Below are 72,089 nucleotides of genomic sequence, written 5' to 3' on the forward strand. Positions count from 1 at the left end.
TGCCACCACTTTAAATGCATCCCAATTACTAGTGCCGACGATGCCGTGTTCGTGTTGTGTGCAAAGTAATCTTGTATGCTGGTTTTGCATGTGTCCCTAAACACCGGGTCCGACAGGCAGTCTCTAGGGAGACGCCAAGTGGGGACTGGTGGGTGTGGGGGACGCCAGGTCAATCGCAAGATGTGGGCGTCATGATCCGAGAGGATCCGACCTAGGTAGTCTGAAGATGTTACCTTAGAGAGGATAGGTGCAGAGCATAAGAACCTGTCCAGGCGGACCCGGAGGCCGTGAGGTATCGAATGGAACGAGTAAATGCGAGCTAGTGGATGTAAGTGCCGCCATGCGTCATTGAGCGCCCAGTGTGTGGTCCAAGCTCTGAAGAGTTCTGCTTGCCGAGGGACTGGGGAGTGTGTGGGGGGGTGTGATCGGTCCAGAGCGGGATCTAGTGTGCAATTGTAGTCACCCCCTAACACCCAGGGAACTGTAGTGAACTGGGCTAAGACTCCTGTGAGGTGGTCCCAAAATTTGTCCTGCTCTGTATTAGGGGCGTAAATGCTGCCTAGGAGGATCCCTTGTCCGTCTAAAATTCCCTCTAGAAGTGCATATCTGCCCTCCCCGTCTACCACCCGCCTGAGCACTCAGAAGGGGGTACCTGGTCTAACCCAAATTAAGGCGCCACGTGCAAATGCCGAGTATTGCGTGGCACAAAAGGTCCCCCGCCATTTGGCCTGTCACCGGCCTAGTTCGGTAGTGTTAATATGTGTCTCTTGCAGAAGTGCAATACTGGCTGACATACGCTTGATGTAGGAGTAAACAGAGTAGCGTTTGCTGGGTGTGTGTAGGCCCCGTACATTCAATGTGAGAACGTTAACATCCGACCGTGGGACCGCCATTACTGAGGTGTCGTGCTTGTGGATGGGGTCTCCTTGCAGATCCCGAGGGCAATAGGGTCCTGTGTTTCGTTTGCGCTCCTGCGCCCCTAAGTGTGGGGGAGGAACTGACGGGGATAACAACAGGTTGAACCATGGGTGGGCAACAGTCCCAATACTGAGGACATATCACCGGAGGTGGCATATCCAAACTAGTGTCCCACTAGGGGAGAAATACAACAGAATTCTGCGGAGGTGGCAGCGTGTGTCACTGCCAGGCTTGTGTGCGAATCGGGCTTTTGCAGGAGAGATGTCTATCGCACGCAAGCGCATACAGTTATCTGGTCATGCAATCTTGTCTCACAAACATCGCTTAATATACTAGGCAGTCAAACACAAAAAGAGGATACAGCAGCTGTCTTTCCGCCCATCACGAAGAGGCGCCAGGTTGTCCAGCCAGGGTAGCGACCAATGTGTGTGCTGCGATGAGGGGGGAAGAGATTGGGTCAAACCCCGACATTGTGCCATCACTGTCCCGGTCTTTCTCAGGGGTGAATAGGTGCGGTGGGCGTTCCAGATCCGATGCAAGGGGTGAAGTGTGCAGTTCAGTCACCGCTCGTAAGGCGTCACGCCTCTCCTGCTTGATTTGCGTGAGGTCGGGCGAGCCCGAGGGGGGGGCGCTTGACTGTTGGGGGGGCCTGTCTGGGTATGGGTCGTGCCTCGTCTTCTGGATCGTCGCGGGCCATTGTTGTGCATCCGTTGAGGTCCGGGTTTAGGGATCAGCGGGCAATGAAACTCAGTCCAATCCCATGCTTCCTCCACCGTGGTGAAGAATATGGCCTTCCCTTTGTGTAGCACTTTGAGACGGGCCGGTAACAACAAGGAGTACTGGAGATCATTTGCACGGAGGCGTCTTTTAACCTCCAGAAAGGTAGATCGTTGCTGCTGGACTTCTCTGGCATAATCTGGGAACACCATGACCTGTTGGTCCTCTACTTGCAGGGGGCCCGCCGTCCAGGCCGCTCGGAGCACCGCATCACGGTCACGGAAGTGCAAGAACTTAGCCAGCATGGGACGTGGAGGGAGGCCTGACTTGGGTTTCCGAGCGGGGACCCTGTGGGCTCTTTCAATAGACTGACTCGGGGGTGAACGATCTGGTCCAGGATTCCATGTAGGTCAAAGGGTCCGAGTTTTCAATCCCCTCCAGCAGACCCAGGACGCGGATGTTACACCGTCTCGAGCGCCCCTCCAAATCGACCGTGCGTTCCTCGAGGGCCGCTACGCGGCGCAGGACCTCTTTCATGTCCGCTTCCTGTGTTTTCACCGCGGGTTGCAGCGTGGCCACGATCCGTTCTCCATCTTTCACTCTGTCTGCCAACTTACGATGGTCGTCACGGATCAGGGTAATGTCCATCGTCAAGACCCCCAGTCGTGCCTCCATTGAGAGTCGGGACAGTTCAATCGCCGCCAGCACCTGGTCCAGTTTCGCCGATAGTGAGGGGTCAGTAGGTGGCATGTTGGCTTGCGCCCAGGTCCTCGTGTGTGGCATCTTCTCAACGGCCGTTTCAAGGACAGCAGTCGCCTGTTGGCCTTTCGGTTTCCCCATGGGTCCGGGGAAGAGGGCACCGCGCTCTTGTAGATTCCGGAAGCAGTGGGCCGTCGGGGATGACGGTATCCCAGTGGGGGTTGGGTACCCAGTACCTGTCGGTACTGAGGCAAGAACGGTCTCAGCTCGGGGCTCCTCAGGTCTGGATTGCGTCCGCGGCCCGTAGCCGCCGGTGAAGTCAGTGGCGTAGCAGGAGGACACGTAGATGCCCACGGGCGTGTTCCATCAGGGGGCCCTTCCACCGCTGTCCAGGTTCTCCAGGAGAAGGGGTTCCCCGAGTGCGGTTGGTTCTCGTCCCCACCCCTTTCGGTGTATGGCGCAGTCTCTATGCTGGTCGGTGGGGCCGAAGGTCAGGTGGTAGGGACCTGGGGGGTCCCGAGCAGCGGCAGGTCGTCCTCAATGCGGCGTGTGGCCACCGCAGGCTCGGGGGAGCGCCCCGCTCCCAGGATGGGGTTCGCGCTGGTCACGGCGTCTAGGTCTCCGTGGGCGCCATGTTGAAGTCAGGCGCTCGGGTCTTGCAGAGCCGCTCGTGGAGGCAGGAGCGTCACGGTCCTCCCGGCCAGAGGATAATGCAACCTGAGTCTACTTATGGGTCCCAGAGAAGGTAGGAGGTCGCTGGGGCGCGGGCGCTGGGATCTCTGGAAGGGGGGGGAAAGCAGGCACTCACCACCCCAAGTGGAGGCCGCAGACATCCGTGAGGCGTAGCGCCGCGCAGGTGGCACGTTCACAAGTGCTCCGCGATCCGCGGCGGCAGGCTGGGCCGGTGCTGTAGTCAAGTCAGGCTCCCGGCTGACCGGGAGCGTTGGTGTAGCGGAGCTCCGGGATGGCGGCCGCCATCTTGCGCGCCTGAGTGCGGTCGCGGGAGAAAGCTTGGTCCGGAGCACCCGCTCGTGGGTCGGTCTCACCGCTCCCCGGGACCCCCGTAGCCGTTGGCTGGTCGCGTCTCCCAGGGTCTCCGCTCAGGGATGGGGCTCTCGACGGTGTAGGCTTCCGTGGAGCGAAGTCGCGCCCGCCATTTTGGGACTTGACACACGGCTCCGGCTAGTGATGTTTCGGTGTGTGTCGCTCGCCCGCAGCCCTCACGGCTCACCTGGAGGATGCCTCAGTGAGTGGGGGCATCACAGGTGCCCTCGCTGTAGGTTGAGGCTCCCGGCGATCTCAGGAACTGGGCAGGATGCTAGCCCGATCGCGGAGCCTCAGCAGGACACAGCCGCCATCGTGGCTTGCCAAGCCACGCCCCCGCGATACACTGCTGATGATGTCACATATTCACGTATTACATCACTCATGACATGGTCGGTAACATCACTGATGACATCACTGATGGCATCATCCACTTAATCTCTAATGCACCTACTCACACCCTAATATAACCTTTTATACACCCACTCTAAAATACAGACTACCATTCTCGAAACCATATACACACCAATAGTAGTTAGTACATACCTACTAACGGATTCATAGGTCTACATACCCATCCACTCATTCACCCATACACTCACTCATACATACAGTCACTTATAAATGCAGCCACTATTATATGCACTCATATACCCATACAGACACTCACACATGGCCACTAACCCATAGAGTTACTCACACACCTAGTCAGTGACCCAAAGAGTCAATCACAATGCAATTTACTCAACTATATAGTTATACACACACCACCTCACGTATTCACAGATACTAAGACATACTTACTTTCTTATACAATCACTGACACAAGCACACACTCATCCATACATCCACTCTCACAATCACTCACTTTCACAGTCACCTATATACTCCAACACTCACATATACTGCCATTCACATATGTAATTACTCACACATATAACAATGAGACATCCATTCACTCACTAACACAGCCATATGCATACCCACTCACCCATACAGCCCATTGCAGATGCACTCATGCACCCATACAGCCAGTGAATCACCCACTCACACATCCATGCAGGTAGTCCCACAACACACATACACTCAGGCACCCATACAGGTACTCAATCAATCAATAACCCATATAGACACGCATGTACCTATTCACAAACCCATGCAGCCACTTACACACCCATTTACAGACTGATAAGAACATTCACACTGATTAGTCACACACCCCTACATTCACCCAGACACGTATAATCACTCATTTATACAGTCTGTCACACACTGGCTGAATCATCATATATATATATATATATATATATCACATTCTTAAAATTGTTAGAAACACTCACAGTCACTGGATGATGTCATCAGTGATATAATCAGTGATGTCATTTGAGATGTCATCAGCGATGTAATCAGTGATGTCATTGACCATGTCATGAGTGATGTAATTTGTGACGTCATCAGCAGTGCATTGCAGGGGCGTGAGTTATGACGGCTGAATTTCTCAGGTTTTATATGAGTGAAATGTCAGACTAACTATAACGTTCCTGAAACCAGTGTTTTTTCAGTGAATATCTAAGGTTTTTTAAATGCTAATTTCTAACTATAACGTGCCTGAAGCTTGTGTTTTCTTCAGTGAATTTTATATATTTGTATTTCATCTCCTCTCACTCTTACAAGGCAGGAATCAGCACTCAGGTTGTAGTTTGAAAGTATTTAATCTGCAAAGGACGCGATCCAAGCGTTTCGGCTCGTCCGAACCTTGATAATGATACAAGACGTCATTGTAGCTGTCTTATTTAAATGTACAAATGCCTCCAGTTGGCAACATTAACAAAGGACTACATATTACTTTAATCCAAAAAGCTAGCAGCCATATTGGCCTGGTCACGATGTGAAAATTCAGGAATAGATACAATAAATAAAAGAAAACAAGTGTTAATATACACATAATGTCATTTCAGCATATCTTGCCCCATGACCTCCATACCTGTATGTTCCTCAATGTGACTTATTCATAATAAACATACCTAGGATTGCAAACATCAACATAAACAATGGATTACACATTACTTTAAAGTGAAAGGCTATTGCCCATATTGATCTGGGCGCATTGCGTATTATAATTGTTCTTACACGAAAATAAAGAAAAAAAGGGGTGTTAATATAAACACATTATCCCTAAATAAAGTTCTAGTGATTATAGTTATATTCCATTCACAGCTCTTTTGAGATGTCATGAGTGATGTCATGAGTGATGCAACTGACCGTGTCATAAATGATGTAATGTCTGTGGTCATTAGCAGTACATTGCAGGGGTGTAAGTTATAGTTAGCTCAGGTAACTATAACTGCTGAATTTCACTGGTTGTGTATGGGTGAAATCTGAGTCTAACTATAACATCCCTGTAATCTTTGTTTCTTTCAGCAAATTTCTAGGTTTTTTAACATTAAGTAAGATGCCTATCACAATGGATGGTGGGGGGTTGGAAGCAGGGCCTGGCATTGTGCTGCCCCCACCCAAGCTTGCTGCTCCTGCCTCCCCTCCTCCTAGCCATCCATTGTCCAAGTCCATATCCCTGCTTCCTTATTACAACCCTGTGTGGCCTTTGTTCTGCCACTGGCCTTCCTGCCTACTCTGGACAGTTAGCTTGCTTCCCCATCCACCTCCTTACTATCCTTTGTCGTCTGAATCCAATCACTAGCCTCCTCCCTCCTGCCAGGCATGGTCTGATGTGCTGCCACTGCCCTCATTTAGCATGATGTCCCAGTCCACTCCTCCTGCTCTCCATTGCCCAATTCTATGCCCCATCATTGACCTCCTGCTTAGCCTCTGTGCTTAGCCTGCTGCCCCTACTCTCCTTCCCACTGTCCTCTGACGTCTGTGTGCATGCCCCTGCTACATCCTTTTTAACCACCATGTTCCATGGACCTGCCCCTCCTATCTACTCTGAGTGTTTGTTTGAGCTGCCACTCCCCTCCCACCTGCCTAGCATTGTCAGATGACTGTAACCTGTCCCTACCACCTCCACCTTGCCTGTCCTTGTTCCATGCCCCTATCCCTTCCTCTTGTCCTCCATGGTCCATTTTTACTGCCACACCCTTCTGCCCTCCCTGGTCTGTTGTTCTGCAACTGCTCCTCCTGCCTGCCCAGCATGGTCTGTTAATGTCTCTTGTCTCTGCCCAGCTCCTACCCCTCGATCTATCCTCCATGGTCCTATGTGCATGCCCCTGCCCCTTCCTTCTTGCCCATCAAGGCCATTGTGCTGCCACTAACCCTCCCGCTTGCCATGCATGGTCTTCTGTGCTACCACAGCCCCTCCCACCTTCCCTTTGTGGTCAGCTAGCTGCCTCTGACCCCCTCCCACTTTCACTCGATGGTCTGTGTGTATGCCATTATAGTCTCACTGTTGCTCTCCATGGTGTGTCTTGCTTCTAGTGCCCATCCTGCCTGACCTCCAATGTCAGCTTGCTGCTCCTGCCCTGTCCCCTTGCCCCCTGCCCTCTGTTTTCCATGTGCTGACCCCTATTCCCTCCCTTCTGGCTTGTCTGTTTCTTTGTAATGCCCCTGATCCCACCCTCCTGCCCTTTATGGTCCGTTATGCTGCAGCTTTCTCTCCTGTCTGTCCATTATGGTCAGCTAGCTGCCATTGACTCTTTCCTCTCTGTTCTCTGTTGTCCATGTGTATGGTCCTGTCCCCTACCTATTGCTTTCTATGGATTGTTGTGCTGCACACCCGTCCCGAATGCCCTTTGTGGTGTGTTGTGCTGCTGCAAACCCTGATGCCTGCCCTGTAAGGTCACTTTGGTGCACCTTTCTATTTCCCTCCTGTCCTCTGTTATCCGAGTCCATGTCCTTACCCCAATTCCTCCTGCGTTCCATGATCCAATGTACCATACTTGCTAACATTTTGAACTTGGTAAGAGGGAGATTTCAAAAACAAATTGGGGTATTGATTTTCTCCATTGACTTACATTGAAAAAGAGGAAATTGTAGACAGGATACAGATCAAATAAAGCCCATTTGGGATTAAAAATATTGGGCTTTTCCTGGCTGAATCGGGTCTGTTGTATGGTTGTACTATCACTGCCTCTTCCTTCTGCAGACAAGGTCTATCATATTGTCACAGCCTCTCTTGCCTGTCCTGTATTCATGGCTGGTTGCCCCTGCCCCCCTTTCCACTGCCCTCCATGGTCTGTTGTGTTGCCACTGCCCTTCCTGCCTGCCCAGTGTGGTCAAATTGCCTCTGCACCTTCCAACCTGCCTTCAATTTTCTGAGTCCGTGCCCCTGACCTCTGCCTCTCAACAGTATCCTAATGAACAACTAGATTGCGAACATTCTATATTTATTACAAAAGTGTGGCACGCCTGATGTCATCTTGATGTAATCAAAACTGTAATACCTAGAGCATTTTCTTTAGAAATTACATAGATGAGAGGGTCTTCATTGCATGGAAATTATGGCTAGTGCTCTAAAAAACTAAAATGAGGACATCTTTTCTGAGTTTTTAAATAGCGACAAAGCACTTTTAAATTATTTGTTATCTTTATTTTTTTTTATCCAGTTGACCACTTGATTAAATGTTGCACTTAGAGGAGAGGATGTGGTGTTACTTCCAGAGCTGCAGACTTTGCAACTGGGGAACCAGGTTGGACTTTCTGCTTCAGCTTGACATTCTGTGATTCTGTTGAAATCACTTAATATCCCCATGTCTACAACTAAAATGAATTTGTCCTTGTGGCATGTAACCAATGCTCATGTAAAGCACTCCAATATCTGACTAGTCTGCACTATATAAAACTGCAAAAACACAAAAAAGAAAAAGTGTTTTGCACACTTCTGTCATCGGGCTGCACATAGGCTACATCTGGGTGATATTTGTGCTACATTTTGGCACTTTTGACTCTGGTGGCCATCTTGGGAGATTTATTTGTTAGGAAGGGTCCTAATTTCCTCATTTACTGCAGACTCCTCAGTAGGAAATGCTTTCAGTTTTTTACTTTGATTCCATCAGGAAGGCATTCAGATGTGTCACATATTTGCCATAAATTCGGAAAGTTAGCACTCTAGTTGCTCATTAGATCACTGTAGTAAAGCTACTGCTCATCAGGGAAGTCTGCTGCTGGTATTGAAAGTGCATGTTTCAGTATGCATGTCAGATTTCTTTTTAGGAAATAGAATAGGATTTGAGAAGTCACTCAAAATGTGCCCTAATTTTTCTTTCTTCAGCACTATTCCTAATTTATATGGCAAAATTAATCCCTTCATTGTGTTCCTTTATAAATTAAATGTTTTAAGTGTTACCAGTTTATTCCAATCAAGGTGGCTTCAGGTGTGCCATACTTTTGTCATAAGTAAGACTGTTAGCGGTCTAGTTGTTCTTTAGAACACTCTGGGACATTCTGTCATTGGGCTATACGTGGGCTAAATCTGGGTGATATTTGTGCTACATTTGGGCTCTTTTGTCTCTGGTGGCCATCTTGGTACACTTATTTGTTCTGAAGTTTCCTAATTTTCTCATTTACTGCTGTCTCCTCAGCAGGAAATACTTTGAGTTTTTTACTTTGAATCCATCAAGAACGCATTCAGATGTGTCACATATTTGCCATTCATTCAAAATGTTGGCACTTTAGTTTCTTATTAGATCACTGTAGTAAAGCAACTCTCACCAGGGAACTTTGCTGCTGGTATTCAAAGTACATGTTTCAGTCTGCATGTCAGAATTTTTTAATGAAATAGAAGAGGATTCGAGAAGTCAAAATGTGCCCAATTTTTCTTTCCGCAGCAATAATCATACTTTCTATGGCAAAATGAACCCACTCATGTTGTTCCTTTGCAAATTAAATGTTTTAAGTTTTATCACTTTATTCCAATCAAGATGACTTCAGGTGTGCCATACTTTTGTCATAAGTAAGTCTGTTAGTGCTCTAGTTGTTCTTTAGAACACTTTGGGACATTCTGTCAGTGGGCTATACGTGGGCTACATCTGGGTGATATTTGTGCTACATTTGGGCCCTTTTGTCTCTGGTGGCCATCTTGGGTGAATTATTTGTTATGAAGTTTCCTCATTTCCTCATTTACTACAGTCTCCTCAGTAGGAAACACTTTCCGTTTTTTACTTTGATTCCATCAAGAAGGCATTCTGATGTGTCACACATTTGCCATGAATTCAGAATGATAGCACTCTAGTTGCTCATTAGATCACCGTAGTAAATCTACCGCTCACCAGGGAAATCTGATGCTGGTATTGAAAGTTCAAGTTTCAGTCTGCATGTCAGAATTTTTTTTATGAAATGGAAGAGGAGTTGAGGAGTCACTCAAAATGTGCCCTAATTTTCTTTCTGCAGCACTAATCATAATTTCTATGGCAAAGTGAACCCCCTCATTTTTCTCCTTTTTAAATTAAAGGTTTTAAAAGTTTCCACTTTATTCAAATCAAGATGGCTTCAGGTGTGCCATACGTTTGTCATAGGTGGGACTGTTGGAACTCTAGTTGTTCTTTAGAACACTCTGGGAAGCTGCAGTAGAACACAAAGGAAACAACTGACAGTCTCTGTCCTTGTTGGATGTACATGTTTTACTGAGAATGTCAGACTTTATTCTCACATGACTAAGAAAGATAATGTGAATTTACAGAAAATATGCTCTCATTTTAGCTTCTAGATCAACTTCCGCTCTGTGGGAAAAGTATGAGAACATAGTTTTCTCTCAAACATGATTCATGATATCCCAGCAAAAGGCTTTTTCACAGGTTAAAATCACCTTAGAACACACTACAATTCCTAAAATTAGTATGGTACCATCAACAAATGATTTATAATGTAACTAATGTCTTATCACCCTTAATACGTTTTCCTTTTGGTGACCCTCAAAACCTATTCACTGCAATGCTTTTTAATAGGGTGCTATCATGTATATTGGTCCCAAGATGGCTGCCAACACTTCTTGGATGAAGTGCTGACAGCCAATCAGTTCTCACGATGAGATGTGTGGTTAGGCTCCGCCCAGATATATACATTTCTTTTTCCTTTGATATTTAAAAAAACTATTGAACGGATTTACACCATTTAACAGGAAGGGCTCTTTCTGAACCAAGAGCTACCTTTCTGCCAAATTTGGTGTAAGCAGCTCAGCAGTTCGGGCTGTAGCTTTGTCTAAAGTTTCCTATGGAAATTTACATGGGGAAAATGTGTTTTGGGACCCCCCTTTTTTCTTGGCCCATGTTTGACGAATCACCCCAAACCTTTAAGACAGGAGCTGACCGGAGCAGGCCACTAGTTTGTAGAATTTTGCGAAGATTCGTCAAACAGCGCCAAAGTTATTGGTAAAACAAAAAACGCATTGCTGTAGGTGGTGATCAGTCTAGGAGTGTCATTTTTGCTGTATAAAGGTACCAAGACATTGCCAAGATTATGTGAAGCATTTCTGCAACTCTTAAATAAACTGTTTCTTGGCCAGAAGCTAGCCTTACTAATGGCCACCTTCAAAATGTTGTCACTGTACGCTCTCGCTTTTAATCTGTTTATCATGTCATGTAGACACTCAGTGAAATCAGATTCTACACTACAGATGCGTTTCAACCTTAAGATTTCCCCATAGGGTATGCCCGCTATGAGGTGCTTAGGGTGAGCGCTACTGGCATGGAGCGTTACATTCCCAGATGTCGGCTTTCTGAATAAAGGTATTTCGAAATTGCCGTCCCTAATGTAAACTCTGACATCAAGAAATTCAATTTTGGTTTTGTCAATGTGAGATGTAAAGATTAGATTCATTAAATTATTGTTAATTGTTTCAATAAACTGTTGGGCTTCAATTTCACTACCCTTCCACAGAGTCACACACCTCCCACCCACCCACACACACGTGCAGGCAGCCATACAAATACTCAGGCAAGCAATACATAACCCATATAGATACTCATGCAGCTACTCACCAACCCATGCAGCAGCTTACACAACAACAGACAGGCTGATACACACTTTCACACAGTTTAGTCACTAACCCATGCATTCAGTAAGAAATCACTCACTTATGCAGTCAGTCACGTACCTACTAAATCCTCCATACAGACACTTATAAACCCACTCATTCTTCAATACAGCTTGGCATATATATAAAACAAATTTAAACTTTACAAAAACACACAGTCACTAGATGATGTCATCAGTGATGTCATTTGAGATATCATCAGTGATGTCATCAGTGATGTCACTGACCATGTCATGAATGATGTAATATGTGATGTCATGAGCAGTGCATTGCGGGGGTGCGAGTTATAGTTAGCTGAAATACCTATAAAGCTGGAATTTCTATGATTTTGTGATGAAAATTTGTAAGCCTAATGTACCTCAATCCTATTTTTTTATATATATATATATATATATATATATATATATTACCTACTGGCGATAGCCAGTAGGTATATATAGTTAGGATTTTTTCTCTATGGGATTGCTGAAAATTCTATGTCTAATAACTTTGGCGTTTGTGGACGGAATTGGCTGAAATTTTCAGGAAAATGGCACATTTTGTTTCTGAGCAGCCCCTGAAAATTTGGGGGGGTTTCGTCAAGGGTGGGCCGAGAAAAAAGGGGGGTCCCAAAACGCGTTTTTCCCATTCATTTTTCCATAGGGCGGTTGGACTCACTTTTAGCTCGAACGGCTGAATGGATTTACATGAACTTGGCAAAATTGTAGATATGGTTTGCCCAACGTGCCTTTGCTATGTCTCAATATATGTGCTCCAGTGGATTTTGAGAAATGAACGTTTAAAAAAATATATATATCTGTAACAGCGCTCCGGTTAGCGCCCCGGTTCGCGTACCTGACGCGTAACAGAACTTCGCGAAGCGAAGCTGATTGGCTCTCCGGTGGCTGTCAACATTCTAAACAGTCCGGAGAGGCCGCCATCTTGTCTCTCGGTAGGATCGAGAGACAAGATGTGGTGAAAAATTAAGGGGGAAATGAAGGAAAGGGGGCAAGGTAGACCCCTCCTGACCCCCTAGGATTGATGAGGGGGATATTAAAGTGCCCCGCGGGGCAAAAAAAAAATAAAAATTGCGATTTTTCGCGGTAGAGGCGCTTCCCGGTTAAGCATGGGCGGAAAATCCGTTACGCTCGCGGATTTTGCGAATTTTCGGTAAATTCGCGATCTGCGAACTCCCGCGAATTTACCGCGAATTCGCAAATCCGCGAGCGGCGGATTCCGGGGGCAAAAGTTCAAGCCTTGCTGGCCTGTTGTAACTATTTTACGATGGCGCCGGCAAGCTGCCAGCGCCATCCTAAAATAGTTACTAAGTTAGCTTCAACAGGAAGCTCTAATAGATAAAATAAAGCAGGTGCTCGAGCACCTGCTTTATTTTATCTATTAGAGCTTCCTGTTGAAGCTAATTTAGTAACTATTTTAGGATGGCGCTGGCAGCTTGCCGGCGCCATCGTAAAATAGTTACAACAGGCCAGGAAGGTGTGGCGTCTTCTTGAATAAATATGAAGGGCAGGGTTCATTCTGGCACGATGGTCCTGGCACAAAAATTAAACCTCAACCGGAGGCACTTACAGATATCAATTAAGCATGTGCCCTAGTTGAAGCTTAAATTCAGTGACTCATTCATCAGCCCAAAAACAATCGTGAGCGTTGTCAAGTCTGGGCAGATGTGCCTTCTTCCAAATATACCATCGAAAATCAGCTGTGATGCTGGACAGAGGCCTTTGCATCCTTGACTTTCACGAGCGCAATCCTCGTGCTGTTCCTGTGGCCAGGAGCTTCTGTATCTTCATCTGCTGCTCTGATCGGTCTCTGACCTTTTATACACACAAGAGGCATGTGCACTCGCATGGAAGCCCCGTCCGTTTGGCCCCACCCACACACTCGCGGTGTGCACCGTCTTCCCGCCATTTACCCACTATGATGGACAGCTCACTCAAGGGACCCCTGCGCCCTTCGGCGCGATTGCATAGTAACACACACCTGGTCGCTGTAGACAACTCTCTGGCACTTTAGGCAGCTGTAGTGTAGTAAAAGCACTATACATCTACCCAACGAGGTAGCACTTACTGATTATCCAGTAGAAAGTACTCCAGTTGAGTAGAGGTATGGCACAAAACGGTGGCGTCTTCTTGAATAAATATGAAGGGCAGGGTTCATTCTGGCACGATGGTTCTGGCACAAAAATTAAACCTCAACCGGAGGCACTTACAGATATCAATTAAGCATGTGCCCTAGTTGAAGCTTAAATTCAGTGACTCATTCATCAGCCCCAAAACAATCGTGAGCGTTGTCAAGGCTGGGCAGATGTGCCTTCTTCCCAAATATACCATCGAAAATCAGCTGTGATGCTGGACAGAGGCCTTTGCATCCTTGACTTTCACGAGCGCAATCCTCGTGCTGTTCCTGTGGCCAAGAGCTTCTGTATCTTCATCTGCTGCTCTGAACGGTCTCTGACCTTTTATACACACAAGAGGCATGTGCACTCGCATGGAAGCCCCGCCCCAAATCCGCCGATCCGCAAATTCGCAAAATCCGCGGATTTTGCGGATCCACGATCCGTAAATACGCAAATCCGCGAATCGTGGATCTGCAAAATCCGCCCATGCTTATTCCCGGTATGCGAACCGGGCAGCTAACCGGCAGCGTAACGGGAGTCCGCTATCTTGTGTTTTTGGAGCGTCCGGTTCGCGTACCGGGTAGCGTCCCGGTAAGCGTAACAAGGAGAAAACCAAGAGAAACAGTAAAAAAAAATTAAGGGAATAGATTTCCAGCAAACTTTGAAAAATTGTAGGGACTGTTTGTTTGATGTGCCTTTGCAAGGCCTCAAGATATGTGCACGTGTGGATTTTGTCTAATTAAGGTTAAAAAAATATATATATCTGTAAGCGTGCTCCGGCGCGCTTACGTTACGGGTTTTGTTTGCACTGCAGAGCTGATACGTCACGGTTATGCGACGCGTCATGAGGCGTCTCACGTGGCTACGTGATATGTCACGTAATAAAGAATATATTTTACAGATATAGATATTAGCTTTTAAAAAACCAATGAAATTCACTGAAAAAACCATAGGTTATAGACCATATATAGTTAGGAATTTGCATTTACAAAACCTTGAAAATTCACTGAAAAAACCATAGGTTAGAGACCATATATAGTTAGCTGGACATTTTATTGACATAAAACCAATGAAATTCCATATATAGTTAGTTGCACTAACTATATATCGCGCATCCGCAATCCACTGCTGATGATGTCACATATTACATCATTCATGACATGGTCAGTGACATCACTGATGACATCACTGATGACATCTCAAATGACATCACTGATGACATCACTGATGACATCTCAAATGACATCACTGATGACATCATGACACACCAATACCAGTTACTACATACGCACTCACTGATTCCTACGTCTACACACACATTCACTCATTCACCCATACAATCACTCATACATACAGTCACTCATTATTACAACATTATCATATGCACTCATACACCTATGCAGACACTCACACACTGCCACTCATCCATGGAGTTGCTCACACACCAAGGGGCCGATTAGGATGGCGGACGGACTTGCGTCCGTCCGCCACCCCTGAGTTGGAGGGACCGTCCGCATGGGCAGCGGCGGTCCCTCCATAGCAATTAGGATGTGACCGCCACCCTGGCGGTCACATCCTGTATGTTTTACATTGCGGCGGATGCTGCTTGAAGCAGCACCCGCCGCAATGCAAAAAACGAAAGGTGTGCATTTGCGTGCACAAAGCGGCAGGCACCGCGCGGTGCCTGCTGCTTCGTGCACGCAAGGGCAGGGGGGTACCATAGGTACCCCCCATGTGCACCCCCCACGCAACCTTCACCCAGGGGGCCCGCAACGGGCCCCCAAAGTGACTGTCCGTATGCTTTTCCACGGCGGAAAAGCCGCCGCGGAAAAGCATGACTCACCCTGCATCCTAATATGGCTGGCGGTGTCTGATAGACACCGCCAGCCATGTTATTGCTTTTCCGCCGTGGTCGCCTTCCGACCGCGGCGGAAAAGCGGCGGACGGATTGGGAGACCCACCAGCCATCCTGATTTGGCGGTGGGTCTTTCAGGTCTCCTCGGCGGATTTCCCGCATACTCCGGGCCGGCGTTGGCTTCCGCCGGCCCGGAGTATGCGGGAAATCCGCCATCCTAATGACCCCCCTAGTCAGTCCTGTAAAGAATCAATCACACTTCGATTTCCTCATCTATACAGTTAAACACAGAACACCATACTTCAGTGACATCACTGATGACATCACTGATGACATCTCAAATGACATCACTGATGACATCACTGATGACATCTCAAATGACATCACTGATGACATCATGACACACCAATACCAGTTACTACATACGCACTCACTGATTCCTACGTCTACACACACATTCACTCATTCACCCATACAATCACTCATACATACAGTCACTCATTATTACAACACTATCATATGCACTCATACACCTATGCAGACACTCACACACTGCCACTCATCCATGGAGTTACTCACACACCTAGTCAGTCCTGTAAAGAATCAATCACACTTCGATTTCCTCATCTATACAGTTAAACACAGAACACCATACTTTTTCACACATATACTAACACATACTTACTCTCTTATACAATCACTGATACAAGTACACATTGATATGCACACCTCCCAGCCAGCCACACACACACTCAGTCTTCCATACATCCACTCATTCTTCAATATGTAAAACATATTTAAACTTTACAAAAACACACAGACACTAGATGATGTCATCAGTGATGTCATCAGTGATGTAATTTGAGATGTCATCAGTGATGTCACTGACCATGTCATGAATGATGTAATATGTGACATCATCAGCAGTGGATTGCGGGTGCGCGATATATAGTTAGTGCAACTAACTATATATGGAATTTCATTGGTTTTATGTCAATAAAATGTCCAGCTAACTATATATGGTCTCTAACCTATGGTTTTTTCAGTGAATATATGTATATACATATATATATATATATATATATATACATATATAAATTTCTAAAAAAATGTGAGTAATATTTAGTAAGGAAAAATATATTTATTCTATTTAAAAAATATATATATTATACAGAAGTCGTGCACCCTTCGCGCACCCTACACGATGGCTGCACACATTCCGGTAGCCATTTTGAAAAGTCGCGGTGGGGTCGCGACTTCGGCGTAATTTGTAAAGTATGAAATATATTTAAATTAATTATACATAAAAGTTTTCCTTTAAGTGTTTGTCTAAATTTATGAATAAATGTATTTTTAAAGTATTATTTCCAATATAATTTCGACAAAAGTAAAGTTATGAAATGCGCGGTGTAGCCACTTAATGTGCACGTCATCTCCCCACACGTATTTGCGGGGTCGTGCCGTGATCGCGCTGAGATCGTGCCGAAGTTGCGACTTCAACATAGTTTTAAAGTTGAAAAATTGACTATAGAAAGTTTGAATATGATATTAGACTGAACAGTTGTGCTAATATACTTATTAGAAGTATATAGAAATTTTTGTTTATAGTGTATAATGATATATATGATTTTCGCGGGTGCGCGAAGTGTGCGTGACGAGTGCGCGCACCCTACCCGACTTCATGTCAGCAAAAGAAAAAAGGAATCTGATTGGTTGAAATCAATTTCATTGTCAAATAGGGAGGATCCATCCTTCAGATATTTCCCTTACTTTTTGTCCTTGATAGAGAGAAGACCTGTTTCTTGCTTCTCTTTATATTGATATACCTTTTTTGTGTGTTTGTTTATTTTTAATACAACTATGGCTACTAGTTTTGCTGAAGTAGTTCCACTTGCAGTAGAGGGGGAAGAGCAGATGGTGCGGCAGAAGAAGAAAAGAAAGGAAAGCATTGTTTGGTCCTTTTTTTGTGTACCAGAGGGAGTAAAAACGGCGGATGCAAGAAAACTAACTTGCAATATCTGTGAGAGAGTGCTGTCCAGAGGCTATGATAAAAAAGTACAGGCACTTATTCATGCACTTCTACATTCCTGTGACTGTTATCTATACAGTTTACTAATCTCCCTGTTACTACCAATGCACTCCTCCAGTTACTCAGCCAGTCCCATGTCCTTATCCAATCACTCTGCCAAAACCCAAGCACTCTTTTTGCAACATTCAAAGTATCCAGTCACTATCCATGTACTCATGCAATGACCCAGGCACTAACACAAGTAGTGCTACAATCAGATGTGCTCTATCCATGCAGTCCTCTAACCACCTCCATGCTACTAATTCACTCCTCCAATTACCTAGGTAGTACCCATGCAGTCTAGCAATCACACTGTCACTTTCCGTGCACTCCTCCAATCAACAAGCCAGTACCATGTCCTTATCTAATCACTGCACCAATACCGAAGCACTTATAAATTTACCATGCACTCACATTGCAGTACTCTAATCATCCAGTTATCACCTATGTAATCATGCAATGACCCAGACACTAACACATGCAGTACAACAATAACATGTGCACTATCCGTGCAGTCCTCTAACCACTTATACACTGCTTATTCACAGCTTCATTATCCCAGGTAGTACCCATGCAGTCCAGCAATCACACTGTCACTCCTCATGCACTCCTCTAGTCACCCAGCTAGTGCCATGTACTAATCCAATCACTCCACTAGTACCCAATCACTTATAAATTCACCATACACTCTCCTTGCTGTACTCTAATCATCCAGTCACTACCCATGTACTCATGCAATGACCCAGTCACTAACAAATGCAGTGCTACAATAACATGTGCACTATTGATGCAATCCTCTAACCACTTATACACTGCTTATTCAAACCTTCATTTTACCAGGTAGTACCCATGTAATCCAGCAATCACACTGTCACTCCCCATGCATTTATCCAGTCACCCAGCTAGTACCATGTACTAATACAATCACTCTGTTAATACCCAAGCACTTATAAATTCACCATACACTCTCCTTGCAGTTCTCTAATCATGCAGTCAGTACCCATGTACTCATGCAATGACCCAGACACTAATACATGCAGTGCTACAATAACATGTGCACTATCCATGCAGACATCTAACCACTTATACACTGCTCATTCACACCTTTATTTTCCCAGGTAGTACCCGTACAGTCCAGCAATCACCCTGTCACTTCCTGTGCACTCCTCGAGTCACCCAGCCAGTACAATATACTAATCCAATCACTCCGCCAATACACAAGCACTAATCTATTCACCATACACTCTCCTTGCAGTACTCTAATCATCCAGTCAGTACCCATGTACTCATGCAATGACCCAGACACAAACACATGCAGTGCTACAATAACATGTGGACTATCCGTGCAGTCCCCTAACCACTTATACACTGCTTATTCACAGCTTCATTATTCCAGGTAGTACCTATGCAGTCCAGCAATCACACTGTCACTCCCCATGCACTCCTCTAGTCACCCAGTTAGTGCCATGTACTAATCCAATCACTCCATTAGTACCCAATCACTTAAAAATTCACCATACACTCTCCTTGCTGTACTCTAATCATCCAGTCACTACCCATGTACTCATGCAATGACCCAGTCACTAACAAATGCAGTGCTACAATAACATGTGCACTATCGATGCAATCATCTAACCACTTATACACTGCTTATTCAAACCTTTATTTTCTCAGGTAGTACCCATGCAGTCCAGTAATCACACTGTCACTCCCAATGCATTTATCCAGTCACCTAGCTAGTACCATGTACTAATACAATCACTCTGTTAATACCCAAGCAATTATAAATTCACCATACACTCTCCTTGCAGTTTTCTAATCATTCAGTCAGTACCCATGTACTCATGCAATGACCCAGACACTAATACATGCAGTGCTACAATGACATGTGCACTATCCATGCAGACCTCTAACCACTTATACACTGCTAATTCACACCTTTATTTTCCCAGGTAGTACCTGTAGAGTCCAGCAATGACACTGTCACTCCCCGTGCACTCCTCGAGTCACCCAGCCAGTACAATATACTAATCCAATCACTCCGCCAATACCCAAACACTAATCTATTCACCATACACTCTCCTTGCAGTACTCTAATCATCCAGTCACTACCCATGTACTCATGCAATGACCCAGACACTAACACATGCAGTGCTACAATAACATTTGCACTATCCATGAAGTCCTCTAACCACTTATACAGTCCTTATTCACACCTTCATTTTCCCAGGTAGTTTCCATGCAGTCCAGCAATTACACTGTCACTCCCCATGCATTTCTCCAGTCTCCCAGCTAGTACCATGTACTAATCCAATCACTCTGTTAATACCCAAGCACTTATATATTCACCATAAACTTTCCTTGCAGTACTCTAATTATCCAGTTACTACCCATGTACCCATGCAATGACCCATACATTAACATATGCGGTGCTACAATATCATATTCACTATCCATGCAGCCCTCTAACCACGTATACACTGGTTATTCACACCTTTATTTTCCCAGGTAGTACTCATGCAGTCCAGCAATCACACTGTCACTCCCCATGCATTTCACCAGTCACCCAGCAGTACCATATACTAATCCAATAACTCTGCCAATACCCAAGCACTTGTAAATTCACCATACACTCTCCTTGCAGTACCATCATCATCTAGTCACTACCCATGTTCTCATTCGATGATCCAGGCAGTAACTCATGCACTGGATCATCGCCAAGACGCCTTCGAGCATTCGCACGCTCTACAAATAGATAGATAAAATCAAATCAAATCACTGCTACAAAACTCCATGCACTTTCCATGGAGACCCCCAACCACCTACACACTACTCATGCTCTCCTCCAATCACCCATGCAGCACCATAGACTTATCCAAACACTCCGCCAATACCCAAGCACTTATGAATTCACCATGCATTCTCTTTGCAGTACTTTAATCATCCAGTCACTACCCAATGTACTCATACAATGACCCAGGCACTAATTCATGCACTGCTACAGCCCTCCATAAACTACTCTTGCAGACCTCTAACCACCTACACACTACTGATTCACTCCTCATATTACTCAGCTAGTACCTATGCAATCCAGCAATCCCACTGTCACTTCCCATGCACTCCTGCAATCACCCATCCAGCACCATCTACTTATCCAATCACTCCGCCAATGCCCAAGCACTTATAAATTCACATGCACTCTCATTACAGTACTTCAATCATCCAGTCAGTAGGCATGTACTCATTGAATAACCCAGGCAGTAACCATCCACTACAACAATCACTTGTGCACTACACATGCACTCATCTAATCACTTACACATTGCTCATGCACTGCTCCAATTACCCTGCTATTATCCATGAACTCATTCAATCACGTTGCCACTTCTCAAACATTTATAAAATAACCATGCACTATACTTGCATTTCTCCAATCACCCACTTAGGGGTCGATTCTGATTCGGTAAAATCCCTTACAAATAGCCGTACGGAGAATATTTCCCATATGAATCGTACCCTTAAACGTCCCCGTACGTACGATGAAGTATGATTCAGACCCAAAGCAGATTTCCGTACGAATCGTACGAAAGAACATACGACTGCAAAATCCGTACGAATCGCATTTGGAACACGCAGTACGCGACGTCCGTACGGATTGAAGCAGCATTTTCTGACCCAGCAAGTACGATTTGTCTTGTCAACACTCCGTACGTCTCCTTTTCTACGGGAGCTCAAAACGTCCGGAAAAGCAGATTTCGACTCGAACCGCGTACGAAACAGACCCCCCCCCCCGGGTACGGTGCATGCACCCCATGATTGCAGGGGTACGGTGCGTACACCCCATGATTACAAGGGTACGGTGCGTAGGGGTACGGTGTGTATATCCCATGATTGCAGGGGTACGGTGCGTAGGGGTATGGTGCATACACCCCATGATTGCAGGGGTACGGTGCGTATGTGATTGTGTGGCTCTCCGTATGAATCGCTCATATGCGAGGTTTTCCGTACGAATTGCGTTCTCATTCTCCGGATCGTACTTGTCGAGTCGTACAGTATGTTTACAATTTGTACGGTTCACTGTGAGGGTCCGTGTCGTACGGATTTTCCCTTGCTTTTCGTATGGTTCGCAATGATTCTGTCGTATATTTTTCAAACGAATCGTACTATGTGATTCAAACGGAATTGTACGAGTCGTATGGAAAGGGCTACGGATTCGATTCGGTCGTACGATTGGTTTACCAAATCGGAATCGCCCCCATAGTGTCCATACTCTGATATAATCACTCCGTTAATTTTTCTTTTTTTAACCAGTAGATGCGGTTCCCGTAAGAACCGTTTTTTATCATTCAAATTTTTTTTTAATTGTTTTTTTTAACATTTTTTACTTTTTTGTATGTTTTTTATTTTAAAAACAACAGAGAAAAATGAAAATCGGGAAATGAACTCTTGAACAAAAACAAAAGCGAATTATAAAAAAAAAATTGTGCGCTTTAAGAGCAGCAGAGATGACATCAATGCACTGTTCGCCAACACAAAGCTCGGTGGCGCACTTAATGCCACTAACTGCTGCATTTAAAAATTCAGGCATGATGTAAGGCCTTGGTGCATATGGAATCTGTGCAGAAGTTGATGGTGTACTGGGGTCTTCTTCAGCAGCAGCATTCAACAGTCTCTTTCTTTCCTCTCTTGCAAGGTGTACAGGGTGGATGGTCTCCATATGCTTTTTCATACTACTTGTACCACAAGAGTGTTGCCAATATCTGGTTCGCCCTGGTAGAGATACCCAGGTCTTTAGGATCTCAGGTAGTCTGAGTGTCAGTATTTTTCCTTTCTCTGAAATACTTTAGTTCCTCTCCCAGAATCTGACATTCAAATACAGACAAGTGCTAATTGAATACTAACTCTATCAGTAGCTCTGCTGCCATTGCTGCTCGCCACAACTTTCTTATGCTGAACACCAAGCATCAGTGATGCAAGCTTCAAAACCATACTACCATCGTCAAATCACATTCTGCATACTCTATCATTTTTTACTGTTCCCAGATGGCAGACCAATGTGAAGCTTCACCTTTTTTTTTTTTTAAAGTACATGCCTTTCACCTTTAATTGGTATATTTTTCTTTTGTTTTTCTTTCTTTCTTTTAGCATATTCTTGTTTTTCGGAAATTAGGCTGTTGATTGAGGGGGGTGTTAATCCTGCTCAAGCAACAGCCACAATCATTGTCAGGATAAAACAAAAAAGTCACTAAATGAACCTGTGTGCACAACACAAACAGTAAAAAAGTGAAAACACAGTACAAGAAAAATCCCAAACCAAATTAGAAAACTGAAGTAAATGTGTGTACATTATTTGACAACAAAACAACAACAATCCAAACAGTAGAACCAGAGTTATGAATTTTTTAAGTTTAAGGTAAAAACTAGTGGCTAAAAGATCAAAGTGTTAACCTCAGGCAGCTGGTCACGTGAAACTGGGTCAAAGTAAAACAATATGGCTGACTGCAATGGTGCTTGAGTCAGATAAAAAAGTGAATCAGGCCTGATTGGTGCTTACCTTCAGTCTTAGATTTTTTTTTAACAAAAATTGTCTGAGAAAGTCGAAGTTCTATGGGACAAGGCTGCAGGTGGTATCTGAGGAGGAGTTGTTGTCTGTTAAACATTCCACGTTTGGAGTTAGGGCCTCATGTAAATCTTGGCGGAGGGATTACTCCATTGCAACGGTGAAGGATATCCCATCTGCCGAAATATAAATCCCATTATATACTATAGTATTTTTATTTCAGCAGATGGGATATCTGTCACCCTTGTGATGGTTTAACCATCCACCAATATCGAAATCAGGCCTTTAGTCTCTTTTTTGTAAGACAAAAATCTCCAGACGGATGAGCCTGGAAGCTGCAGCTGAATAGAGCTCCATGAGGTCGGATACCTCTTCTGCGAAAGACAGCCGAATAGTATTTGCTGCTGTGGAGAATAACGTAGCATGTACTGCTGCAAAGTCAGGCCACCCAGTGATGTACCTAGTGTGAATAGACATGCAGGATGACCCTGGTCTCCTCTCTGTACTCAGTGCAGTTTTTAGTCAAAATATTTCCAAGTCCCAAGATTTTGCTTTTTGCTATCTGGGCAACGTTAGTACCACTTCCAAGGGTCCAGAACTGAACAGGTACCACTTGGAGGGTTATGACTCACTCAGGCTGCAGACTCGAATTGGTTAGTGCATTTTCTGTCCCTGAGGCTTTGATCAGGCAGCCAGTCGAGTAGCCCTTGGAGTCACTTTGGTAGTCCTGTGTTCAAGAAGTGGAGCAGGGCTCCAAGCAGCAGGGACGATCTCTGAGGGTTCAAGGCAGGCTTCAGGCAGCAGAGCAGTCCTACTACGTACATCAAAGCAGTCTTCTGAAGTACCCAGCAAGCTGTCCTCTGTGAGTCCTTTTTTGCAGGTCCAGAGGTTGAACTGAAGAGTGGATCTGAGGGTCCTATTTTTGTACCTGGTGCCTTCTTTGAAGTCATAGAAGTTTCTAAAGAATTTCCTTAGAAGTGCTTGAAGCTTTCTGCCTCCCCTGCTCTGGCTTTAGTTTGACTGCCTGAACAATGAAGTGATGTGAAGTCCTATGTGTGTATTCAGGGCACAGCTTATTTCAAGAGGAGCTGAGTGCAGCTCCTACCCCCCCCAGCATGTCATTGATAGCCCATCCAGGCACACCTATTTCCTCTATTGTGTGGCTCCCTGGGATTAAAAAAAAATCCAATTGCCTGTCATGTGTCCCAGGAACAGTCTGCAGGTCTGCAGCCACAAAGTAGCTAAGGCAGGAAAATGACGGCTTTCTACAAGTGGCATTTTGAAAATTGTAACTTATAATCTGACTTTACCATTAAAGAGGGTTTTAAATTACAATTGCTTAAACACCAAACTTGAATTTTCTCCCTGCTTCTAATCAAAATGTAGCACTTCCTAAATGTAATAAGGCAACCCAGTGTTATCCTATGGGAGAGGTAGGCCTCAAAGTAGTGAAAAATAAATGTGTTAGTTTTTCACTACTTAACTTAAAAGTACATGCCCAACCTCTTAATTGCAATGCACCCTTTCATATGGGGTTCCTAAGGTCTCCCTTAGTGATTGACATATGTCATAAAATGGCAGTTTACAGCATTGCAAAGGGGTATTTTGGCAAGTATGATTGGTAGTTTAAAACTGCATTCTGGTTGAAATGACAGGCCTGAGGCAAGTTTTACGGGGCTACTTAAATTGGTGGCACAATATGTTCTGCTGGCCCAATAGCAGCTTTTAATTTAGAAGCCCTGGGTAAAATGTATACCACTTTAATAGGTACTTATCTGTAAATTGAATATCCCAATTAGGTGTATGCCAATTTTACTAGGCCTTAGGGAGTGCTTAGCAGTGGTAACCAGTGGTAAAGTACACAGAGTCCTACAGTCAGCAAAAATGAATACAGCTAACACAGGAGGGTGAAAGCAAAAGGTTTGGGGAAACCCTGCAGAGGCAGATATATCTAGCACTTGTACTGCAAAGAAAACCACCATCTTGTTTTTAGAAATTCAAGTGTGAGTATTTGATGCCAAGACTTGTCCTTTCAAAAGTCCCCAAAGATCAGACTCTCATAGTCTGCAGTGCTGGTCCAAGTGTGCCTTATGGGAGATTAGATAACCTCAGCAGACATTAAGGCTGCAGTGTAGCTTACTTCAAGAGTGGTGAATTACACTGGTAGACGATGCACCAGATATTCAGCCTGTGTCCCATATGCTAACATCTGTGGTGTGTACCAGTGTGTGAGCAGGGTGCAACCACCATGTTTTGTGAGTGCATATGAAGGATGTGCCTGTATGAATGCGGAATAAACAATAATATTGTCTTTTGTGAGTGCACAAAAAATAGTGGTCTGCAGCGTGAAAGTTGTTCCAATATGAAAACAAAGTGAGGTATATGTCTGTGTGAGTGCAGTGTAATGTCATTTTATGTTTCCTTTGTGGGCAGGTGGGTGGGCGTGGCTGATCTGCTCTCGGAGCAGGGGAGGAGTGGTTTGCCCACTCCTGAGTGAGCAGTGACTGTTGGGTCAGCCCTCTTGGGCCGCTCAAACCAATCATACACACTTTTCTCCATTCTCCATGCAGGCTGCACAGTCTGCGTGGAGAACAAGCCCAGGCTCCCATTCCCTGGCTGAGCGTCCAACCAGGACACCCAGAACAATCACAATGCTGCAGTGCAGCTTTGTGATTGGTCAGGGAGCCTGGATGCTTACCAATCACAATGCTGTAGTATTGCAGCATTGTGATTGGTCAGTGGGGCTTGCTTCCTATTCCTCGAGTTCCATGAGGAAAGCAGGAGCAGAAACGCGGGACCCGTGGGCAAGGTAGGTTTATTTATTTTTTGTTTTTTTTCAATATTCGCACCATGCGCGACCCCTGCAGGGAGACCCCCGCCCGACCCCCAGCCCCAGCACGACCCCCGCACCCACTCTGCCACCCGCGAGCCAAGGCTTCTGTTATTACAAACTTTATGGACACATGAAAGTTTTTCTCACTCTAGTCCTAAGGAAGCTCTCTGTCTTGTGAGAGCTAAATGCTGTTTTATTGTTTCTTCATATGAACAAAGAGGGGGACGAAAAGGGACAATGTTTAAAGGGGTCCAGTGTACCTGTCCAAAGAACATGTAGCAAAGGTTGTACAAAGGGGAACTTTGTACAACCTTTGCTACAACAACTTATTGTTTCTTCAAGAATCTGAAAATTAAGAAGACATTTTCATGGACTCAAGCATCAGGAGCTCGCCTTATAAACCTTTTGGAATATTGTGAATTAGCTATGTGGAAGAAAGTTCAGAATGTAAATGCCTGCCTCTTCTTGATGAATATCCGTCACTAGTTTTAAAACATCTCCAAAAGTACACTTTTCCTCTCGGCATAATCTGATGTCTGTGATTTGCATGCATAGGATTTGTGTTTAAAAATGCTGAATGCCAGTCCTCTTTTCGGTGTGAGATGCTAAATGACATTCGTGCCTGAAGTTACACTTAATTGGTTAAATCCCCATGTTAATTGTTCCTAGTTTGCTGCTCACACAGGCGGGGTTTACTCGTGGGGTTAGAAAAGCGACATCTTTAATTAATGGTTCATAAAAGTATTTAACATTATTTTACATAATGCGAGTCTATTCCGTTTCATGACGGTGCCCCAAGGAGAATGTGCAATAACAGTCAAGTAATACGACAGTGCTTCACTACTGAAATCCTGCATATTCAATCCTTTGCCCACCCACTCATATGCCACCGCACTCGTGAAAATCCATTTAGAGCACTGCAAACTTTGAAAGTACAAACAACATACATCATTTTCTAATCCTTTAGCACTTTTTGTCGGGCCCATCCACGATACGATAAGCAGTTTTACAAATGACACTGAGGGCTGCAGGAGAGTACTTGTGGACGTGTATAACAGAACCGCATTTTAAGGTTGCATCATCTTACACTGCCTGCCTCGTGCAAACATTGGATGCGTATGATACGTTTTGGAATTCCTTGAATTTTAAGAGGGGTTCGTGTGAGCTCCGGTGCCAAGTGCACCCGCACACCCTAAACGTGCGTTGCAAACGTGTATGAACCCCAGAGCTTCGGGTTTTGAAGTTGCCAGAAGAGTACGGAAGCCGTAGAAGTCAGTGCGAAGCGGCTTCGCCTACAGCCCTTCAACATCTGGCGTTCATGCAGCGAACACTAATCTGGAGTAATGTTATCCCCCTGTATTGCATTTGTTTGCCTGATAGATTCATGGTGGGCTGGCTGATGGGGAATTGTTCGCGTTACCATCTCTCTGAGCGTGTATTAAGGGTTCTAGGAATGGGAGACCAAGCTCACCAGGCAGAAGTCTTTTATAAAGCATTAGAGGTATGGTAGCTCGTAAAGTAAAATTATACATCAGTTATTCATTAACAAGGCGATGTGAAATAGGTCTACATTTCGCAGGGGTAAAATACCCTTGTTTGGGCTGCTTCTAGGAAGGACATGTTGGATAGGATGTTAGTAGTTTTTTTATTTGTGGCGCACAGATAGCTTTAAGTTGTTCACTAGCCTCCAACTGATAAAAAGACTGCAAAAATATATACAAGCCTAGATGGGCGTTAGGTGAGATCGCTTCATCCATTGATTTGTTTAACTGTCATTCACAAATCAGCTCACTATCGCATATAACATGAGCCAATGAGACCGCTGACTTCAATCACAAGCTCTCTTGTGATGCAAGTGGCTGCATTTTGACCGAGCATGTGTGCACGACAGCACTAACGTTCTGGCACTGAAGTGTGCTTCAATCTTAGATCTGGTGGGCTAATACTTTCACTTTGCCAATGCCTCTTTCTTTCAATTCTTTTTTTAAATGTATAGTCAAATTTCAAATTTATAAACTTTATTCGGCCAATTTATTTTTAAATTTTTTATTTTTTGACATTTTTATAGCGCGCTGTTACCCAGAGGTGTCCTGGCGCTGAATGATCACTAGCGGGTATGGATGGAGGTGTTTAGCGGGTAAAGAGCAGGGTTTTGAGTGCTTTCCTAAATTTAAGGAGATCGGGAATCTGTCTGAAGCTGGGGGAAACGCGTTCCACGCCTTGGCGGCTCCCAGGGATAGACTTCTACCTCCCCAGCGGGCTTTCCTTACTCTCGGGACTATGGCTAGCCCCTGCTCGGCTGATCTTAGAGCACGTACTGGCTTGTACCACTGGAAAAGAGGGAACGTGCATTGGGGACCATGCCGTGCAACGCCTTGAATATCATGCAGAGTGATTTAAACATGATTCTCTTACGGACTGGCAACCAATGGAGTTTTACTAGGTCCTGAGAAACTGAGGCAAACTTGGGGGTGCCCGTAATCAAGCGTGCGGCTGCATTCTGCAGGATTTGAAGTTTATCTAAAAGACACTGCTGGGCATTCAGTAGTAGAGCATTGCAGTAATCTAACCGTGACAAAACAAGCCCGGTCACTACTGTCTTCTTGTGTTCTACTGGCAAAAATAGCAGAACTTTCCGGATAGTTTTGAGAACATAATGTGTGGATGAAGACAGAGCATTGATTTGTGGCCTAAATGACAAGGAGTCATCCATCAAAACTCCCAGATTTTTTACCTTTGCCACCGGAGAGGGAGGAGGCCCCATTTCCTCCGGCCACCAGCGCGGGGACCAGCATTTGTCTCTTGCTCCAAACAGCAGCACTTCTGTTTTAGTAGAGTTGAGCTTGAGGCAGTTCCCTGCCATCCAATTGCTCACCTCCCGCATGCAGCATCTAAACCGGTCTGCAGTGCTGTCCAGTTCTCCCGGACGCAGCGACACCACTATCTGTGTGTCGTCAGCGTAGGATGTAAGATCAAATCCGAAGGATCTGATCACTGGCGCCAAGGTGGAGACATAGACATTAAAAAGGGTCAGACTCAGGGATGAGCCCTGTGGGACTCCGCATGGGAGTTTAAATGGCTCGGACTCGAAGTCCCCGAGGGCCACCAACTGAGTCCTACCGGAGAGGAAGGCTTTCGGCTTTCAAGATGTCAAGTGCCTTTCCCTGAATCCCGCTGGCCCTCAATCGGTCCACCAATAATGTGTGGTGGACCGTATCGAAGGCCGCTGATAGATCCAGCAGGATCATGGCGGCTCTGCCCCCCGCATCCAGCACCCTTCGAATGTCTTCGGGTGATTTAGTCAACGCTGATTCTGTGCTATGTCCCGCCCTGAATGCGTGTTGAGAGGGGTCCAGCTTATCTCCTACTCCCAGGAAGGTGCTAAGCTGTTTGTTTAGAATGCCCTCCATGATTTTAGCTGGGAGGGGTAGTCTGGCGATCGGACGGAAGTTGGTCAGGTTGGCTATGTCTAAGTTGGGCTTTTTCAAAAGGGGCAAGATAGAGGCTTGTTTCCAGCACAGGGGAAATTCTCCTCTGTCCAGCATGACATTGAACAGAGGGGTGAGACCCGAAGCAATGGTGGCGGGGGCTAGTTTGGCAATAGCAGCAGGGCAGGGGTCATGAGGGGAGCCTGATTTTATCCTCATAAACTGGCTTAATACCTCCTCCTCACTAATAGGGGCAACATTTTCTAATGTATTATGTTTCATATTAGTCTCTGAAGGAGTAACAGTAGTGTAGTCTGAGGCGTTAATCATGATTTGGCTGTCCAGGGGATAAAAGATCTTCTCTACCTTGCTCAAAAAGAAGTTGGCAAGGTCTTCACAAAGTTGGCGACTGGGTGGGATGTCAACTGATTTAGGAGCAACCAAGGAGGAAATTGAGTTGAATAATTCCTTAGACGAGTTGTTAGCTTCTTTGATACGTTTAGAGAAGAACTCACATTTAGCCTGGCAGATCATTTCCTTGTAGGCTCTCAACTCTGCATTGAGCAGTTTTTTATCTTCTTCCCTATAATTTTTCCGCCATACTCTTTCTAATTTTTTGCAGAGGATTTTGTGGTTCCTAATCTGTTCTGAGAACCATGGGGCAGAGGGGCTAGTACGAGTGGAATGGTAGATGGTTGGGGGTGCGAGTTGCACGCACGCGGCATCTAGCCAGTTCGTATACTCTGTAGCTGCTTCCTCCACATTGCCTGAGGTAGGCATTAAAGAGGATTTCAGAAGACCCTCCAGTGTCTTGCCATCTATGTTTCTCCATTTCCTGATCCTCTTAAGTTTTTTTTTTGGCCTTGTTAGGTCTTGTAGGGGGGACTATGGTGATGTTGAAATGGACTGCCGCGTGGTCCGACCAGGAGACCGGCTGAACGGTTGTAACCCCAAGGCTAGGGTGATTTGAAAAGATCCCGTCCAGGGTATGCCCTGCCTTATGAGTTAGGCCGCTGACCAATTGTTTTAGTTCCACCCCATGTAACAGTTCCAGGAGATCCTGCGTGTCTGGATCGGAGCCGTTCTCTAAGTGAAAATTAAAATCCCCCAGTAGCGTGAAGGAGTTGGCACAGATAGCTTCTTCCAGCAAACTACTTAGGGCTGAGAGGAAGGGTGCTTTAGCCCCGGGCGGCCTATAGAGTAGGCAGCCTCTAAGGGTTTGATGGTCGGAGAGGATGAAGTTGAAAACCAGCGCTTCATCTAAATTAGTTAGCCCTGGCTTCACTATCCCTCTTAGTGATTTATGATGTATAATGGCCAGCCCTCCGCCTTTCTTCCTTTCTCTGTTCAACGTGTGGCAGAGATAGTCCGGGGGTGTGGCAGTGACGATGTCTGGGCCTGATGCTGCATCTGTCCAGGACTCGGTTATAAAAGCAATCTGAACCTCGGAGTCCTGAATGAGCTCCGCCAGTTCAGTGCTATGTTTTACAAGAGATCTTGCGTTGAGTAACATACATTTGATAATGACTGGGTTTTTTTCCTCTCTCGAAAAAAGCTGGGCCGGGGGGGTAATGAGGGGAGCCATAATACTGTGGGAAGGGTCTGTTTACAGTTGACACAGTAATGAGGGAGGGACGGTAAGTCCTGCTCCACTATCATGTTGACACAGCCTGTTGTATCAGTATAGCCGCCCAGCGTCAATAGGGTATTGCGGTTGTATGCCAGCCGTGGAATAGATCTTGAATCAGTCTGACCAGGAGTTCCGGCCCTGGGCGCGGGACGGGCGCAGACGGGCGCAGATGGGCTTGCCTTTGGCGCGCCCGCTGTGCTCGTCCGCTGCGCTTCCTAGGCCAGGGTGTCATTTTATGCAGGCAGGGGCGGGCAGGGCGGAGCACTAGACTGCTCGCCCAGCTCGTCTCCCTCACTCAAGATGGCGGGGCCGGTGAGGCGAGATCGCGGGGTTCGCGCCCTGCTTAGGGCAAAATGGCAATTTTAAAACACACAATCAGGCATACAAAATGTTAAAATTAAGTAGCAGCAATCTGGAAAGTAACAAAAAAAGTCCCGGCTTCCGCCTCAGGACTAGTGTCATACCACGCTAGCAATCAGCGGGGCATGCGAGTGCTCGAGGTTTTTATGCAGGCAGGGGCGGGCGGGGCGGAGCACTAGACTGCTCGCCCAGCTCGTCTCCCTCACTCAAGATGGCGGGGCCGGTGAGGCGAGATCGCGGGGTTCGCGCCCTGCTTAGTGCAAAACGGCAATTTTAAAACACACAATCAGGCATACAAAATGTTAAAATTAAGTAGCAGCAATCTGGAAAGTAACTAAAAAAGTCCCGGCTTCCGCCTCAGGACTAGTGTCATACCACGCTAGCAATCAGCGGGGGATGCGAGTGCTCGAGGTTTTTATGCAGGCAGGGGCGGGCGGGGCGGAGCACTAGACTGCTCGCCCAGTTCGTCTCCCTCACTCAAGATGGCGGGGCCGGTGAGGCGAGATCGCGGGGTTCGCGCCCTGTTTAGTGCAAAACGGCAATTTTAAAACACAAAATCAGGCATACAAAATGTTAAAATTAAGTAGCAGCAATCTGGAAGTCATAAAAGTAAAAACAAAACGTACGTCATCCAGAAACTCATTTGACACGTTGCAATTTACATAGAAATTGTAAACACAAAACAAAAGCTAAAGAAGCATATAAGCAAGGCACTCAAAGAAGAAAAGAAGAAACAAAACAAAGCACAGGAGGACAAAAACCTTATTGTGGACCTGGTATGTGCTCCTAACAGTGCATTAATTTAGTCTAGAGAAATTGGTCCCACGAAGACAAACCCCACACTATTGTCATAAAAAATAATTTAGCATTCTAGTTAAATTAACCCTTGAAGCAATTAAAAAAGTCATAAAGAAAGAAACAGTTGTTGGAGAGGGAATCACATTTAACCTTTTAATTACATGAGAAACCACATTAAGACATTTCTGAGAGAAAATTAATAAATGTGCACCAACTACACATTCAAGAAAACTTGACAAGGCTGGAAAGCTTTAGTTACTGCATCATATCTGCATTCAGAAAAATATGTACTCTAGGTACAATCTTTCTTTTACATAACACACACTGTGATTTATTAATTCATAAAACAATTAGGGGCCTATTATCATGGTGGGTGGATCGCGATTCGCCAGCCAAAACTCACTGCCGGACGGCCATTTACTCCCCCACGTTAGCATGGCAGGGTGTACTGCGGCGGACGGAAAGACCGTCCTCCGCTTTTTTGCCCGCAGGCAATCATCACGATTGCCTGCCGGGCAGAAAAGGCCCATAATATGGTGGCGGTGCCTTGCAGGCACCACCATCCATATTATGACGGGTGTGGTAGAATGACTTTCCATGACGAAGTCTCCGCCATGGAAAGGCATGCAGTTTTTGGCTTGGGGGGCCCGTTGCGGACCCTCGGGTGTTGGGGGGGTGGGGGTGCACATGGGCGGTACCCATAGTACCCCCTTCATTGGCATGCACAAGGTGGCAGGTACCGTGTGGTGCATGTCACGTTGTGCATGCCAATGCACAACATGCATTTTCAACATTGTGGCGGGTGCTGCTTGCAGCACCGCCCGCCACAATGTTAAATATGCGGGATGAGACCGCCAGGGTGGCAGTCGAATCCTAATAAGCACAGCTGGACCGCCGCACCTCTGGGGGGTCAGTCCCGTTTACGTTTACAGTGGCTGGCGGACCTTGCCCACCCGCCATCGTAATGGGCCACTATGTTTCTTTAACTTGTATTAGAAAAAGTGGCAAGTTATGGAATTTACTTCAAATCATTCTTTATTTTCACTGATGTGTAAATAACTACTGTGAAGTAATCAGATATTTTTATTTAACCTGATTTTCATGGTGAATTTTGCCAAAAGATTTTCTTTTGTGTGAGTAAAAGTGTGCACCGAAACAATAAAGAATAGTAGGTGTTACATGTACTTAATTAATGATGTATTCATGAAACATTCAGAGAATGTATTTAACAAATATACTAATGTTACACACCTGAAACAACATCTTTAAACCTTGATTTAAAACATATTGTGGCAATTTTATATTTCTTATGAATGTATGCTTAATAATTATATGTGTTTAACATAATATTAGCTTAACTAATGCAGGTCTGACAGTGTACATGAACTTTCTTGGCTTGCTGGATCTACTGCTCATGAGAGAATTTCTCAATATTACAAATAGTGTGAAACAGTGTTTTCTTTCCTGAGTTCTCAAGTATTCTACAAGAGATTTTGCTACATTGTAGTTACAGTTAGGACCCACCGCCTGGGAAACTGTTCTCTTGAGCTTGCTCATACTCTCCTGCTAAAAGAGCATTGTTCAGATGTTTCATACTGTGGATTTCTTAAGGACTGCGTAATTGTCCCACCTATTTCTTTAAATTTTGTGTCTTCTTCATGTCGCCTGAAACTCACCCTATAGAAAGTGACCAATGAACTGAGTGATCTGACCAAATGAGGTGATTCCAGGAGGTGACACCCATAGAACTTTAAGAATATAATATTGCTCAATTGAATAATGGAGTTGTTCATGAGCGGAAGAGACTGACTGGGAGACTGGCTCGCACATGGATGGTGTTAGATGGGTTGCTAGCTATTTCCATACTTTAGTTGGCAGAGACTTGCGGAACTCTCTTATCAATCTTGACTTGCCTGAAACTAACCTTTCCGAACGACACATATACCATATGCGCCTAGTGGTCTCTTCCTTTCTCAGAGACGGCTTGAACTGGCTTATTTCATGCCCCTTCATGAACGCTTGAGCTTTGGTACATCTTACAACTCATCCTATTACCTGATGCAAATTTTACTGATGCTTTGTTTTCCTTTAACCTTTGATAAACAATACTAAAACTTACATATTAACTCAGATATCGTGATTTATTTCTTCCAAATTGAATGTGCATTCTTAATTTGGGTTTATTAATGATCAGGAGAGATCATATTAGGGAGATCTCAGAGCATCAACTATTAATGCTATTTTTTTAATAGCTTTGCCTGAGCACTTGGTGTGTATGATTCTGGCTAGCCTGTGTTTCTTTAGAAGTTTTGGGCTTGCAGTAGTAATCCTTTATCTTTATAGTATTGTTCTGAGAGTAATTTACATTAATCTGATTTCCAGTTTGTAGACCAGTTATCCAATCATGGTCCTCATTGGATGACTCTTGGGACCCAGATATCCAACCCCTCTCAGCACAATACAAGGTCCATTAGAGAACCAAGAGAGTGGTAGAACGAGAAATAGTATATGGGCCCAGTGATGCTACAGCTCTGTAAACCCTCTGTTCAATAGCAGCAAAAATACAATAGCTGGATTCAGAAATTCAAGTTTCAGCAGAGACTGATTGTAAAATTAAATATACATCAATCTTAAAAGAAACAATAAAACATACATAAAAGACAATTGAAGCATTTCCTAGGCCAAATTAAAATGCATAATTTTTCCTTAGCCTGAAAGCAGCAATAATAAAATTAAGACGTGCAGTGCAAATGTAGAATGTGGGTAGGCTGTGTAAGTAAATTAAACCTTATTTGTATGATATAAAGTACTTGTACAGGAGTATTGGACATAAAAAACTCTTTCTAGCGGCATGGTGCAAGGTACAAAATAACATGAAATGTGGCGTGAACTTGGCAGAGGTAGCTTCACATGGGAAGCATGGGAGAGAAACCATGTGAATGCAAATGGGAAAGTCACTAAAAAATTGTTCATATTGAGGCTCAGCCTAATCAGATAAAATATATGTTCTGGATTAGTAATCCAAGAAAGATAAGATTCAAACCTGTGGCGCTAAAAAAATGCATATACATGATAACTCAGCTCATATCAAGTGATATTTATAGTCTGCATTCCTCTCTGTGTGACTTGAAGGCTTGTTTCACTATTTCTTTCGCTTTTGAGGTGATGCTACCAGGGAAATCAAAAAAAGAATTATGTCCCAGGGAATAGGCAATGTTTTTATTATACACCAGCAAACACAAGGAGATGATGGATGGAGCGCTGAAACTCAGACACTCACCCCCAGTCACAGATCTGGGTTGAACCCATCATTGTTCTTGTGCTCACTTTGCCACCCAGCTCAGACCCAGCTATACGCAAATCAGTCTTGACCCCGTGCCTCATACTAACAGTCCATCCTGAACTGCCAAGCCAGGTCTTCCCTGGACCAGAAACAATCATCCTGGGACTGATTCCGGAGTAACACTCCTCATCAGCCTGGCCAGCTTGAATATAGTGGCACAGTGAGCAAGGCACCCACGTCTGGGCATACCCTGCTAACTTAGGGCAAAAAAAAGAGAACACAAGGAGACGATGGACAGAGCACTGAAACTTTTCAGACACTCACCCCAGTCACAGGTCTGGGTTGAATCCATCATCGTTCTTTAGCTCACTTTGCCACCCCAGTTCAGAACCAGCTATATGCAAATCAGTCTTGAACCTGTGCCTTATGAGAACAGTCCGACACAAAAAGAGGTGATGTCCCGGGATAAATATACTCAAGTTATTTCAACTAGCCTGGCTGATGAGGGTTGTTACCCTGAAGCCGGTCGCATGATGTTTGTTTCTGGTCCAAGAAAAAACAGGCTTGGCAGTTCGGGCTGGACTGTTCCCATGAGGCCCAGGGTCAAGACTGATATGCATATAGTTGGGTCTGCACTGGGGTGGTGAAGTGAGCTAAAGAACAATGCTGGATTCAACCCAGATCTGTGACTGGGGGGAGTGTCTTTGTTTGCTTTAAAATACACCAACCGTGGAATGGCCAGCATATTATTTAGTCTGAGAAAACTTTGTGTGTAGGATATTTGGACCTTATTAACAAAGGGCCTCCCCACTCATAGTAGAGGCCCCTCAGTCAGGGGGACTCTCCCAAATCAGGGTGGAATCTGTACAATTAAGATTCTCGTTTCACAGATTCTGCCTCAAGTTCGTAGACTGTGGGGCCTCCTCCACAACTTCAGTGGCCCTTGTGAATTGTGCCCATTGTCTTCAGATTACAGTAATTGAAAGCCAACCGTATCTTTTCTTTGCACCTATAAGAATCATAATTTCCTGTGATGTGCATTAAAAACTAAAAAAGGATTCTGAATTCACCAGTGTAGCAGGAAGCCAGTATGCGTTTAATTGAAATTGCAGGCAATGGTTATTTAAAAAAAAAATGTTATTCCAAGTATTATCTCAAGCATTGATGCAGCGTTTAGTTTTTATCTTATTTTTTACTCAACAAATGTTTTCAAAATAAATAAACAGTGCATCAGATTGCCAAAACCAGAATGACTTGCTTTGCTGATTCTCATTTACCAGTGTTTCGATATTTAAATCAAGGCAACCTGACGGTCACACCTAACGGTCACCGTCACAGGTACTGTATGAAGTTTTAATTATGCATGCAATTGTGACATTCCAGGTTGTTGTTGCTTGCCTAGTTTGTATAGTTTTTTCCAGTCTATTCAACTTCACCAAATGCACTTTTAGCTCTGGCGGCAGACAGATTTAGGTACTAAAAAATACTAAAGTAAACATAGAGGCACATATGCTTCAAAACATACTAAAGCAAACAGAGAGACACAGAAGGGGTCTAGGCAGCCCCCTCCAGCCAATGGCTTGAAGGTATTTTTCATGGTTTGTCAGTGCATGGAGGAGCAGTCCATCTAGGCCATATCAGTTCTTAGGTAATCCTTTTGTTAGGCAAGAACATATGTGTGAACTTTAATATATATATTGTGCTCACAAATTGACATTTAAATTGCGAGTTTATGTTTTTTTCTTTAGGAAGTTTCAACTTTTGGATGACATAGACTTTCATAAACACATAATGAAATTTAAGAATGACTCCTGCCCATTCATTTGTTTTTTTTTGCTATTATAATAACATATGGTGTAATCTGCAGCCTTTTTGGGCGTACATCCACAAATAGACAGGTATTTATATAGACTTTCTAAAGGATGAAATGCAATACTATCAATTTGTCAAAAGTATCTACTGTACAATATGTTGCTATCTATGCCTTTTAATTTCACCTCTTATAATTAAGAAAATATATTTTGGTTCCTCATAGCACTTTTAATTGAGGGTTGAGCTTGATTTTTTTTCTGCAGTCTGTGCCTCTAAGGAGATCTGCTGACACATTCCATATACTTGTAGCTCAAGATTTTGCCTCATTTTGGATCTTTTGTCTATAATAGCTTGAGTAAACATGCTTAGTGCTACATTTATTTAAGAAAGGGCTCCTAGCTATAGGAGAATGGATGGCCACCAACTGCCTTAAGTTAAATTCGGAAAAAACCGAGGTACTCATATTTGGATCACTCCAACCAGCCTGGCCAACTAGTTGGTGGCCAGAGACCTTCAATACCCCTCCCACTCCCACCACGAAGGTTAGGAACCTCGGAGTCACCTTCGACGATGGTCTAATCTTTATGGACCACGCCATTAAAACAGTGTCTATGGCACACCTGAAACTAAAAATGATCAGGAAAATTCGTCCTTTTCTCCCTGACACTGCCATTAAGACTCTTGTCACTGCCCTTGTCCTTTCATCTTTGGACTATTGTAACGGGCTATTCCTAAATGCTCAAACCAGAGTCATCACAAAACTCCAATCGGCTCAAAACGCGGCGGCTCGTCTGCTCTCTGGCAAGACAAAGTTTGAATCTATCTCCAAAGATATAAAGGATTTTCACTGGCTCACGATACAAAAAAGAATTCACTTTAAATCACTCTGCATTGTGTTCAAAGCAGTGAACAATCAAGGACCCCACTACCTAAAAACTCAACTACAACGCTATAAACCTACCAGAGCCTTACGATCAGCCACTCTCAATCAACTGATTGTCCCCCGCACCAAAACAGTCACCTGGGGTGACCGACGCTTTCTGGTGGCGGCCCCCAGACTCTGGAACACCCTGCCTCCTAACATCAGACAAAGTGCCACGCTCCTCCAATTCCGTAAACTCCTGAAAACTTGGCTGTTTACTCAATAACTATCTCTGTTTAATTAACCGGTTCCTAACTTCACAGCTTGTATTTAACAAATGATTTATCAGCGCCAAGACGCCCATGGGTAAATGCAGCGCTCTATAAATATTAAAAATAAATAAATAAATAAATAAATTTATCAAGTGATGGCTGACTTATCTCTTGATTCGAGACTTCAGTTTGCGCTTCCGAGATACATTTTATTCATTTTCGGTTACTTAACATTCCTATGAACTTCAGTACCCATGACATATATTAGTGGTGTGTTTTCTTTTCTTCCCAAATAAAATGATTCTCTTGAAAAAAGCACCTATTTTGCCACCAAATGTGTTGTATAACGTTCATGTGGACTACTTAAACATACAACAGTCTTGAAGAAGTCCCGAAACACACCTCGTCGGCTATGAATTCTGTGTTGTGTTTTTAACAAAAGAATCATGAACAAAAGAATAAAAGAATAAAGGAAGAACATGGTCTACTTAATTCATTTGGAAGATTCCATGCTAATGTTCAATATTTGATTTCTGTGTACTACTGTAAATTTTAGAAATTGTGCATGAAAATAGATGTGTGCTGAGCCAGTTTGCTCTCTGTGTTTTTGGCTTCCCAATTAATGGGGACGTAGGAAGGTCACCTTCCCGGCTCTTAGCACCACTTTTCCATTCTAACTACCATATACTAGACTGACTGGTGCAGGTCTTTAGTGCCTTGACCTCCTGTTTTCTGTTGTGATGCTGTGCTGTATTGTGTTAAAATCTAATGTCACTGCATTGTGAAACTTATTTTCTAATGGTTATTGCCATATTTATGACGTATAATTATTTAAGGGTAATGATTGCAGCATAGGGTGGAGTGAAGCAAAGTGTCAATGCATTGTACTATGCTTTATTATGTGGGCAAATAGAGAGGTAACAAGTTTGTATTGTTATGAGATGGCAAGTCAGAACTAGGGGTGAAGTCAGAAGGTCACACAGCAAAAAGGAGGGAGTACGCAGGAGAGTACTAAGAAGAGTAAGATTCATTTTACCCTTCAGGAGATTTACATTTTGACTAGTGGGGTGCCAAGAAAAGTAAAACATTTCCTTGTCACCTAAAAGTTCCATTGGGCATGAAGGCTGCTTTGTAGAGTGTAAGCCTTGACAATGTCATTGCAGTAGCACCAACAAGCAGGACCATGGAGGTGTGTAAGAAAAGTTGGCATGATTACAAGCATAAGACTTAGAGAATTGGGTTCAAAACCCTAGGTCTACAATACCAATTGGTAGTAGTCCAGACATCCAGCAGAAGTTGATACCCATGAAGGAGAAGATGGTAGCAGTAAGTGGCTCTAAGATGGTTTTCAAAATTGATGGCGCCGACACTGCCGACCTTGAAGACACCACCACATTGCAGGGTAAGCTAATTGACTAATCCAAACATGTTGTAATGCATTTATGTCTTTAAACTTTTCGTTTAGTTTAAATGTGGTTGAAGAAACACATGTTTGAGGTGTGTGTGTGTGTTTTTGAGATTTGTCTGAAAGTGGTTACAACAAAAGCCATTGCACAAAAATGTTTCCCAATACTTAGTAATATTTTCGTCTCTGAAATTCTTATATATACATCATTATTGGGTGGTCCCTAGATGGCATATGTTTAAAAAAAACGTATTTAAAGATATAGTGGTTTTTAAAATTGTTTTGTACTCATGCTTCATTTGTATCTATTTTGTTTCATAAATGTGAAAGAACTGAAGCCATTTAAATATAGCAATATATAACCAATTATCATTGGTTAAATATGATTATATACTACATTAAAATTCAATAATGATGTAATTAGTCTTCAATACATTTGATGTAAGGAAATTTGTCATTACAGTGTATTTATAAAGGAGGTTAGGAGTTCCCAGATAGATTCAAATGCTGTTGATCTCTATTATTTTGTATTATTCCATGCTTCCAAAAATTGATACCACTATTCACTCATAGATAATATGAAAGTCATTGGCCTCTTCAATCCTACAGTGGCAGACCGAAGAGAACAATGTTTTCGGGGTAATGTAATTGTCCTGTATACATTTGTAATGGTGATTTTAAGTCAGAGTATGTTTGAAAGGTTGTGAATTTGACCAATAGTCTTTTCTTTTCTCTTCACTGATTCACCGAGTCTTGGCAATCACCGATCAGCCATTAGAATTGTGTGCTTGTTTGCCTTTGAGAAGGCGATAAACCCTACCTATAATCTCCTTATGTTCAGTAGAGGCTGCATTTTAATATGTGGTCTTGGTACTAGGCTGATGGGGTTTTTAATCATAATATTTAGCTCACAATACACTAACCAACATTTAAGGAAGGCTCCAGCACCTTCTGCGTTGTTGCTGTCTGGGGCTGCACAACACACAATGCAACATTTTTCAAACAATAAACCATGCACTAGTGTATTCAACCAAGCTCACATCATAACTGCTCTCGAAAGGTCCTTGGGGTGGAAACATTTAATTCACAAAGAAAGTATCATTCACAATACCTACACTCTAAGGAAAGTAACTTGTTACGTCACAGCATTTTGTGCTGTGCTATGACTATATGTGGAGAAGACATGCAGGGGGACATTTATTGGAAGGGGAAATGAGAAGGAGCAAGATGAACAACAAATAGGAACAGCATCCATATTAATAAAAATGTCATCTTTGTAAAAATGTGTCACAACTTAATCGCATTATTAAACTTATTTCTAATTGACTCATACTTTTTTTAAAGTGCAACATTAATAATGCATCAATCAAATATGTCTAAAAATCATCATAAAAATCATTAATATTCAAAGTTAATTTTCACTCAAAATTGTGCATTAAGAAAAACTTCCAACCCACCGGCATGAACTGAAAACTCACTCGGAGACAATTCAGAACTGTGTCGATTATGCACACATGGTATGACACTGCCCTAAATTGCGGTTCTATTGGGAGGAAGTACTTATGGCCCTGGAGACAACACTTGGATGGTTCCCCTTCCTACACTCTAGAGGCATGTCTGCTGGGACTGTTCCAGAGACTGAACGCGTGAAAAGTTGGCACGAGATATATAGACTTAGCTTTGGTGCTGGCTCAAAGGCGAATAGCCGTGACCTTGAAATCGGCTAGATGTCCTAGGGCCCAAACCTGTAGAGAGGATGTCATTCAGTGGACAAGGGCTAAGGAGAGGGGTTGGTCGGAGAAGAGGCTAGATGGGTATGGGCTCGTCAGATTGCGGATCTATAGACAGAAGTGCTGGTGACTTGGGAGCACCCAGAGATTGGCCGGGGGAGGAGTCAGTGGAGGGCGGCAACAAGCCAGAGAGTGACCTAATTGGACCTGGAGGCCAGGCAGAAAGAGTGACCTTGGGACGATCTGGGAAATGCTAACAAGACACTAGGCTTCCTGGGCTGCCCAGAGAGAGAGCAGAGAGGTGACTAGACCACCCCTATGATGTACACTACACAATGGGCAGTATCCGAGAGGTATTGAATATCATCAATTACACCGAGAGGGAGCCCCCAGCCCCTGGTTTACACACCCTGTTAATTGAAAGCCATTGCCCATTGATGTTGAGAGCTGGAGATTTGATAGGGACTGATTTCTTTATGTGTTTGCAGTCTCTGGCCCAGCATGCTTCAATAATCAAATATGCTTTCACAAACCTTTCAGAATCCTTAGCTCATTCAGACTCCTAATTGCACACATCCCACACATACGCAAAACTAGATCTAGCAGTTGAACCTTCGCCTATATCACAACTAGACAGTAGAACGACCTGCAACTACACATAAGACCCTCCTACTCATGTCTTCATTCTGCTAGAGGCTGATTAACAGTTTTTTCGAGTAGTGCCACTAGGTCCTATGTTTTGCTCGACTCACACCAGCCCATTACCAGGATACCCTCCCAGGTAATAGTTTGCCCTACAAATCTGAATAACATAACATACACTAACATTATTATCTGACTACTTGTGATATTTTATCTGGAAGTTTGAACCTGTAGCTCCACACCGAGATTCCAGAGAATGACATTTGGCCCCAGATCTTTCTCCCCTACCACACTTGTCATTAGAGTTCAATAAAACACTTACTTTACCAAGATGCCTCCTATTAATCTGTGGAATTCAACAGTACTCTAGGATTTTGGTCATATATTCAGAATAATTTTGATCATTAAGAAGACTTCGCTTGAATGTCCAGCATGTATAGTTGAGAGGTGAAGAAAATGAATCTCTTTTCACAAAGGTAAACTTAGACCAAAAGTCTAAGTTTACAACTTTCGTTATTCACAAAGGTAAACTTTGACAAAAAAGTCTAAGTTAAGAACTTTAGGTATTCACAAAAGTCATTTATGAGTGGTATCTTTAGGTCAGCAGTTGGGCTGGAATCTCACCACTAGCCGCAGAGGTACGATCATTGTGCCGGGATCTATCAAGTCTGGGTGGAATCTCTGCATTTTGGCTGGAGAATTTCTTTTTTTATCCTGACACATTTGTGTCAGTGCCTACTATCCCCAAATAGTTTCAGGTGAAACTCATTAGCTCAACAGCCAATCTCAGCCTTGTTGCAGACATAAAAGCAGAGCTGCGACAAACAAACTTTTTCAGACCTTTCAACATGTTGGTTTGCCCCTTGGCCATGCAAGAGAACGATTTGAGGAGAAGAAGGGGGAGAGTAGAAAGGATTTTTTGGACAAAGGGATGCACACTCAAGATGTCAGGGCCAGACACCATTTTCTCTCGATGTCATCTTGGAGATGGTCTGCGAGTGGGCGCAGACCCTAGACTGTGTGACTTGCCACTCCCACGCTATCCCAGTCTATATCAAGACCCTAGCAACTCTCTATTTTATTGCTACAGGGTTACTCTAGAGGGTCTCCTGTAACCTTGTGGTCCTCTCTCAGGCAAGCCAGTCCCTATGCTTGCATCAGGTACTGAGCTGCATTAATAGGAGAGCCCATCACCACACAAGAATGCCCCATACATTGGACAAGAGGCAAAGGGTAGCTAAGGAATTCTACCTATGTTCCTGCTTCCCATGAGTGCTAGATGCAATTGATAGCACCCATGTGGATCTTCAGCCAACTCGCCACAATGCACACATCTAATGCAACAGACACCGTTGGATCTCTATTAACATGCAGCCTGTGTTACCAGTGGTAGCTTTACTGATGTGCATGCAGTGGTTCCATGGCAGCTTCATATTCTGCAGGCCACCTCTTGCCTGGCAGGTGACAGTGAGAGAGTTTGGCAACATATGGCCACTGGGTAAATACCAAACACGACATATGTCTGATGTGTATGTTTGTTTCGTGATATACACAACCATCAAACAGCACTATTCTTGATGCCACATGCATGCCCCCAACAGACACAGCATGTACCATTCCATATATCATGTACTGTAAAGATGCAAGAGTGAAATGTACAAATTATTCCCTCCTCAGGTGATGCAACATATGCACTCTCCCCTCATCTCCGCACACCATACAGACATGTAACCACTGTACCTCAGCAGAGTTACAATAGGGCACCCACATGTACATGAGCCATCATCATGTGCACTTTTGATCTCCTGAATTCACGATTCAGATTTTTTGACCATACGGGGGGTGCTGCTGTACTCCCCTGAAGTGTTCAATATCATTGTATTGTATTGTATTGTAATTACATTTAGGTAATGCGTACTACCCCTGACGAGGCGTAGAAGTGCTTTTTCAGCAAGTAGCACACTACTCCGGAACCCATAAAGGATTAGTGTTGAATTTGTATAGTGAAATATGAAACTGATCTAAGTGGTGGATAGGTTAGTGTAGTGTTCTGAGTTTAGTGTTTATATTACTGCACTTCTCTGCATCTAGCTACTCAGCCAGTGTGAGTGTTCCAGGTTAGAATATGAGTGTGATTGACATGGATGGAATGCTTGGGTGACTGGTATGAGGTTTGACAGTTGGAGTATGGGTGGAGTAGCTAAGAGGCTGCTCCTGGTGGGGCTGCTTGTTCCAGCATAATACTTCCTGTAACTCTATCTATGGCTGAATAAATCTACTTTACAACTCTACCTCATCTGCCTCGGTTACATCTCTTCAATGTATGTATGACTCAAATACTACATTATTCTTGGCAACGAGGAGGTCTCTGCGTAAAAAAAAAAAAATCAACGACAAAACTGCCTATGTGACGCAGAAGAAACAACGTTTGACATAGTACCTTGGAGACAACAACCTTAAGCAAGCAGTATCAAAAATTGAACTTAATCTGGAGCCAAGGTAATTGGTGTCTGTCTGGACTAGTGCGTGGAAAATGACTCTTTTTTTTTTTTTTTTAAAGAAGTTGAATGTGTAAACATCTTCGTGTGCGTGTAATCATCTGTTCTAGCACTTACTATGACAAAGATTTGAACCATGTGACAGCATATCCACTGTTTCAGGTTAAAAATGTTTTTTTTTTGTGTGTGGAAATAATTGACTGCTTTCTTCAGTGGCCGTGCTTTCTGTTACCCAGAGGTCGGAAAAGGGTACTGAATTTTCAAGAAAGACACTTTTAATGTCGAGTAATGTAATTGTACCTGATTAAGTCAGCAAGCTAACTCTTTACTTGGAAGCCAGAATTTCCGTTAGTCAGGAGCTCCTTTCCTCTCCTCTGCCGATTTCAAATGGTGACGCAATCGAACCTTGCAAGAGGGTTCAGTGAAGAGTATGCGTCATATCAGCTCAGCAGCATTATCTTAGGTGGTTTAGTTATGTTAGAGTGATTTGCTAATTCCAGAGAATTAGCAAATCACTCTAACATAACTAAACCACCTAAGATAATTTCGGATCATAATTCATTAGTATTACTAACCATGTACGTTAATAATCCCACTCAAACCCATTCTTGGACTTTTGATAGGAAGTTGCTAGTTAATAATGAATATATTAATTACATTAAAACTTGGACTAAGGAATTTTTTAATATGAATCGTTATAGTGCACCAAGAAATATAGTATGGGATTCCTACAAAGCTGCATTAAGGGGTGAGACTATTAGTTATCAAAATAAAGCTCGAAAAATCCTGAAAGTGAATTTTGAACTGAAAATTGCTGCCTTAGCTAAAGCCGAGGAAGAACACACTGTCAAAATACTGCAAAAACAAGACGCAGGGAATCTGTTGACCCAGATAGCAATATTAAAATCAGAATTAAACATCAGCCTCAGCCAGAAAGCGGCCCAAACGTATCAAACCCACAGACAGTTAATTTATGAAAGTGGAGAAAAAGTGGGTAGACACTTGGCTCTTTCTACACGCCAGAGAAATACAAGGAATAATATCCCCGCAATAGTTGAAAATGGACAGACCTTTACCCATGCGACAGATATCAACTATCAATTTCAAAGATACTATCAGAATTTATATACAGAAGATACTCCGGCTACTGAAAGGAATATAATAGACTATGTGGATAATCTTCTTATTAATACGGAGGCAACAAAGTTGTTAGATGATTCTAGTAAGGAAGATCTTGAAAAAGAAATTTCATTGGCAGAGGTGGAGGTTGCACTATCCTCATTATCTTCGGGCAAGGCAGCTGGTCCTGATAATATTCCAATTGATTTATATAAGATGCTTAGTCAACAGCTGTGCCCTATTTTACATGATTTATTTCTTGGTATTCAATATAATGGTGCCCCACCAACATCTTGGGATGAAGCTAAAATAATCGTTTTTCCGAAAAAGGGAAAGCCCCCCGAACAATTAACCTCATATCGTCCCATATCCCTGATTAATTCGGACTCCAAATTATATGCAAAAGTTATAGCACTCAGACTCAGTGGGGTCATTGAACGGCTTGTCTCCCCGTGGCAACATGGCTTTATCCCGGGTAAAGGAACTACAGAACACACTCATCGAGCAATTGCCCTATTCGACGCCATGGCTGCCACGGGGGGACAGATGTCAATGATCCTACTTGACGCTGAGAAAGCATTTGACCGCGTCTCATGGAATTTCCTTTGGGAAACTTTGAAACGAAATAATTTCGGCCCCAAATTTATTAAATCTATTAAGTCAATGTACCTTCAGCCCAAAGCAAAAATACTAGCGGCAGGACTACTTTCTGAAAATATTAATATTACAAGGGGTACTAGGCAGGGATGCCCTTGTTCACCCCTGCTTTTTGCTTTATATATTAACCCTCTCATTTTGAATCTATTGGAAAACAATATTATTAAACCGGTTATTAGCTGTCAATTCGAAACTAAAGTATTGGCGTATGCCGATGACATCGCGGTTATCACATCAGACCCGATTGAGGCTATACTTGAAATAGAAAAGCTCACTACTGAATTTGGACTCTGTTCGGGCTATTCACTTAACAAAGGGAAAACGATTATCTTGTGTATGGATAATAGTATCTGCACGGATCAACGTAGAGCCAGAAAGGCTACGTATTTGGGAGTTGTCATGTGCGCAGATACTAAATCACTATCTAAAGCTAATTTTGATCCATTACTGGCTAAGATTAAGATTGATTTTGAAAGAGTCAATAGTCTACATCTGTCAATCATAGGCAGAGCCAACTATGTTAAAATGAATACACTCCCTAGATGCTTGTATCTCTTTCGGGCTATTCCTTTAGCTATCGATCAGGAAACGTTAGAGGTGATTAACTCACTTATTTCTAAATTTATGTGGCAGAATGGTAAGATTCGGAGATCCTTGGCGCTACTATCACTGCCCTTGGATAGAGGTGGCCTGGCAATTCCTGATATTCCTTTGTATTATTTGGCAGCATTTTTAAAACAACTCACACCTATGATTAATGGCTATAATCCAGAAGGAGTTGAAAATATCCCCTCAATTTATGAACTGCTTATAGGTCAGGAGGCTAAGGGTTTACTTCTACGGAAAACTGAGGCAAGAAATTATAAGGCCTTCAAGGGTGAAGTTATAAATAGCGCATGGAGGGTTTGGAAGAAAGTGACTAAATATTTGCATATTGCCAGGATTAATCGATATACGCCTCTTTGGCGTTCAAATGCGATTGGAGGTAAGGAACTCAATGTGGTCCTAAAGAAATGGGAAAAGGTTGGAATAAGAACAATCGGTGACTTTTTAGTAAATAATTTTGACTCCACCTTTTTTGATTTAAAAGTTAAATTTAAGTTAACTAATGGAGACTTTTTGAGTTTCGCCCAGATATTCGCTAAATTAAAGGCCAAAGAGTCCTTAATCTCCCTTTCTAAAGTTGAAATTTTGGATGTAATTCCCAGAACAAACACTAGGATTGGAACTCTATACAACATTCTTTTGACTGTAAAACAGGATGATCTTGACAAAATTGAAAACAAATGGAACACAAAATTAAACAACCCTAATGTCGACATTGATAGAGTCTTGGAGATGAGCCAGAAGTTATTTATGGCCAGCAACCTCAAAGCACAACTCTATAAAACTGTATTTGACCTGTATTTTACCCCTGCCAAATTGTTTTCATGGGGGAAGCGGGAGAATGATTTATGTCCTAGATGTAATCAAGGACCTGCATTGCTAACTCATATGTTTTATAACTGTCCTGATTTGATGGTAATCAAAAATATGATTGCAGCTTTTTGGGAAGAGGTATTCAATCACAAAATACCAGAATCAGAAACTCTATTTTTACTAGGACATGATTATTCTCTAAATTTAAATAAATCTGAAGAAAGATTAATTTTTATAGGTACGGCAGTACTAAGACTTATCTTATCAACCCGCTGGAAAGAAAGAGATCCTCCTAGCTTTCAGATGTGGCTAGCACGCTTCCTAGCAGTTTATAGGTTTGAAACAGCTATTTTTGAAACAAGAGGAGCCAAAACAAGGGCTTGTGGGGAGGCACTTTGGCGCCCAATAACTAGATGGAAGGCAGGCATTATACCTAGTGGTATTGGTTGAGTCAAAAATTAATGTTTATTAATGTTTATATAATTCTTGTCTGAAATATTTATTGCTGTACTTTTGTTGACTTTGTTTAACATACTGTTTCCTTTTTGTTTGAGTATCGGCCCAATGTGTAGTACCTGCTGTATAGATAACATTTTATTTCTCTTCGTTATGGTCTGTTTTTCATTTCTTCTTTCTGCAGTAAAATTGGTCCTGCTTTTTGTTTTCCTGGTTATAAAAATAAAAAAAATAAATAAAAAAAAAAAGAAAATTACTTTTTTTTTTTAAAAAGAAGTTGAATGTGTAAACATCTTCGTGTGCGTGTAATCATCTGTTCTAGCACTTACTATGACAAAGATTTGAACCATGTGACAGCATATCCACTGTTTCAGGTTAAAAACGTTTTTTTTTTGTGTGTGGAAATAATTGACTGCTTTCTTCAGTGGCTGTGCTTTCTGTTACCCAGAGGTCGGAAAAGGGTACTGAATTTTCAAGAAAGACACTTTTAATGTCGAGTAATGTAATTGTACCTGATTAAGTCAGCAAGCTAACTCTTTACTTGGAAGCCAGAATTTCCGTTAGTCAGGAGCTCCTTTCCTCTCCTCTGCCGATTTTAAATGGTGACGCAATCAAACCTTGCAAGAGGGTTCAGTGAAGAGTATGCGTCATATCAGCTCAGCAGCATGTTTCCTCAGTGTTCCACTGTGAGCCACCCGGAGCTACGTGATCAGCGTGCCGTCATTTTCTCGGCACTGTCTGGAAGAGGCTCTTCATACCGAACTTGCACGAGCAGGTTCACAACATGTGGTGTCTCTGGAAATCGTTTTTTATTTTGATGACAAGCTTTTCACTCAGCAGCTCTGGATTCTCCGCTTATTCCTGAAGCGGTATTGAAGGAAGTAAAAGGGAGCTCATGTCAGGTATTTTCCTCACGTTTTCAACTGCGGCGTTCCCATGATGACAGGTACATTTAGACATTATGAAAGAGTATATGGAAGGGATTTACAAATTGACAATACACATTTTTGAAGGTGCGAAGCTTTTTGGAGCCGATGTCATTTTAACATGAACTAAATTACATTATTTCAATGCTCTTCACAAAGTTACGTTGCCATCTAGTGTCCAAAGTTGGAATTCATTTTTTTGAATTTGTGATCTATTATCTTCTGTGGCTTTAATTCACATGAGTTTCTTTCCTTCACTTCCTCAAGAAATGTTTCAAGCCACGCCTGTCTATTATCGCGGTGACAGGCACACCTATGACTGTAGTTAACTTAGCTATGGCATATTTTTAACTTACAGTATGTTCAATTTTGAAATGCTTAACATGACTATGGTTAATCTACAAGCACGATTTTGACTTTCAGTATGTTCATTTTTGAAATGCATAAGAAATGTGTCGTTTAACTTATGATGGGTTCTCTCGCCCTTAGGTCTACACTGCATTTATGCTTATGTCACTCTTCACATGTGGGTTCTCTCACCCTTTTCGTAATAGTTACGTACGTGAGTTCTCCCACTCATGTCTGCGCAAAGTTTTGGTTAAGGGTTCTCTCACCCTCATTTGCATCATTGATCCCTGTTTTGGGATGGGTTTAGGTTGTAATCATATTTCCCCTCATGGTTTTCCCATATGTTAACCCTTATGTCTGGGTTATAGGGTTTAAGTCTATGTTTAGGACTTTATACCTTCTCTACCTGTGTTGGACACCTTGTTGTACGTTATTGCGTGCATGTCGCACTGTGCAAATCTCTCTTTAGTGTCCAGTGTGTAAGACGCCCTGTGCATCACATTTTTATCTATGTCTTGTGTAAGTTGGTTGTGCTTCACTTCTTACCTATGTGTTGGTTTGACACATTGTGCTGCACCTATTTGTGCCGCGTGTGTGCTTGGGTCCTGTCCCTTGTTACACCTTCTTTTTTTTTGTTATGGGTAACCCCATATTTTCTCAGTTCCTCTCATGAGGAGTGGAAATTTTGCCACATTGTGCTGCACCTGTTCGTGCCGCGGGTGTTTTAGGGTTTGTCCTTTTAATATTTTCATTCATGGGTAGCCCCATATTTTCAGTGTTCCTCTTATGAGGTGTGGAATTGGTTTGCCACATTGTGTTGCACTATCTTGTGCTGTGTGTGTTTTATGAGGTATTTCCTCTGTTACACCTTCATTCATGGGTAGCCCCATATTTTCTATGTTCCTCACATGAGGAGTGGAATTGTTTTGCCACATTGTGCTGCACCTTTCCGTGCTGCGTGTGTTTTCTTGGGTTTGTCCCTCGTTACACCTTCGCTTATGGGTTAATCCCATGTTTTCTTAGTTCCTCTCTTGAGGAGCGGCTTTTATTTGCCACTGTCTACCTTCGTGAAGACGTTTTCTTCATGTTAGGTCTTACTCTCTTGTTATTTGTGAGTTCGTCTCTCATATTTCAATTTTCAATTTTCTTTTTCTTCAGTATTGAAGGAGGAGGATGGTGTCAGTGTTAGTATTTACTGTCTCCTTCTTCCTTCTTTCCTGGTTTTTGTCTGTTTACCCTCTCGTGGTGTGAAGTCCTTCTCATCCCTGGGTTCACAGATAAATATTACTACTATATACTTTGATTGTAGATAGTTTTCAAATATTACTACTGTATACTTTGATTGTGAGTAGTTTTCTTCTTCACTCTCTGATTTTCTTTTGTTTTCAATTTCGAGAGGGAGAGGATGTGTAGTGTTCTGAGTTTAGTGTTTATATTACTGCACTTCTCTGCATCTAGCTACTCAGCCAGTGTGAGTGTTCCAGGATAGAATGTGAGTGTGATTGACATGGATGGAATGCTTGGGTGACTGGTATGAGGTTTGACAGTTGGAGTATGGGCTGAGTAGCTAAGAGGCTGCTCCTGGTGGGGCTGCTTGTTCCAGCATAATACTTCCTGTAACTCTATCTATGGCTGAATAAATCTACTTTACAACTCTACCTCATCTGCCTCGGTTACATCTCTTCAATGTATGTATGACTCAAATACTACTATAGTCAATTATTTGGATTCAAAAGGTTAGCGGAAGGATAGAAGAGGGAAAAGACGTTTGCATTTGTATAGCGCTTGCAACCCCTGATGGGGTTTTGAAGTGCTTTTTTGTCGAGTAGCACGCTACTCTGGAACCCATAAGGGTTAGTGTTGAATTAGTAAAGTGAAATATGAAGGTACTTATTTGAGTGGTGGATATGTTAGGTATTTGTATTTAGAAGGGTTGGGGAGGGATAGAAAAGAGAAAAGGTTTGCATTTATATAGTTTTTGTTACCCCTGATAGCGTGTTGACGTTTTTTTATTGGAGAGTAGCATGCTACTCCGGAACACATAAAGGATTAGTGTTGAAAATGAGTGTAGTGAAATATGAGAGTAATTTGAGTGGTGGATATGTTTTTCAGTTATTTGGATAGAGAACGGTAGCGGAGGGATGGAAGAGGGAAAAAGGTTTGCATTTATATAGTGCTTGCTACCTCTGATGAGGTGTTGAAGCTTTTTTTGTGAGTAGCACGCTACTCTGGAACCTGTAAAGGCTTAGTGCCGAATAAGTATAGTGAAATATGAAATTTGAGAAGTGAACATGTTAGTCTGTTATTTTGATTGAAAAGGATAGTGGAGGGATAGAAGAGTGAAGGATTTAGACTTTTTTTTAGGTCATAGCTGTGGGAAGAGGCATAGGATGAGTAAAAAAGGGATGTTGAGCGGACAAATAGGAGGGAAGAGTTTAGATAGGCTTGTTTTGGAGGGTCAGTATAGTAAAAGAGGTGTCAGATGATGCAAGGAGGGGTAGAGTATGGGAGAGTGCAGAAAGGGTGATTGTGGGGATCATAGTAGTGGTATGGGTTTTGAGATACGTGAGAGAGTGTGTGTAGAGAATATATTGATAGAGGTATAGGGTGAGAAATAGGGTAGTGCATTGGAAAGAGTAGTAGAACAAAGTTTTAAACTGGGGTAGAAGATATATTGAGAGAAGTATAGGATTAGAAATAGGATAGTGCATTGGAAATGCTGAATTGGAAGAAGAAAGTAATGAATATATAGATGCATAAGTACATGGATAGTATATAGATGCATAAAGGAGGTAGGTATATGTAGATTAAATATATTGATAGAGGTGTAGGATGAGAAATAGAGTAGTGCATTGGATATGCTTTTTTAGGAGAAAAGTAATAAATATTTAGATCCAATTACATGGACGGTATATGAATGCATAAAGGAAGTAAAACGATGCATTAGATAAACTCTGGTTTTCAAGTGTTATTGTACTTTAAAATGTATTTGTATTTATTTTTTAATAACATAATTATCCTACATGTTTATACAAAGCAGTACACAAAATAGGTACATATCTATAGTACAAATAAATGCTTATATACAGAGGGATATCGTTGGAAACCGGCTATTTCTGGTAGGCTAAGGCTGATGCCAAAGCCAGGCAGAAACCACCATTCCAGTCAGGGCAAGGAAGTCACACGCCAAGATAACCCCTGCTCGCCCTCTAGGTAGCATGGCGCGGGCAGTCTAGGCTAAACTCGGAGGCGATGTGTAAAGCATTTGCGTCAGCGCACAACAGCAACAACATACTAGGTACACCACAAAAGAGACTCCACACAAGGTTATATTAAAATAACTTTTGTATTGTCAAAACATATCAGATAGAAATTACACATGTACATTGTGCCAACGGGCACGGCAATATTCACAAGGGATTATTTACAAGACAGGGCCACATGGGCCACTGTCTGAATCAACACTTTGCAGATATAGAAATACTTGTCAGAAATTAGAATAAAAGTATATAAACTTCACTGTAACACAAAGTAACAGTTATAGATCACATCCAGTAACTACTGGGAACAGGTAAGTACCACCTACGCAACCCTAAACTCCTTGGGAGACTGTCACGCAGGGGACCAGGACCTTACTAGGACCACCTGTACTAAGAAAGAAGAACCACCTAAGTATCACACAGCATTTAGGGGTCTAAGAAAGAATACATTACTCATGATGCAATAAACCTACATTCAGAGGAGTAGAAAAGACAACCGCCTAAGAATAAACACATTTAGGGGTATAAACCAGAACACCTTACCCATGATGCATGAACACATTCAGAGGAGTAATAAAGAGAAACACATGAGGCCTAAAGCATTCAGAGGTGTGAAGAATAAAGCACATGATGCAGTAAAATTACCTTCAGAGGTGCAGCGCAAGAAGACACATGATGACTAAACATTCAGAGGTGCAGCGCAGGAAAAGTAAGACACATGATGCATAAACCTACACATTCAGAGGGGTCAAGAGTAAAGCGATAGCGCAAGAATCACATGATGTCTAAAAACAGTCAGAGGTGTAAGATCAAGGTGCGTAATCATACTAAATGCATTACATTTCCTAGCACCACATCACAATGCGCAAAACTCACATTAGGCAAATACTATCACATGAGCCACTACCTGTGGCAGTCCCTAGGCCAACGGCCTTGTTGGGGCTCAGACGCCCTGAGTCCAAAGTCAGGGTGCCAGTCTCAAAGTACGAAAAGCCTAAACGTGGCAGGTGCCCACGAAGTGCTGGGCAACTGTGCACCAGAAGCTGTGGCAGGGCTATCAGTAGCCCCTAGAACAAATCTGCGCCACCTGAGCCACACAGGCTCTAAGACAAACACTGCGCACGTTGGGGCCACACAGGCCCTGGCCAACACTGGTCGAACGTGGGAGCCACAGCCACACTGGCTCTAAAGCAACATGCCCCCTGGAGCCTCCCTGGACTCTCCAAGCGTTGGGGCGACCCACTGTCAACTGGGGCCGCCCTTGAAGCCCTCGTCGCGGTGGAGTCCCCCACAGGGAACTCTAACTTCTCAAAATGCCCCCAGAGCCCCTCCGGGCTCTGTGCACGTTGGGGCGACCCACTGCCAACCGGGGCCGCCCAGGAAGCCTTCACGGCTTCCTACTGGCACTAGGCGCGAGCTCGCGCCACTGCGGGGGGGGGGGCGGACACCGACAACGTGTCCCGGCGCCCCTCCTCTCTTCTGCCCCCGCGTTGGAGCCTTGCAGAGCTCAACACAAAGACTGGCCCCTCGAGCCTTCCCAGGCTCTACACACCGTTGGAGCGGCCCGCTGCCATACGGGGCCGCTCTGACGAAGGGGGACCTCCCAGGCACAGCCCCACTCGGCCCGCCCTCAGCCCAGACTCACCGGGGCTCACGGGGCGGCTCCTCCGTCTTCCTGGGGCAGGCGCCGACAATGCGCCTCGGGCCCCCAGGCTCTCCCCTCTCGGCATCGGCCGCCATCTCCCTCGCGCCTTCCTCCTCTTCCTCCCGCCTCACAGGCTGCGGGGCGGGACTTCCGGCCGGCCGCGCAGGGATTGGCCGGCCGGCCAGGTACTTCCGGGTCGCCGCGGGCAGCGCGGCGGCCCTCGCTAGGCAGGCAGGCGGGCAGCAATCGCGAGGTGGGCACTCGTAAATCACATAAACAACTGGGCAAATCCAAGTCGGAAAAAATAAGCGGAGTGGGCTCCCGCGCCGATCCGCCGCCGGCCTCCAGCAGCAACGCGCTTCCAAGCGCTATAGAGGCACACAAAGCGCTCCAGCACTAGAAGTGCAACCAAAGCGCCATGGGCAGGAAATAAAGCGCTCTCAGCGCTATGAAGGACAAGTCCAGCGCTCCCAGCGCTGGAAGGCAATAAAGCGCTCTCTCAGCGCTAGATGCAGATGAAGCGCTCCCTCAGCGCTACCGGGACAAGTCCAGCCAAGTCCTTCAGGGGGATGCAGCAAAGTCCCTCCAGGGTAAAGCAAAGTCCCCCATCCTTCCAGGACAGGCAGAGGGGTCCCCCAGAGGTCCAGGCATCCAGGGGCTGGGCATCGCCCGCCCCTGGTAGATTCCAGTCCGAAGTAAGAACAAGACAAGAACCTTTTGGAAGGAGACACCGTCCCTTCTTATACACAGAAATGCCTTTGAAGTACTTTGAAGCTTTCGTGCAAGGGGCCCTGAGTACTGGAATGTTTCTGGTTTACGTCTCCCTGACAGCTTCAGGGCCAGAGGTGACAGTGGGCCGCCAGGATGGAGAGCCAGCAGGGTGGGCGGCAGGCACAGCCCGGCACCACCAGCCGCTCTTTCCTCCCATCCCTGACAGCAGAGGGGCCTTTCATCTACCCCCTCCTCCGGGGCCTTGCAGACCCTGCAGACCCTGTTCTACTCAAACCAGACAGTCCATCTACCAACAGGCCCAGGCATGCCTGGGCCAGGCCCATCAGCCAATCACGTGCTAGCAGACTCACTACACAATTATGCCAACTTCTAAAAGTGGCGCTTCTAGACTACACACAGCCATGCCGCATTCACCATTCTGCAGCATTCATTCTCACGAGTTCATACATATCAAACTCGCCCCTGCACTCCCCACGCATCAGGAATCTACCATGGGCATACATATTTCCCAGTCATTCCTATGGGAGGGCAGGTCACTCACCATCCATACACAGAAAGCACAGGCACTTTATACTGTACCACAGTGAAAAAGTGCGCAGAGGCCTACAATCACCAATCCAGGTTCCAAAAACAGGCTAGGAAAAAGCAAAAAGTCACGGGGTAAACCTGCCCAAAGGACCGGGTCCAACACATCCCCCTTCCAGCCAAAACGCAGGGTAGACCAATCACTACACTGATGGTCTTCAATGCTTTGGGCGACAAAACCACGGAGACGGGCCTGCAGGGCAGGGCCACCTTACAGTTTTTCGCCACTCTGAACCCACAGGGATTTCCCTCAACAAAAGCTCTCTGACACAACTAGGATACCCCACTGGTACACACTAGTCATCCACAGCCAGGACCAGGCCCTAGGCCATCCAAAGTTCACAGGTCCTAACCAATCCACAGAGTGGGGGGCAGAAGCCCCTGGCACACAATAGCCAATCTCCACTCTCTCTCTCTCTCTCAGGGTAGCTACACCACCACTGATCCTACAACCTAGGGACCACACCCCAGGCTGACTAGAGGTCACGGGCAAGCATGCCCCACCCTACCTCTACTCCATCAATGTTAGAACTGGGGGTCTCCAGTTGGCAGAGGTAAGTACCTTAGACCAAGTAGGGACCCTTGCTTCCAGTCAGGGTGAAGGAATAACCCTCACAGCGAAGCACTCACCAGAACACAACTCTCCTACCAGATCAGGACCTCACTCCGTCACTGGTCTATCACCTGGAAACGATTCCACTTCTGAGGTACAAAGCACACAGCACAGTCCCTCTTCAAGCAGGTGGGGGGACACAGCACACAGCAAAGCCCCCTTTCCTCTACCTTAGTGGAAACAACAAACTGCAGGTGGGCCCCAGAACACACAGCAAGGGCCGCCTCCTCAGTCTCTTCAGCTGATCCACCTTAGTAGAGACTCCTCTTGACCTAGAAGTTTCCTAATCTCCCAACCTAGGATTTACACCCTTAAGTTGCACCGGGGTCAGAAGTACACCGTCCTTCTGCACCCCCTTCCAGTTCCACTATCACAGGCACAGTATGTCTCAGGCTAGACAGAGCACACGCCAGCGGCGTAGCAGCGACACACTCTCCTCCCACCGGGGTCAGAAGTAAGGGCACCGTCCCTCTGCACCCCCCTCCAGAGTTCTGCACCCTCCCACCTGGGAGCGGTACCCCTGGAAGCCAACAACCGGTCAGGACACTGATTACCGATGCCCTTCCCTCCAGGTCAGGCTGAACCTGAACCTGGCCTCCCCCCTCCTCGGGGAACGACCTCCAGAGGCCCCAAAAAAAAAAAAAAAAATGGTCAAGCACTCTAGACGGTCAAATGCTCAGCGAACCAGGACTTCTGCACCCTCCACTTAGGGGCGGTACTGCCCAACACTAGGACCGCCGGAGTTCTGGTTACAGAAACTCCCCATCCTCTTGACACAGGAAGATCCTCTTCAAATGACCTGTAAGTACAGCCTAGGCCCCTGACCTGGCGCTCCCTTAGGGAACCCTCCAGGCCCTGAGATAGGGTTTTGGGCCAACGTGGGACACACCGTCCCACACTCACTCCACCTCCACTGAGACAGGACGTGAGCCCCTACACCCCTATCATCCCAATGGGACATAGCTGGGCTACACATGAACCTCTTCACCTACACAGGATCATCAGATACACAAGCCACTACTTTTAGAATCACTTTCTAATGTCTCTGCACGACATCCAGCACACCGCCAGACATCCACCTCACGTGCAAGCTCCTTAAAAAAAACTCACACCAACTCCTCCAGTTCAACACAGCACTCATCCACACACTCCCCCTCCAGACTGGTGAGACAGTTCCTCACTGCCTCTGACTCTCAACCTGTCACCCTCTTACTGAGCGCACCAGGCACCATACTCCGAGAAATGGGAATGGGAATTCATGCACTGGACACATTTAAGCTGCCACCACTGGATCCTACCATACTGGGGAATCCAGACACACACACTACACTCAGGGAATAACCACCCTCCTGAGCAAGCAATTTCTCCTCCACCCTCCCTCTCTTCCATCCACCCACACAGGGACAGGAGTAGGGATTGGACACTGGACCCAGCAAGGGATTCCTAACCTATGGGAACCTCCCCTATCTACTGGCGTCCCGCCCTGTCATTTTCTCTCATCTGCCACTAAACATAAAGCGCAGGAACACCATCTGAAAATGACACTTTTGAGGAAAAACAAAATCAAAAACAATAATCCCAAATATGTGACTATCTGAAAAACGCAGAGTTTTTGTAATGTAGCCAGTTGTCGCTATGGCACTGGGCAAACGTAAGTCCAAATCCCACCGCTGCCACCAATGTTGGAAACCGGCTATTTCTGGTAGGCTAAGGCTGATGCCAAAGCCAGGCAGAAACCACCATTCCAGTCAGGGCAAGGAAGTCACACGCCAAGATAACCCCTGCTCGCCCTCTAGGTAGCATGGCGCGGGCAGTCTAGGCTAAACTCGGAGGCGATGTGTAAAGCATTTGCGTCAGCGCACAACAGCAACAACATACTAGGTACACCACAAAAGAGACTCCACACAAGGTTATATTAAAATAACTTTTGTATTGTCAAAACATATCAGATAGAAATTACACATGTACATTGTGCCAACGGGCACGGCAATATTCACAAGGGATTATTTACAAGACAGGGCCACATGGGCCACTGTCTGAATCAACACTTTGCAGATATAGAAATACTTGTCAGAAATTAGAATAAAAGTATATAAACTTCACTGTAACACAAAGTAACAGTTATAGATCACATCCAGTAACTACTGGGAACAGGTAAGTACCACCTACGCAACCCTAAACTCCTTGGGAGACTGTCACGCAGGGGACCAGGACCTTACTAGGACCACCTGTACTAAGAAAGAAGAACCACCTAAGTATCACACAGCATTTAGGGGTCTAAGAAAGAATACATTACTCATGATGCAATAAACCTACATTCAGAGGAGTAGAAAAGACAACCGCCTAAGAATAAACACATTTAGGGGTATAAACCAGAACACCTTACCCATGATGCATGAACACATTCAGAGGAGTAATAAAGAGAAACACATGAGGCCTAAAGCATTCAGAGGTGTGAAGAATAAAGCACATGATGCAGTAAAATTACCTTCAGAGGTGCAGCGCAAGAAGACACATGATGACTAAACATTCAGAGGTGCAGCGCAGGAAAAGTAAGACACATGATGCATAAACCTACACATTCAGAGGGGTCAAGAGTAAAGCGATAGCGCAAGAATCACATGATGTCTAAAAACAGTCAGAGGTGTAAGATCAAGGTGCGTAATCATACTAAATGCATTACATTTCCTAGCACCACATCACAATGCGCAAAACTCACATTAGGCAAATACTATCACATGAGCCACTACCTGTGGCAGTCCCTAGGCCAACGGCCTTGTTGGGGCTCAGACGCCCTGAGTCCAAAGTCAGGGTGCCAGTCTCAAAGTACGAAAAGCCTAAACGTGGCAGGTGCCCACGAAGTGCTGGGCAACTGTGCACCAGAAGCTGTGGCAGGGCTATCAGTAGCCCCTAGAACAAATCTGCGCCACCTGAGCCACACAGGCTCTAAGACAAACACTGCGCACGTTGGGGCCACACAGGCCCTGGCCAACACTGGTCGAACGTGGGAGCCACAGCCACACTGGCTCTAAAGCAACATGCCCCCTGGAGCCTCCCTGGACTCTCCAAGCGTTGGGGCGACCCACTGTCAACTGGGGCCGCCCTTGAAGCCCTCGTCGCGGTGGAGTCCCCCACGGGGAACTCTAACTTCTCAAAATGCCCCCAGAGCCCCTCCGGGCTCTGTGCACGTTGGGGCGACCCACTGCCAACCGGGGCCGCCCAGGAAGCCTTCACGGCTTCCTACTGGCACTAGGCGCGAGCTCGCGCCACTGCGGGGGGGGGGGGCGGACACCGACAACGTGTCCCGGCGCCCCTCCTCTCTTCTGCCCCCGCGTTGGAGCCTTGCAGAGCTCAACACAAAGACTGGCCCCTCGAGCCTTCCCAGGCTCTACACACCGTTGGAGCGGCCCGCTGCCATACGGGGCCGCTCTGACGAAGGGGGACCTCCCAGGCACAGCCCCACTCGGCCCGCCCTCAGCCCAGACTCACCGGGGCTCACGGGGCGGCTCCTCCGTCTTCCTGGGGCAGGCGCCGACAATGCGCCTCGGGCCCCCAGGCTCTCCCCTCTCGGCATCGGCCGCCATCTCCCTCGCGCCTTCCTCCTCTTCCTCCCGCCTCACAGGCTGCGGGGCGGGACTTCCGGCCGGCCGCGCAGGGATTGGCCGGCCGGCCTGGTACTTCCGGGTCGCCGCGGGCAGCGCGGCGGCCCTCGCTAGGCAGGCAGGCGGGCAGCAATCGCGAGGTGGGCACTCGTAAATCACATAAACAACTGGGCAAATCCAAGTCGGAAAAAATAAGCGGAGTGGGCTCCCGCGCCGATCCGCCGCCGGCCTCCAGCAGCAACGCGCTTCCAAGCGCTATAGAGGCACACAAAGCGCTCCAGCACTAGAAGTGCAACCAAAGCGCCATGGGCAGGAAATAAAGCGCTCTCAGCGCTATGAAGGACAAGTCCAGCGCTCCCAGCGCTGGAAGGCAATAAAGCGCTCTCTCAGCGCTAGATGCAGATGAAGCGCTCCCTCAGCGCTACCGGGACAAGTCCAGCCAAGTCCTTCAGGGGGATGCAGCAAAGTCCCTCCAGGGTAAAGCAAAGTCCCCCATCCTTCCAGGACAGGCAGAGGGGTCCCCCAGAGGTCCAGGCATCCAGGGGCTGGGCAGCGCCCGCCCCTGGTAGATTCCAGTCCGAAGTAAGAACAAGACAAGAACCTTTTGGAAGGAGACACCGTCCCTTCTTATACACAGAAATGCCTTTGAAGTACTTTGAAGCTTTCGTGCAAGGGGCCCTGAGTACTGGAATGTTTCTGGTTTACGTCTCCCTGACAGCTTCAGGGCCAGAGGTGACAGTGGGCCGCCAGGATGGAGAGCCAGCAGGGTGGGCGGCAGGCACAGCCCGGCACCACCAGCCGCTCTTTCCTCCCATCCCTGACAGCAGAGGGGCCTTTCATCTACCCCCTCCTCCGGGGCCTTGCAGACCCTGCAGACCCTGTTCTACTCAAACCAGACAGTCCATCTACCAACAGGCCCAGGCATGCCTGGGCCAGGCCCATCAGCCAATCACGTGCTAGCAGACTCACTACACAATTATGCCAACTTCTAAAAGTGGCGCTTCTAGACTACACACAGCCATGCCGCATTCACCATTCTGCAGCATTCATTCTCACGAGTTCATACATATCAAACTCGCCCCTGCACTCCCCACGCATCAGGAATCTACCATGGGCATACATATTTCCCAGTCATTCCTATGGGAGGGCAGGTCACTCACCATCCATACACAGAAAGCACAGGCACTTTATACTGTACCACAGTGAAAAAGTGCGCAGAGGCCTACAATCACCCATCCAGGTTCCAAAAACAGGCTAGGAAAAAGCAAAAAGTCACGGGGTAAACCTGCCCAAAGGACCGGGTCCAACAGATATGCTGTACACTTCTGTTTGCCTATGGTGCTTATGAGGGGAACAGACAATTCTTGAGTAGTTTTCTGAAGACAAGCTGGTTGTCCATGGATCATATGTTGGGGGTAAAGAGTTCCATACTTTGGGTGCTTGAACAGAGAAGGATATGCCACCCATGGTTTTTTATTGTATCTTGGGATTTTGAGGCAAGGTCCCACTTTAAAGCAGAGGTTCCTTTGTTGAAGGTGTTTGGTGATTTTATTCTTGATGAAGAGCAGTCCCATTCTATGTATTGCTTTGTGGGTGATACAAAGCAGCTTGAACCTGGATCTTCTGGCAACCGGTAACCAATGCAGGGATTTCAAGGCAGGTGAGAAGTGGTCCTGTGGTTTGATATGCAAGAGTGGTCTGGCAGCCGAGTTCTGAATCCGTTGTAGTCTTTTTATGGTTATTAAATGTGATCCATGGTAGAGGCTATTGGCATAATCGAGTTTAGACAGAAGAAGGGAGATGGTAGCTTGAACCTTGTGTGTAAATCCCAAATTGGGGAAAATTTGTTGCATCTTTTTCATAGTGACAAAGCCTAATCTTGCTAGTTTGTCCACTGGTGCATTTATCGATAGCTTGGAGTCCATGGTCATTCCGAGGTTTCTTACTTCCTTCGATACTTTAGTCGGTGATCCCAGTTCATCAGGCCAGGCAGCAAGCAGGTCATACTTTTTCCAATCACCACACATGAGTATTTCCATTTTGGAAGCTTTCAATTTGAGATGGCTCCAAGTCATCCACTGATCCACGGCTCTGAGACAACTGAAAATTGGAGAGTTTCCAATCTCTTTGGGGCATTTCAATTTAAGGAGTATTTGTGTGTCATCTGCATTATTCTTGCATGTGAGGTGAAATTGCTTGATCAGTACCAATAATGATTTCATGTAGATGTTAAAAGTATTGGCCAGAAGATAGAGTCTTGTGGGACGCCTGCTTTTGTGGAGCATGGTTTGGACAAGAAAGGTGGGGTATGGATGACATTAGTTCAGTTTCGAAGGTAGGACGCGATCCAGTCTAGTGTTATATTCCATATAAGTACCCTGATACAGGTTCAGGTAACATCACCTATATTCTCCCCTATATTACACACATAACGGTTCTTGGGGACTGACCTTTTACCTGGATATGACACTGCAAACAGAATGCAGGATTTCCCCAGTAGCAGCATCATACATTATGCATGAGGTTTCTTAGAAACTCAGCAGGGCTCATCTTCTGCATAAAAACTATGTATAAAGGTCATTGCCGATGTCATCCTAAGTCCGACACAGACACAGCAAGGTAAAACCCCCGGGGCGACCTTTGGGTATAAAAACCTCACATCTTGCTGAACCAAACAGAGGAAATCAGGACTTCCATGCCGACACACTGACGCGAGACGCTGAAGCACCCTGCATGCAGATTCTCCAGCTCGCAGTGGTCTGACATTCCTTGCGGGGTGTCCAACCAGAGACCAGGACGGGGTACCACAGTTTCTCACTTCAGGTAATAACGCTCACAGAAAATTTAGCATCGTTCCGTCCTGCTGACAACCCCTGATGGCAAACCTCCTCGTGTGACATTCAGATGTAAGGCGTTGCAGCTCATGGCCTCCAGTATGCCGCAGACATGGTTACTATATCTGGTAGTTGGAAAAAGGGGATTTCCTGGAGATTTATGGATTGGACCTCAAACTTCAGTGTGACCACAACTTTGGAAATTCTTCCTTAGAACCAGCGAGTTTTTGTGGTTTCTACCTACTTGCAGATTGTGGGGAGAAGTGTGAAATTCATGGGTAAACCCTTAATGCTACATCTTTCTAAAAAGTAGACAAAATTCTGAATTTGTGAAGGAGTTATTTCGGCAGCTCACATGTGGTCTTCCCAAATAATCTACTTGCTGAAGTCATAACATAGTGAAGGTAAGTTAAAAAATATATATATAAATGGGTGACAATGTTTTCATCTGTACGGGTTTTCATTGAAGGCGATGTACAAAAGTAAAATACTGTTCTATATGTCAGACTCTTCCAGTTGTAGATGTGTACATTGTTGAATATCCAAAAAGCGTGAGCTACACATAGACAGCAACCGAGCTGTGGCTTATTATGATGTTCATTGCGTATTGACTGTGCATCAATCTATAAGGTGACATGTAATCTGTCAAATGTGAGCATGAAGGAAAACTATGCAACATTGGAAGTCCATGGCGGTGTGGCTTGTGGCGTTCTAAATACTTTTTAATAAAAAATGCACTGCAAACGTCAAACTTTACCTAACATCATAGCTGTTCCACACATTTCTGTGAAGAGAAGTTCTAGACCCTGCAGGGATCAACAACATACCTGCCACTCAGTGTCTCAAACTTCTCTAGATAAAAATGGTACCCTACTTGTCTGAGTAAACGTATCTTATGCGACTGGAAAGACCCCAAAAAATTACATGGAAACATCAAGATGTTTTTTCAATTGTAATCATTTTGTGGATGTTGGTACCAGTGATATTGAACCCGGGATTGAACAGCATCCAGGGGAACCTACCAGCCTGACATTTCTGAAAAGAAGACACCTGGTGTAGTGCAGGGTGATATAACTTTCATGATCCCACTACACAAACTAAGGCTGTATGTGTAACCTTTGGAATTCTCACACAGTATGTCGTTATGCCGTAGCAAACTCTTTTGCAAGCTTTAGCAGCATCTACTGTTGTGTGCATGATAAAACATTCATCCACCGCTATATTCTACCCTGTACTATTTATCCCAGGAAAAAATTCTAAGAAATATTCCATGATGGCCTGAATTTTCCACAGACTGTCATTGTCCTGATTGTTGCATTGCAGTGCTGCAGTTGTCATTGTAGTGCAGCATAAGTTATAGAATAGAAAAACGAGCTCTGCTCGTGACACAATGGAAGATAGATGCTGGCCAAACTGAGATTGAAGATCCATAATAATGTACTTCTGCAAAGCAGACTTCACCGTTCGTTAGGATACAACCTACATGGAGGGGGAAAGAAACTAAATACTTTAATGTGCAACACGTGACGTGCACATCAAAAAGACTGAATTACAATTATATTTGTACAATTAAAAAAGCAGCACCAAAGAAAACTCTTTTGAAAATTATTAGGACAATCTTGCCACAAACATGCTACTAGGTAACATCATGTGCAGACTGAATGTGATTCCCCATATTCAGCTGCAAATAGCACATCTGCAAAGTTTTGATGCCTTGGGCCTGCAGACGTGCGCAGGATGCAGCGTGCGTCCGTGCACTGTGTCGTGCAGTCATCTCACAACAAAGGCAAGGACAGGTGCCAGCCGGCTATTCACGGCATGACCCTCCTCTGCCACCGTTGGAGCTCTGACCCTTACTAGAAGTGGTAAATCAAAGTGGAGACACTCGGTACGTGTCCATTCACGTACGACTGTGCAAGGGGGGGGCCGCATGGAGCATTATCTAATCGCCAATGCTTTCTTAATTTATTGACCTTATTTCCGTTTTCTCCTCACACGTAGTGTGTTCAATATAAACAAACAGTTTCATATATGGCTAAGTAGCGCCACAAACCCCCTCTCTCCAACCCTCCTCCCGTGAAATCCTGGAATGGCTGGCAAAACGGCGGATTTCGCGGGCGTTTGTGAGCAAATATCGCGGGATTTGCGGCGTTCGGCCGATTTCGCGATTTTTTTGCAAATCGCGAAATCGCGATATCCTGGAGGGTCTGATAAGGGTTGACTTTATCCTAGAGGGATTCTGGGCTTAACACCTACATACATGCTATGTACACTTAGGTACATCTATTTATGGTAGCATCGTAGGAGTACACGTTTTTTATTGTTATGTTATTGTCATGTATTTTAAATACTTGCCTGTATTCATGATTATATCAGGATTGTAGAAATATACCACCCTTTTACTTTCCTAGTGCTTCTAGTCATTCATATCTGCTATTGTCTAATGATTGTTACAGCACATCTATTCTACACCAGAATAACGACAACTCAATAAATACTTACTGAAAACGTCCCTACTGTTTATTCTGTGTACTTCTCTGAGATTAAGTAAGCACGAGTGACTGAGCAAAAAGTAGTATGCTGTTTCCACGGTCCTGAGGGATCAGGGTTGTCATGTTCGATAGTTGCCAAGAGCCATTCTGTCCTTGGTAGGAGGAGTTTTTAGTGGCACTGTGTGCTAGCTGGTATAAAGGCGAACATACCCAATGGAGGTGTCTGGAACCAGTCTGGACACCAAGCCTGCAGTGTATGTTGTCTAAACGCGCAGATCCTGTATAGGTTTTATAGGAACTACACAACACTATAGTAGTTCCCTCTATGCCGGCTTCATAGAGTCTTTGTTTCAGATTCTCATTGCCAATCGTGTCAAAGGCAGCCGAGGGGTCCAAGAGGAGTAGCACAGCAACCCCGTTGCGGTCTACTGTGTTCTTCAGGTCATCCCAGAATGCAAGGAGGGCAGATTCTGTGCCTCTTCCCAGACAGAATCCTGTTTGGAAGTCTGAAAGTATAGCATTATCTTCAATGATTTGTGACATCTGGCCGAACGCTGCTCTTTCTATCAGTTTGCCCAGAAAAAGTTCTTTTGTAATGGGTCTTTAGTTGTCAGGGTTCAGCGGGTCCAAGTTTGTTTTCTTCAGTAAAGGGCGTATGTAAGACTTTTTTAGTTCTTCATGAAATATTCCAGTAGTTAGGGAATCGTTGATGATTGTTCTTACTGGAGTGGCAGCAGAGGTTGTTGAAAGAATTGTCTTGAAAGTTTTCGGTGGGCACAGGTTAGAAGGTCTGCTGGCAGGCCTGCTTGCTTTGACCAGGTCCTTTAATTAATTGTGTGAGATGTGTCTTGCACAACATAGAATTAAATCATGGCTTACACAAATACCTGACCCTCAGCTAGGTCTGAATCCGGGCAACCGTGCCCTTGTACAAAACAGAGGGCAAGTTGACACTTTTTTCTCCTGAGCAACCTATTGTGTTACAGACGTCAAGTGGTTTGGAGTCTATTGTCAATGATGATAGTTAGACATTTAACACTCTGTTCATAAATTCCACCCTCAGACTTCTATGTAAGCCACAGATTGTGTCGGTAAACAACAGCCATTGATAAGAGACAAAGATAGGCCATGTAAAACCTGATGTGCACATGTCAGTGGTTATTGTGGAAAACGTCTTTAAGGACTCCATTGCCTCAGGGGATCAAATGTCAGTGCATTTGTGAGACATCTCTGGACAGTTTGACAATAGAGTCCTGATTCACAAAGGGCCTCTACCCTTGGGGCTGAGCTGGCACAGTTGTTGGAGAGTGTCTGTACTTAATGCCGATTTGCTGCCCAGAGATTTCCCAGTGCCGAGATTCCACCCCAAGTGCGGGGACTGCCCCACAACTGAGTGGCCTCCATCATGAGGGTAGAGACCCTTTGTAAATCAGGCCCCTTGTATGTGTGTGTGCTGTAACTGATGTGGCAGTGTGCCAAGATAAGTCTGTCAAATGTACACCATGGTTCAAGTGGACCTCTGTAATGACATGAATAGTCCTTGGTCATAGCTGCCAGGCTCAGGTCATCAAGCGTACTGGAGATTGTGTCATCAGCATTGTCAGAAATGGAAAGACCTGGGAACTTGTAATTCAGTGCAGGTGACAACAAGAGGGACTGTCTTCATGGGTCAGCAGACCGGCTGATTTTCCCCATGCGCACACTGCCGACTGGAACGCGGAATCAGAACAGTCAGAGGCATGAACGTCTTCTCCTAAACGACATGTTTTAGAGCAATAAATCCGAGGACAGTCTCACACTCGAAGCAACAGAAATGCTTCATGTGCCAGTGGCGGCCTTCAGCCTCTGTGCACTCGTCTGCAAAACACTTTAAAAATCTTTTTAGCCAATGGGTTGGTGGGGGGTGGGGGGTATATATCGTACTGCCCACCGTGTCTGCTGCCATTTGTGCCTGTGTCGTGACCCTGTGGACAGACTTTGCAATCGGTAAGTGTCCACTGTTTCCCTCGTTTTTTTGTGGCCTTCTGCCCTCTGTTGCCCTCGTTTTTCATGCTCTTGTGCCCTCTGTTGCCCTCGTATTTCGTGGCCTTCTGCCCTCTGTTGCCCTCGTTTTTCGTGCTCTTGGGCCCTCTGTTGCCCTTGTATTTCGTGGCCTTCTGCCCTCTGTTGCCCTCGTTTTTCGTGCTCTTGTGCCCTCTGTTGCCCTCGTATTTCGTGGCCTTCTGCCCTCTGTTGCCCTCGTTTTTTTGTGGCCTTCTGCCCTCTGTTGCCCTCGTTTTTTGTGGCCTTCTGCCCTCTGTTGCCCTCATTTTTCGTGCTCTTGTGCCCTCTGTTGCCCTCGTATTTTGTGGCCTTCTGCCCTCTGTTGCCCTCGTTTTTCGTGCTCTTGTTCCCTCTGTTGCCCTCGTATTTCGTGGCCTTCTGCCCTCTGTTGCCCTCGTTTTTCATGCTCTTGTGCCCTCTGTTGCCCTCGTATTTCGTGGCCTTCTGCCCTCTGTTGCCCTCATATTTCGTGCCCTTCTGCCCTCTGTTTGCAAAATCTGCCACATGTTACCCTGTCATACACACATACACCCATCCATCCATCAGCACCCACCCATGCTTCCATCCATCCATCCGCCAGCACCCACCCATGCATCCATCCATCCATGCATCCATCCACCCATACATCCCTGCATCCATCCATCCATGCATCCATCCACCCATACACCCATTCATCCATCAGCACCCACCCATGCATCCATCCATACATCCATCCGACAGCACCCACCCATGCATCCATCCATCCATGCATCCATCCACCCATACACCCATACACCCATCCATCCATCAGCACCCACCCATGCATCCATCCATCCATCCGCCAACACCCACCCATGCATCCATCCATCCATGCATCCATCCACCCATACACCCATTCATCCATCAGCACCCACCCATGCATCCATCCATCCATCCGCCAGCACCCTCCCATGCATTCATCCACCCATACACCCATACACCCATACACCAATACACCCATCCATCCATCCATCCATCCATCCACCATTAATATTGCCATTTTAACATAGCATTTTAATTTAATTCGATAAATTTCTGTTGGAAAAGCACGTTTCTGCATTTTTTTAGCCGGTTTAAAAGACAACTGTTTGCATGTTTAAAAGACTGCATTTTTTTAGCCTGTTTAAAAGACAAATGTTTGCATTTTTAAAAGACTGCATGTTTTTAGCCCATTTAAAAGCCAACTGTTTGCATGTTTGCATTCATTTTGCGGGTACACTGTTTATGAATAAAAGCCCGTTACGTTTAAAAGACAACTGTTTGCATGTTTAAAAGACTGCATTTTTTTAGCCCGTTTAAAAGCCAACTGTTTGCTCGTTTGCATTTGTTTCACTGCTTATGAATAAAAGCCCGTTTAAAAGATAAATAAATAAATCCTTGCCCGCAGCCGTTTCTGTAGCCACCTTAACATCGCATGCGTTGTAATTGCATGCGATGTTAATGGCCTCGCGCGTTCGTAGCATGCGTAGTAATAGCATGCGATGTGAATGACCATGCGATGTCAAAGTCGGGGTGCGATAGCACCAGTGGCGTCACTAGGGTTGGTGTCACCCGGTGCGGGTAACTCATGGTGTCACCCCCTCACGACTTACCGCATGGACCTCATGCGTTCCGAGTTCGCAAGTGGACACAGATGGCTAATAACGGGACCATACAATGTACATTTATCTAAGTTGTGTTTTTATAAGATCAAGTGACACCACTTCCTGGGAATATTGAGGGACAAAGATCACATATTTCACTTACTGTGAGGTCATTAATTTCAAGGGTGTTTGATATCACTTCAGCTGCCCCTGACACTTTGGTGAATGGTGTGTCACATCACAATTAAAACTTTAGTACCCCTTTGAAGTTGTTTGGAGAATAAACTCCAGCATCCAGACAATGTCAAGTCGTAAGGAAAAGAAATTCTTAGTTAAATTGTGAGAAAAAGGCACACCCATTTTCAGCACAAACTAGAACTCGATAATTCTAATATTGCCTGTTTGCGTGGATAAACAACAACACCTCCTTCCAGATCATTACAGACATTGCTTCCAGTTCTGGATTTTTGTGTGATAGTTTTACATCTATTTAGCTAATTAGACTATCAACCCTGAAATCAGTGATTTATTGGTGGAAGTTTCAGGACTGGGGACAGTGCCTGTAATGACCTACTCAAATTTACAGGAAGGGAGACTTTTTCTAGTGAGATAAAAACTTTGCACACTTAAGAAAGACATGTTGGTCTCTTGAGGAGAAACAAACATATTAGGGTATTGCAGGTTCTAGTGCAGCACTGTGTCATTGTATGTAGTTGTCTTACAAAAATACCTGGGGTAAAATGCCACAGGTTAAACATGAAACATAGTCACTGTCAAGTAGAACAGGTCATTTCAACGAGTCCCTGATATGTAACCTGATAGTTGTCTTCGCCAAACATGTATCCTCTACCACTAGGGGGCTCCATCTCTGAGCGTCGCTCACGTATGTCTCTGGGGAGTTGAGGACCTGGGGGAGGCAATGATGTCATTTGCACAAACATGTATAACACATAAATTACACTGGTGCAGTTTAACAGAGCCTGCCAATTTGAAAAACGACATTTGCACTAAAAAAGTGCAAAAACAACACTGTCAAGACCCCGTCGCCTCTGCAGTTTTTTTACCGAGATAAATAGGTGCCAAAATTGCACCAGTGCATTCTGATACAGAAATATAGCTATACAACTGCATGGGCATCTGTGCCATCTAAAAAAAACATAAATATAGGTGCAGGCAGTGCAACAGTGCGATTCATAAACACAAGGTTGGATTGGAATCCAAAATATGCCGGGGCACCCTCAATACGAGCGCACCACATTTCGGATTGCGCCGTTTCTCAAACACTGCTTCAGTGTTTAAATGTTCTTTTTTTTTTTTAAAGGAGGGGGGTTTCGATAAAAGAGGCATATTTTCTAAACTTCAATGGGATAAAAAACAATGTAAATGTTGCCAGGACTCTGTGCACTGATTAGTTCACCATGGTGAACCACGCCTGAATATATGTGCTGCCACTTCTGGTCAGGCCCCTGCCTCTGCGGATTCTGCATCTATTAATGGACCGGCCCAGAGAGAGTCTGAGTAGGACACCTCTACCCGTTGGTAAAACTAAGGGTGGTAACTGCCATCCAACTGCCCCCAGAGGCCGCTCAGGCCCCCACTGGGCTGCTGGTGGCATCTGAATAGCACACACAAAGCCAGAATCGGCCCCTCTGCTGCCCAAAAAAAGTCCCACCGCTGCAACTCGGATACCGGCCCACCGCCCATTGTACCAATCCGGCGCTGCTTAACTGCAGGTGTAAATTTGCATGAGGCCACTTAATCTGGAAGTGTGTATGTACAGAACCGCTCCAGTCCGGTCTGTGCAATCCATGTAATCTGGAAATGTTGGTGCAAATTACACCAATGGATGCTTTCCATCCGACCCATCACACCTTGTCCACTACTGCATTCTTCCTGGTGGACTGGGGGAACCAAATATTTCCCAAAACAAGCTATGTGACGGCTGAGCAGCAGCACGTTTTGTGAAACTGGGGAAAGCCTGCATTTAACAGGTGTGACAGAGGCCCCACGTGCTGCAGGCCCCTGGGAGCCCCCCTCACTTACCCACGTGCACACACAGGGCTGCACAGAACACAGCGAACAGGAGGGCCTTCATCTTCGTGTGGTGTTGGAAGCTTTCAGAAAGCACTGGAGGGGCGTCCGAAGGTGTATATATAGCATCGTTTCATGGGGCAGTGGAGGTCACGACACCATTGGTCAGATGTCCTTCCGAGAATCTTGATGTCGGTATTAATTCTTTATTCTAGTAGCACGCACTCCCCTGCGCTGCCGTCGGTCTCGTCTCCTATTTACATTTTTTGTAAGCAGGTGCACTGTGGTGGCGTGCGCTTGCGGCTTGCAGACACTAAAGCAGCACTGGCAGCAGAGGTGAGGCTGGGCGAGGCTCAGCCGAGGCTCAGGCTGCACTGCAGAGCGAGCCAGCCAGCGTAACTAACCAGATTGGTGTCACCCCAGATGGGTGGCACCCGGTGCGGTCCGCACCCCCCAGCACCCCCCTAGTGACGCCACTGGATAGCACTGCGATGTTTTGACCCCGATGTGTTGGGTGTTTTCCCCCCCAAGAAAGCCTCTTCACTCACAACCTTCCTGGCTATCTCTGCTGATGCCCATGTGCCCTTAGTTGCCTCATTTCTTGATGAGCTTCCAATTTGGATAAATTAGATGGTGACCAGGTCAGATGATCTTAAGTGCTCCAGTCCACTAATCGCTGCTATTAGGCCTAAAATGTTCCCCTCGTTTAGTATGTCTTGTCTCTTTTGAGATTTGTGTTCTGGAAGGAAGATTGTGTTGTTTGTGTCCGGCTAATGATTGGGGGCTGGTTTGGAGCTGGTTTGCACACTGTTGGGTTGCTGAACTTGCAGAGTTAGACCATCCCTAGTATTGAGTTGCCTGTTTGAATTGTTAAGCAGGGGTGAGGCACAGTGACTGATGATGTGACTATTGGCTGAGTCACTCACGATTGCACTTTAAGTGCTAGATTAGTGTATGGTTTGGCATCACCCAGTTGATTTCCAACTTGATATTTGTGTAAGTCGACATTTCCAAATCAATATTCTGTCAGAATACTGTGTAAAGTGTATTGAAAGTTTTGCTTAGCTCTTCCTGTAGGGGAGGTGTTCCGTGCCCCTTGTGTACCGGGTGGGGGTAACCAGGTATGTGGCAAGGTGTCAGTCTTATCCTCCAATGCCTGAAGAAAGCCTGTTCACTCACAACCTTCCTGGCTATCTCTGTTGATGCCCATGTGGC

Source organism: Lissotriton helveticus, chromosome 5_1 (genome assembly GCF_964261635.1).
Source record: "Lissotriton helveticus chromosome 5_1, aLisHel1.1, whole genome shotgun sequence".
In the NCBI taxonomy this organism is placed as follows: domain Eukaryota; kingdom Metazoa; phylum Chordata; class Amphibia; order Caudata; family Salamandridae; genus Lissotriton; species Lissotriton helveticus.